We start from the raw sequence: 72,089 nt of genomic DNA on the forward strand, positions 1-72,089 counted from the left end.
GAGAATTAGATTCCGTACGTAAAATTTGGACGCTAATTCTTTGGCGTTTAGAATTGAATAAATTGGTTGGGACTCCTTACCTTTTCCTATTTATGATATAATCAATGCTCGTGCCAAATTACATTGGGAAGTGAGAAAATTAGATTCCGTACGTAAAATTTGGACGCTAATTCTTTGGCGCTTAGAATTGAATACTCGAGTTGGGACCCATTAGCTTTTCCTATTTATGACATAAACAATGCTCGTTCCAAATTTCAAGTTTCTATGACTTCAGAAAGTGAGAAAATTAGATTCCGTACGTAAAATTTGGATGCTAATTCTTTTGCACATAGAATTGAATAATCGAGTTGGGACCCATTAGCTTTTCCTATTTATGACATATTCAATGCCCGTGCCAAATTTCAAGTTTCTATGTGAGAAAATTACATTCCTTACGTAAAATTTGGACGCTAATTCTTTTGCGCATAAAATTGAATAATCGAGTTGGGACCCATTAGCTTTTCCTATTTATGACATATTGAATGCCGTGCCAAATTTCAAGTTTCTATGTGAGAAAAGCACATTCCATACGTAAAATTTGGACGCTAATTCTTTGGCGCATAGAATTGAATAATCGAGTTGGGACCCATTAACGTTTCCTATTTATGACATATTCAATGCCCGTGCCAAATTTCAAGTTTCTATGTGAGAAAATTACATTCCGTACGTAAAATTTGGATGCTAATTATTTTGCGCATAGAATTGAATAATCGAGTTGGGACCCATTAGCTTTTCCTATTTTTGACATAATCAATGCTTGTACCAAATTTTAAGTTTCCATGACATTGGGAAGCGAGAAAATTAGATTCCGTACGTAAAATTTGGACGCTAATTCTTTGGCACTTAGAATTGAATAATCGAGTTGGAACCCATTAGCTTTTCCTATTTATGACATAATTAATGCTCGTGCCAAATTTCATGTTTCTACAACATCGGGAAGTGAGAGAATTAGTGGCAATGATGGAAATCGAACGATCTACGTGGGGGGGTCGTAACTGTCGACGACGCTCGCGCACGCGCCATTTATCATAGAATTTTTGTACTATGCCATAATCTTCCCAGGAGTGTACTCAACAACTTCCCAAAGTTTCATGGCGATCGGATGAATGGTGTAGTAGCGCATAAAGGACAAACACACAGACAGACAGACACACAGACACGCATACATTCAATTTTATATATATAGATAAGTGACTAGAAAAGTGCTCCTTCACAGGTAATTCTGTCTTTCTTTCTTTAAAGGTGCCTACCCACTAGCGATATTTTTTTTCCTGCGATGCGAGAGCGAGTGAAAACACATGATTATGACACCAATGATTTTCAATGGTTCCATACTCACTGTAATTTTTACTTCTAAGGGCGCCCACCCACTGGCGATTTTTTTTTCTTTGCATTTTGCGTTTTTTCTCAAGAGCAATTAGAATTGAATGTACTCCTGTCCACTGGCGTTTTTTTTTGCGTTGCGTTGCGATTTTTAACATAGGAACTGTCAGTTGCATATGTGTCCTTATTTTTCTCCTAATGCACCCATGAAAGTCAATGGAAATTAATGGAAACGCCGCGAAAAAGGCTGCGTTTTTCACGCACGAAAATCGCAAACGCCAGTGGGTGGCCGCCCTAAGTCTCACAGCGCAGAGAAAAAAATCACTGATATCACTCAGTGCTTTCAATGGGGCTGGAAGCAGCAGCACTAGCCCCATTACAAACATAGGGAATACATTGTGGACTTCTGCCACAGCTGTCACAGCTGTGGGATAAGTCTGTGATGCTATCCCATTGCTTTCAATGGGGTCAGCACTGCTGCAGCCCCATTGAAAGCAATGAGTTGCAGGCATCCCGTGCAACAATGATTTTTGGGGAATTGCTTGAAATATAAGCCCTTCTCTGAAAATGAGCCCTAGCTGTAAAAAAAAAGAAAAAAAATTATGCTCACTTAGAAGAGCCGTCTGGCTCTTCTCTATGACACGGCAGTCTTCTTCTGTGTTCTGGAGGCCAGGAATTGAAAAATCCCTGCCCCCAGTAAGTACTGGTGTCATTGGCTGAGCGTTCAGCCAATTACAGGCAGCACTCAGCCATTGAATGACAGCTGAGTGCTGACTGTGATTGGTCAAAGCACTGAGCCAATCACAAGCAGCGCTCAGCTATTCATTGAAATCCCTGTCCCCAGAAAGCACTTGTGGCATTGGCTGAGTGCTCAGCCAATCACAGGCAGCGCTCAGCCTATGCTACTAGCACTTTCTAGGGGCGGGGATTTTTCAGCCTCCAGAACACAGAAGAAGACTGATATGCCGGAGAGAAGAGTTGGACAGTTCTTCTAGGAGAGCATCATTTTTTATTTTAACTTTTTTTTACAGCTTATATTTCAAACCCTTCCCTGAAAATCATCGCTGCGGGAGTTGCCTGCAGCCTATTGCTTTCAATGGGGCCGCAGCAGTGACCCCATTGAAAGCAATGGAATGGCTTTACGGAATTCTGCCACAGCTGTGTCAGCTATGGCAAAGGATTCCTTCACCCCCATGGTCCCCTCGAGGATGAAGGAATCCTCTGCCATAGCTGTCACAGGTGTGGCAGAAGTCCGGAATGTATTTTCTATGTTTTCAGTGGAGCTGTCGCTGCTGCCGCGGCCCCAATGGCAGCAGTGTGCAATATTGAAGAGTTTTCTCTGTGCTGAGAAGCACTCACTCTCAGCGCAAGAAAAAATATCGCTAGTGGATAGGCACCCTAATAGTGGGATCTCATCCACACTTTAAGTTTTCGTCCTGTTTCTCAAACATAAAGACTAGACATGAGCGAGCACCAAAATGCTCGGGTGCTCGTTACTCGGGACGAAATTATCGCGATGCTCGAGGGTTCGTTTCGAGTAACGAACCCCATTGAAGTCAATGGGCGACCCGAGCATTTTTGTATTTCGCCGATGCTCGCTAAGGTTTTCATGTGTGAAAATCTGGGCAATTCAAGAAAGTAATGGGAACGACACAGCAACGGATAGGGCAGGCGAGGGGCTACATGTTGGGCTGCATCTCAAGTTCCCAGGACCCACTATTAAAGGAGATGTCCCGCGCCGAAACGGTTTTTTTTTTTTTTTAACCCCCCCCCCCGTTCGGCGCGAGACAACCCCGATGCAGGGGTTAAAAAAACCACCCGCACAGCGCTTACCTGAATCCCGGCGGTCCGGCGTCTTCATACTCACCTGCTGAAGATGGCCGCCGGGATCTTCTACCTTCGTGGACCGCAGCTCTTCTGTGCGGTCCACTGCCGATTCCAGCCTCCTGATTGGCTGGAATCGGCACGTGACGGGGCGGAGCTACACGGAGCCGCTCTCTGGCACGAGCGGCTCCATAGAAGACTGCTGAAGACCCGGACTGCGCAAGCGCGGCTAATTTGGCCATCGGAGGCCAAAAATTAGTCGGCTCCATGGAGACGAGGACGCTAGCAACGGAGCAGGTAAGTATAAAACTTTTTATAACTTCTGTATGGCTCATAATTAATGCACAATGTACATTACAAAGTGCATTATTATGGCCATACAGAAGTGTATAGACCCACTTGCTGCCGCGGGACAACCCCTTTAAGCCACAATAGCGGCAAGAGTGCCCCCTCCCCCCCTCCCAACAAATTTTACTTCTGAAAAGCCCTCATTAGCAATGCATACCTTAGCTAAGCACCACACTACCTCCAACAAAGCACAATCACTGCCTGCATGACACTCCGCTGCCACTTCTCCTGGGTTACATGCTGCCCAACCCCCCCCCCCCCCACGACCCAGTGTCCACAGCGCACACCAAACTGTCCCTGCCCAGCCTTCAGCTGCCCTCATGCCACGCCACACTCATGTCTATTTATAAGTGCGTCTGCCACAGGAAAAGCAGGCACACACTGCAGAGGGTTGGCATGGCTAGGCAGCGACCCCCCCATAAAAGGGGCGGGCCGATAGTCCACAATGCTGTACAGAAGCAATGAGAAATCCAATCCTGTGCCACCTCCATCTGGAGCTGCACACGTGGGCATAGCAATGGGGAACCTATGTGCCACACACTATTCATTCTGTCAAGGTGTCTGCATGCCGCAGTCAGACCGCGGTTTTTTATAAATAGTCACAGGCAGGTACAACTCTGCAATGGGAATTCCGTGTGCACCCACAGCATGGGTGGCTCCCTGGAACCCACCCGCTGTACATAAATGTATCCCATTGCAGTGCCCATCACAGCTGATGTAATGTCATGGTTAATGCAGGTGGGCTTCGGCCCACACTGCATGCCCCAGTCAGACTGGGGTTCTTTACAAGTGGACAGATGTAGTAACAACTCCCTGTGGACCCACAGCACGGGTGGGTGCCAGGAAGCCACCGGCAGTACATAAAAATATCCCATTGCATTGCCCAACACAGCTGAGGTAGTAATGTCGTGCTTAATACAGGTGGGCTTCGGCCCACACTGCATGCCCCAGTCTGACTGGGGTTCTTTACAAGTGGACAGATGTAGGTTAAACTCCGTGTGCACCTACAGCATGGGTGGCTCCCTGGAACCCACCGGTAGTACATAAAAATATCCCATTGCATTGCCCAACACAGCTGAGGTAGTAATGTCGTGCTTAATGCAGGTGGGCTTCGTCCCACACTGCATGCCCCAGTCTGACTGGGGTTCTTTACAAGTGGACAGATGTAGGTTAAACTCCGTGTGCACCTACAGCATGGGTGGCTCCCTGGAACTCACCGGTAGTACATAAAAATATCCCATTGCATTGCCCAACATAGCTGAGGTAGTAATGTCGTGCTTAATGCAGGTGGGCTTCGGCCCACACTGCATGCCCCAGTCTGACTGGGGTTCTTTACAAGTGGACAGATGTAGGTTAAACTCCGTGTGCACCTACAGCATGGGTGGCTCCCTGGAACCCACCGGCAGTACATAAAAATATCCCATTGCATTGCCCAACACAGCTGAGGTAGTAATGTCGTGCTTAATGCAGGTGGGCTTCGGCCCACACTGCATGCCCCAGTCTGACTGGGGTTCTTTACAAGTGGACAGATGTAGGTTAAACTCCGTGTGCACCTACAGCATGGGTGGCTCCCTGGAACCCACCGGTAGTACATAAAAATATCCCATTGCATTGCCCAACACAGCTGAGGTAGTAATGTCGTGCTTAATGCAGGTGGGCTTCGGCCCACACTGCATGCCCCAGTCTGACTGGGGTTCTTTACAAGTGGACAGATGTAGGTTAAACTCCGTGTGCACCTACAGCATGGGTGGCTCCCTGGAACTCACCGGTAGTACATAAAAATATCCCATTGCATTGCCCAACATAGCTGAGGTAGTAATGTCGTGCTTAATGCAGGTGGGCTTCGGCCCACACTGCATGCCCCAGTCTGACTGGGGTTCTTTACTAGTGGACAGATGTAGGTTAAACTCCGTGTGCACCTACAGCATGGGTGGCTCCCTGGAACCCACCGGTAGTACATAAAAATATCCCATTGCATTGCCCAACACAACTGAGGTAGTAATGTCGTGCTTAATGCAGGTGGGCTTCGGCCCACACTGCATGCCCCAGTCAGACTGGTAATATGTACCTTAACAGTAACCTCGTTGGTGGTAATGTGGTGGTGACTGCGGACCTGGTAGCACGGTTTTATGTAGTTGGTTTTCGGAATGTGGCCAGGATTAAGTGGGCCGTGGCGGGGGGATGGTGGTGGTGCTCTCTTGTTGTGTCGTTAAAGGTGAAATTCCTGGACTGCCACCAGACGGACCAATGCAAAGGTATTTGCCAAGAATGTTTTCAGTGTTGGAGGAGGAGGGGGATGTTTTGGAGGCACTATGTGTCCTCTACACGTGTCCGTGGTTATATGCACCTTAACAGTAACAGCGTTGCTGGGAAATGGCCTCGCCGCCATCATGTCTTTGTGAAGCCTCTGTTTCCACACCCCAGTGACATACCATTAGCAGCGGTATAGGCAGAGCCCAGAATTATTAACATTTCAGCGGTAGCATTAGGGACAGGCCCCACTAACATATCACTAGCAGCAGTATAGGGGGAGCGCAGTCTTAGTTCCATTTCAGTAATAGTAGCACTCAAGACAGGCCCCAGTAACATTCCCATTGCAGCAGTTTAGGGAGATAACAGTCTCTTTCACATTTCAGTAGCTGCAGTATAGACAAGGCCCCAGTTACATTTATGTAGCTAAAGTGTAGGCCAACCCCACACACCTTTCTGTACCATGAGTGCAGGCGAAGAACATAGAAATTACTATGATTATACTGTAGGTGAGGGCCCAAAAAAATTGGTGTACCAACAGTACTAATGTACCTCAGAAAAAATTGGCCATGCCCAACCAAGATGGCAGGTGAAACCCATTAATCGCTTTGGTTAATGTGGCTTAAGTGGTAACTAGGCCTGGAGGCAGCCCAGTTGAACGAAAAATTGGTTCAAGTTAAAGTTTCAACGCCTTTAAGAGCATTGAAACGTATAAAAATTGTTTAGAAAAATTATATGAGTGAGCCTTGTGGCCCTAAGAAAAATTGCCCGTTCGGCGTGATTACGTGAGGTTTCAGGAGGAGGAGCAGGAGGAGGAGGAGGAATATTATACACAGATTGATGAAGCAGAAATGTCCCCGTTTTGGATGGTGGGAGAGAACGATGCTTCCATCCGCGGGTGCAGCCTACGTTTTGCTTAGGTATTGCTGCTGTCCGCTGGTGGAGAAGAGAAGTCAGGGGAAATCCAGGCTTTATTCATCTTGATGAGTGTAAGCCTGTCGGCACTGTCGGTTGACAGGTGGGTACGCTTATCCGTGATGATTCCCCCAGCCACACTAAACACACTCTCTGACAAGACGCTAGCTGCAGGACAAGCAAGCACCTCCAGGGCATACAGCGCGAGTTCAGGCCACGTGTCCAGCTTCAACACCCAGTAGTTGTAGGGGGCAGAGGCGTCACCGAGGACGGTGCTGCAATCGGCTACGTACTCCCTCACCATCCTTTTACAGTGCTCCCGCCAACTCAGCCTTGACTGGGGACCGGTGACACAGTCTTGCTGGGGAGCCATAAAGCTGTCAAAGGCCTTGGAGAATGTTCCCCTGCCTGCGCTGTACATGCTGCCTGATCTCTGTGCCTCCCCTGCTACCTGGCCCTCGGAACTGCGCCTTCTGCCACTAGCGCTGTCGGATGGGAAGTTTACCATCAGTTTGTCCACCAGCGCCCTGTGGTATAGCATCATTCTCTAACCCCTTTTCTCTTCGGGAATGAGAGTGCAAAGGCTCTCCTTATACCGTGGATCGAGCAGTGTGTACACCCAGTAATTCGTAGTGGCCAGAATGCGTGTAACGCGAGGGTCACGAGAAAGGCATCCTAACATGAAGTCAGCCATGTGTGCCAGGGTACCTGTACGCAACACATGGCTGTCCTCACTCGGAAGATCACTTTCAGGATCCTCCTCCTCCTCCTCCTCTGGCCATACACGCTGAAAGGATGACAGGCAAGCAGCATCTGTCCCCTCAGCAGTAGGCCAAGCTGTCTCTTCCCCCTCCTCCTCATGCTCCTCCCCCTCCTCCTCAACGTGCTGAGATATAGACATGAGGTTGCTCTGACTATCCAGCGACATACTGTCTTCCCCCGCCTCCGTTTCTGATTCCAAAGCGTCTGCCTTTATGCTTTGCAGGGAACTTCTCAAGAGGCATAGCAGAGCAATGGTGACGCTAATGATTGCAGCATCCCCGCTCACCATCTGGGTAGACTCCTTAAATTTTCCAAGGACCTGGCAGATGGCAGCCAACCAGGCCCACTCTTCTGTAAATAATTGAGGAGGCTGACTCCCACTGCGCCGCGCAAGTTGGAGTTGGTATTCCACTATAGCTCTACGCTGCTCATAGAGTCTGGCCAACATGTGGAGCGTAGAGTTCCACTGTGTGGGCACGTCGCACAGCAGTCGGTGCACTGGCAGATTAAACCGATGTTGCAGGGTCCGCAGGGTGGCAGCGTGCGTGTGGGATTTGCGGAAATGTGCGCAGAGCTGGCGCACCTTTCCGCGCAGGTATAACAAGTGGGGGTAGCTTTTCAGAAAGCGCTGAACCACCAAATTAAAGACATGGGCCAGGCATGGCACGTGCGTGAGGCTGCCGAGCTGCCGAGCTGCCACCAGGTTACGGCCGTTGTCACACACGACCATGCCCGGTTGGAGGCTCAGCGGCGCAAGCCAGCGGTCGGTCTGCTCTGTCAGACCCTGCAGCAGTTCGTGGGCCGTGTGCCTCTTATCTCCTAAGCTGAGTAGTTTCAGCACGGCCTGCTGACACTTGCCCACCGCTGTGCTGCCACGCCACGTGACACCGACTGCTGGCGACTTGCTGCTGCTGCTGACACATCTTGATTGCGAGACAGAGGTTGCGTAGGAGGGGGAGGAGGGTGGTTTAGTGGAGGAAGCATACACCCCCGCAGATACCACCACCGAGCTGGGGCACGCAATTCGGGGGGTGGGTAGGACGTGAGCGGTCCCAGGCTCTGACTCTGTCCCAGCCTCCACTAAATTCACCCAATGTGCCGTCAGGGAGATATAGTGGCCCTGCCCGCCTGTGCTTGTCCACGTGTCTGTTGTTAAGTGGACCTTGGCAGTAACCGCGTTGGTGAGGGCGCGTACAATGTTGCAGGAGACGTGGTCGTGCAGGCCTGGGACGGCACATCGGGAAAAGTAGTGGCGACTGGGAACCGAGTAGCGCGGGGCCGCCGCCGCCATCATGCTTTTGAAAGCCTCCGTTTCCACAAGCCTATACGGCAGCATCTCTAGGCTGATCAATTTTGCAATGTGCACGTTTAACGCTTGAGCGTGCGGGTGCGTGGCGTCGTACTTGTGCTTGCGCTCAAACTGTGGCGCTAGCGACGTCTGGACGCTACGCTGAGAGACATTGCTGGATGGGGCCGAGGACAGCGGATGTGAAGGTGTGGGTGCAAGCCAGGAGACGGTACTGCCTGTGTCCTCAGAGGGGGGTTGGATCTCAGTGGCAGGTTGGGGCACAGGGGGAGAGGCAGTGGTGCAAACCGGAGGCGGTGAATGGGCATCGTCATACCTTGTGAGGTGCTTGGCCATCATATGCCTGCGCATGCTGTTGGTGGTGCCTCCCCAGCTGATCTTGGCGCGACAAAGGTTGCACACCACTGTTCGTCGGTCGTCAGGCGTCTCTGTGAAAAACTGCCACACCGTAGAGCACCTTGACCTCTGCAGGGTGGCATGGCGCGAGGGGGCACTTTGGGAACCAGTTGGTGGATTATTCGGTCTGGCCCTGCCTCTACCCCTGGCCACACCCTGACTTGGGCCTCCGCGTCCTCGCCCGCGTCCACGTCCTATAGGCCTACCCCTACCCCTCAGCATGGTGTATTACCAGTGATTTGATTTCCCAGCCAGGAAATAAATTGGCGCAAGCCTGCTGTTAAACTTAGCTGGCTGCGTATGATTTTTTTTACGTTCTCCACCCAGCCAAATAGAATTTTTTCCCTTTTTTTTAAAGGAAAGGAAGGCCCACTGCGTATATTCAATCAATAATAAATGTGTTGTGACCCTGCAATGTGTCACAGAACTGCAGTGTTGCAGAGTTATTAACTACAGCAGAGCGGTGATTTCCCAGGCAGGAAATAAATTGGCGCAAGCCTGCAGGCCAAATAGAATTTTTTCCCTTTTTTTTAAAGGAAAGGAAGGCCCACTGCGTATATTCAATCAATAATAAATGTGTTGTGGCCCTGCAATGTGTCACAGAACTGCAGTGTTGCAGAGTTATTAACTACAGCAGAGCGGTGATTTCCCAGGCAGGAAATAAATTGGCGCAAGCCTGCAGGCCAAATAGAATTTTTTCCCTTTTTTTTAAAGGAAAGGCCCACTGCGTATATTCAATCAATAATAAATGTGTTGTGGCCCTGCACTGTGTCACAGAACTGCAGTGTTGCAGAGTTATTAATTACAGCAGAGCGGTGATTTCCCAGGCAGGAAATAAATTGGCGCAAGCCTGCAGGCCAAATAGAATTTTTTCCCTTTTTTTAAAGGAAAGGAAGGCCCACTGCGTATATTCAATCAATAATAAATGTGTTGTGGCCCTGCAATGTGTCACAGAACTGCAGTGTTGCAGAGTTATTAACTACAGCAGAGCGGTGATTTCCCAGGCAGGAAATAAATTGGCGCAAGCCTGCAGGCCAAATAGAATTTTTTCCCTTTTTTTTTAAAGGAAAGGCCCACTGCATATATTCAATCAATAATAAATGTGTTGTGGCCCTGCACTGTGTCACAGAACTGCAGTGTTGCAGAGTTATTAACTACAGCAGAGCGGTGATTTCCCAGGCAGGAAATAAATTGGCGCAAGCCTGCAGGCCAAATAGAATTTTTTCCCTTTTTTTTTTAAAGGAAAGGAAGGCCCACTGCGTATATTCAATCAATAATAAATGTGTTGTGGCCCTGCAATGTGTCACAGAACTGCAGTGTTGCAGAGTTATTAACTACAGCAGAGCGGTGATTTCCCAGGCAGGAAATAAATTGGCGCAAGCCTGCAGGCCAAATAGAATTTTTTCCCTTTTTTTTTTTAAAGGAAAGGCCCACTGCGTATATTCAATCAATAATAAATGTGTTGTGGCCCTGCACTGTGTCACAGAACTGCAGTGTTGCAGAGTTATTAACTACAGCAGAGCGGTGATTTCCCAGGCAGGAAATAAATTGGCGCAAGCCTGCAGGCCAAATAGAATTTTTTCTTTTTTTTTAAAGGAAAGGAAGGCCCACTGCGTATATTCAATCAATAATAAATGTGTTGTGGCCCTGCACTGTGTCACAGAACTGCAGTGTTGCAGAGTTATTAACTACAGCAGAGCGGTGATTTCCCAGGCAGGAAATAAATTGGCGCAAGCCTGCAGGCCAAATAGAATTTTTTCCCTTTTTTTTAAAGGAAAGGAAGGCCCACTGCGTATATTCAATCAATAATAAATGTGTTGTGGCCCTGCAATGTGTCACAGAACTGCAGTGTTGCAGAGTTATTAACTACAGCAGAGCGGTGATTTCCCAGGCAGGAAATAAATTGGCGCAAGCCTGCAGGCCAAATAGAATTTTTTCCCTTTTTTTTAAAGGAAAGGCCCACTGCGTATATTCAATCAATAATAAATGTGTTGTGGCCCTGCACTGTGTCACAGAACTGCAGTGTTGCAGAGTTATTAACTACAGCAGAGCGGTGATTTCCCAGGCAGGAAATAAATTGGCGCAAGCCTGCAGGCCAAATAGAATTTTTTCCCTTTTTTTTAAAGGAAAGGAAGGCCCACTGCGTATATTCAATCAATAATAAATGTGTTGTGGCCCTGCAATGTGTCACAGAACTGCAGTGTTGCAGAGTTATTAACTACAGCAGAGCGGTGATTTCCCAGGCAGGAAATAAATTGGCGCAAGCCTGCAGGCCAAATAGAATTTTTTCCCTTTTTTTTAAAGGAAAGGCCCACTGCGTATATTCAATCAATAATAAATGTCTTCTAGCCCTGCCTACACAATTCTGTCCCTGTAGTATTACTGCAGGGCGCAATGCTCTGCACGGCCGATTTGGAAAAAAAAAAAATCTGCAGCACTGCTAACTGCAGCCTCCACACTACTGCACACTGTTAGATGTGGCCCTAAGAAGGACCGTTGGGGTTCTTGAAGCCTACACTAACTCCTAACGCTCTCCCTACAGCAGCTCCGGCACCAGCAGCACTGTCCCTCAGCTATCTCACAAGGCATCTGAGGCGAGCCGCGGGAGGGGCCGACTTTTATACTCGGGTGACATCTGATCTCCCCAGCCACTCAAAGCAGGGGGTGGTATAGGGCTGGAACATCACAGGGGGAAGTTGTAATGCCTTCCCTGTCTTTCAATTGGCCAGAAAAGCGCGCTAACGTCTCAGAGAGGAAACTGAAAGTAACCCGAACATCGCGTGGTACTCGTTACGAGTAACGAGCATCCCGAACACGCTAATATTCGCCCGAGCATCAAGCTCGGACGAGTACGTTCGCTCATCTCTAATAAAGACCCCCAACAGGCCATTTACTGCACAGGATCAGGTACACAACATGTGAAACATGTAAATGTCCCCGGGATCTTATAGTCCTGTTGTGTGTTGGGGATTTGTATCCTGTTCGCAGTCCCTACATGTGAGCAGGTTATGCAGCTCCTTATATTACAGCGATAAGTGACTTTTTGATGTTTTGGTTATGGAAACGGTCACATCTGAGGTATGTGGTTTGATCAATAGGTTTTCAGTATAGGGATGTCTGTATTGAGTTTGAAATTCAGACATTCCTGTACCCAAAATTTTAACTTTTACTTGTGAAAGCAGTAATACAATTGTAACAGTACTCCACAACAGTTTGCCTACTTTTAACTCTGCATGGATCAACATTATCTTCACACAGAGCAACTTCAGCTTGACAAAGGTATATTTCATTTCTCCACTGAGGATACTTTCTCACACCTGGCTTATCCCACAAAAGCCAGTTTGGCTAATACTCTACCTCTGGATTTTAGACTACATTGAAAAAAAATCTGCAAAGTGCCACCATATTCCAACTTAGTGTTAACACAAAGATCCTACATGTAAATGATTGTGTTTGGTTTGGGGATAATTTAAATGGGTCATGTAAGATGGCTTTCACACAGCTGAGAAGATCTTGTGAGATTTGTGCGTTGCGAGAAGCACAGATTTCGCACGAATAAGAACCCTATTCTTTTGATTGGGGTCAAATACATGAGAGATGCAGAAAAAAATTGTGGCATGCCCTATCTTTGGGCATTTCCTTAGAATGCCTTGCCCATTCTTTTCAAGCATATGTGTTTTTCAGTGTGCGTTTGTGTCACATTTTTGCAGAATGCGTGTCGTATGTTTGTGTGTGCAAGTGCGTGTTTTACTGTACGTTTTGTGTGCACAAGAAAATCGCAACCATGCTCCCATTCATTGAAATAGAAATCAAGTGAATTAAATTAACAGGTGCTGGAAAAGTATTTTTTGCGTGAACTTAATATGCGCACAAAATAAGTGCATGTGGATAAGCCCTAAGTGAAGAACCACTCAGTGTTCACAGAGAGAAATGTGAGCTCCTGCTTGGTCGGTGGCTCCTTTAAGCCCCCAATTCTCACATTACTTCCTTACTCTTCATAATGATAATCAGAGGTACAGCTAAAGCCTCATGGGCCCAGTTGCAAAAAGTTCACCATGGGGGCTTTCCCACAACTTTCCTCTGGATCGTTGGGTCTCTTAAGAAACCCTTCGATGCAGCACTGGCAAGCAGGGGCATTGCTAGAATCTCTAAAGATTAGGCAGAGGCTAAATGTTGGGAGCTTCAATGAAAAATTTGTAAAAGGGCCCCCCAACCATCCATTTATTATTTATAATACTGGTGTTTTCTTATGTGATACAGGGCACTTTGGTCTCCTTAAGGCTCCAGGGACCGGTAGTGACTGCTACCTCTGCACTCCCTATAGCTACACAGCAGCTACACAGATTAACTAGAAATGCATATTAAACAAATGAGAACACGGTGCTCTCTATATTCCTACACTTGTCAGCTGTTATCTATCTCGCTACTTCTACTTTTATCTGACTACAAGCACTTCTCTATGAGTTGCATTTGTTAAGATTACCTTTAACAGTGTCCCAAACCTCTATATCTACGTTCCAACACATTATGCCACAATACATTGTAGTTTTTCTTACTTTCCCAGTTATATCCATCGCGACTCAGAGTTGGGTAGTTTCTGGAGAACTGTTATTTGCACAGTAGCACACATGACTTTAAGTACAAGGCTAATGCATAAACCCCTCCCAGTATCTGTAAATCATTCCAATACTTTAACTAATGTACAACCCACTTTTCTGAGAAGAGCAACTTTCATGGCATATTACAGCTAAGGTGTGATGAAAATGTATAATTATTAGAGATGAGCGAGCAACAAAATGCTCAGGTGCTCGGTACTCGAGTCGAACTTTTAGTAATGCTCGAGAGCTTGTTTTGAGTAACGAACGCCATTGAAGTCAATGGGCGACTCAAGCATTTTTGTATGGGACCGATGCTCCACATAGGAGATGATTTGTGAAACACCTGAAAACTTCAGAAAGTCATCGAAACACCACAGAAACCGATAGGGAATGGCAAGGACAGTATGCATGGCTGCATCTGAGGCTCCCAGGTACCACTAATAAGCCAAAAGGGGGGCAAGAGCCTGGCGGTCACCCCCCCTAACAATTTACTTGGGACAGACCATAAGTAGCAAGGCATATGCGCTGGCACATCTTAGCTAAGCACCACACTAGCTACAACCAAGGACAATTACTGCCTGCGTGTGACACCACTGCCTCTTCCCCAGGTTACATGCTAGCATTGCTGTCGGCCCCCCGGACGACCTGGCGTCCACAGCGCACCCAAAATTTTCCCTGTTCAGTGTTTAGCTGCCCTCATGCCACACGCTCGCTTCATAGCCACACCAACCTCATGTCGATTTATAAGTGTGTCTGTGATGAGGAGTAGCTGAAGACACACACTCCAGAGGGTTGGCAGGGCCAGGCAGCGACCCTCTTTGAAAGTGTGGGCGATAGCCCACAATGCTGATGACAATTGTCAATAATTTAACGTACGATCATCATTTCAATCCCGTGCCACCTTCATCACAAAATTGTCAGGAGCCACAAACGTGGGCATAAAGGGGACTCAGGTGCCAGCACTTCTACACATCTCCACAATGCAGCAGCACATACTAACACCAAAGATTGGTTTGAAGCAGGAGGTGTCGCCCAAGTAGCCACCAGAGGTATACAGTGACCATGTGAAAGTCTCATTAAATCAGTTACGCTTCCTGTGAATGCTTCAATCCAGTATCTTGGATAACTGTGGTTACACTGATCACCAGACCTCAAGCAGGAGGAGGAGGTGGGATAATAAGGCCGAGAAACCATGAGCAAGGTAGGACCCACAATACTCTTTGGGAAGCACGTGAGCGGGCCCAGGGTCAGGCTTGGTCCCAGCCTCCACCTTGTATGACCCAAGGTGCCGCGAGTTACATAGCAATGGGAAATCCATGTGTCCCCACATAATTCATTCTGTGTAAGTGTCAGATAGGGGAAGACCGCAATGGGAAAGCCTTCTGCATCCAACCAAAGTCAGTCAGTGTACTTATGCCAGATAGGTATTACACTGCAATGGGAAATATTTGTGCACACACAGCATAGGCGAGCCCATGAAACTTAAAGACCGTATTACACATGAAGAACTCAGAGTGCCCAAACATGGCAGAGTTTCACTACGCCAAGGACCTCCGCCTCAGCCCACATTTATGCCCAATTCATTCTTTGTATGTGTCAGATAGCTGAACAACGCAATGGGAAAGCCTTTGTGCACCCACAGTATAGGTGGGCCCCTGGAAGCCAGGGACAGTATTAAACAGGAAAAAAAGAGAGTGCTCAAACATTGCAGAGTTTCACCCCGCCAAGGACCTCGGCCTCATCCCACACTTCTGCCCAATTCATTCTTTGTATGTGTCAAATAGCTGACCAATGCAATGGGAAAGCCTTTGTGCACCCACAGTATAGGTGGGCCCCTGGAAGCCAGGGACAGTGTTAAACATGAAGAAAAGTGAGTGCCCAAACATGGCAAAGTTTCACCCCGCCAATGACCTCGGCCCACACTTCTGCCCCAGGCAGTCAGTGTATTTGTGCCAGATAGGTAAAACACCACAGTGGGAAAGCCGTCTGCACCCTAGCCAAGTCAGTGAGTGCATTTCTGCCGGACAGGTAAAGCAACGCAATGGAAAGTCTTTGTGCACCCACAGCATAGGCGAGCCCATGAAACTCAAAGACGGTATTGCATATAAAGAAATCAGAGCGCCCAAACAAGGCAGCTTCACCCTGCCAAGGACCTCGGCCTCAGCTCACACCCTCAGTAATCGTGGGCATAAAGCGGACTCGGATGCTAGTATAGCTGTGAACGTCTCATTAAATCAGTTACAGTTGCTTTCATCGCTCCAAAGTCTGGATGAACCACAAAGAAGTTCCACAGGCTAAACTTGACGCAGTTGATTCTTCCCCCCCAGGACCTTGGCCTCTGCTCACACCCTCAGTAATAGTGGGCCTCAAGCGTACTCGGATGCTAGTGCACCTCTGAACATCTCATTAATGCAGTAACACTTCTTTTGTTTAGCCCAAACCACTGTCTCAGATAACTGTGGTAACACGAGAGAAAATAGATGTTGCCCAGCGCTGATACCCAGACCCCAAGAAGGAGGAGGAGGTGGCATAATAAGGCCGAGAAACCATGACCGAGGTAGGACCCGCAATACTCTCTGTGGGAAGTATGTGAGCGGGCTCTGGGTTAATCCAAATCCATGTATCCCCACACACTTCATTCTGTGTATGTGTCAGGCAGCTGAAAACCGCTATGGGAAACCTTTTTGCAACATCAGTATTGGCAGACCACTGAATCTTTTCTGTTGCAAGAGTATAGGCGAACCCCTCAAACCTTTCAGTACCAAGTGTATAGGCGGACCCCAGTAACATTTCTGTACCAAGAGTATAGGTGAACCCCCCAAACCTTTCAGCAGCAAGTGCGTAAGCAGACCCCAGTAACATTTCTGTAGCAAGACTATAGGCGGACCCTTCTAACATTTCTGCAGCAAGATTATAGGCAGACTCCTGTAACATTTCAGAAGCAAGACTATAGGCGGACCCTTGTAACATTTCTGTAGCAAAAGTATAGGCGGACCCCTGTAACATTTATGTAGCAAGAGTATAGGCGGACCCCAGTAACATTTCTGTAGCAAGATTATAGGCGGACCCTGTAACATTTCTGTAGCAAGAGTAAAGGGAGAACCCAGTAACATTTCTGTATCAAGAGTATAGGCGTACCCCAGTAACATTTATGTAGCAAGAGTATAGGCGAACCCCTGTAACATTTATGTAGCAAGAGTATAGGCGAACCCCTCAAACCTTTCAGTAACAAGTGTATAGGTGGACCCCAGTAACATTTTTGTAGCAAGAGTATAGGCAGACTTCTTTAACATTTCTGTAGCAAGAGTATAGGCGGACTCCTGTAACATTTCTGTAGCAAGAGTGTAGGCGGCCCCTAGTAACACTTATGTAGCAAGAGTATAGGCGGACCCCAGTAACATTTCTGTAGCAAGAGTATAGGCGAACAACTGAAACCTTTCAGTAGCAATTGTATATGCGGAGCCCAGGAACATTTCTGTAGCAAGAGTATACATGGACCCCAGTAACATTTCTGTAGCAAGAGTATACATGGACCCCAGTAACATTTGTGTAGCAAAAGTATAGGCAGACCCCTGTAATATTTCTGTAGCAAGAGGATAGGCGGACCCCAGTAACATTTATGTAGCAAGAGTATAGGCAAACGCCTCAAACATTTCAGTAGCAAGTGTATAGGCAGACCCCAGTAACATTTCTGTAGCAAGACTATAGGCGGACCCCTGTAGCATTTCTGTAGCAAGAGTATAGGCGGACCCAGTAACATTTCTGTAGCAAGAGTATAAGCGAACCCCAGAAACATTGGTGTACAAAAGGAATAGGCGAACACCTGAGAAAATTTTGTTACTAAGAGTGTAGGCATAGGCTGGAAAAATTTGTTAGATAACAGGATAACCAAGGGCCTGAAAAATTGGTGTACCAAGAGTACCATTTTTTTTACAGTGCCCCCTCCGACTGAGCCGTGACTGGGGAGTGGTGACACAGTCTTGCTGGGGAGTCATAAAACTGCCAAAGGCCTTAGATAGTGTTCACCTGCCTGCGCTGCACATGCTGCCTGATCCCCGCGCCTCCACTGCTACTTGACCCTTGGAATTGCATCTTCTGCCACTAGCGCTTTCAGATGGGATGTTTAGCATCACTTTTTCCACCAGGGCCCTGTGGTATTGCATCACTCTCGCACCCCTTTCCTCTTTGGGAATGAGAGTGGAAAGGTTCTCCTAATACCATGGGTCGAAAAAAGTGGAGTGATGAGCCGGGGAGGAAGCAGGAGCAGCCAGAGGATTCAGAGGTGCAGTCCCTAGCCCGGTAGTAGTGGACTGCGGGGAAGACTGGGGGTTCGATACATTCCTGGACCTGCTGCACACTGCTGTGCTTGTAATAAAGGTCTACCGGACCCGCAAATTGTGGTATAAAGCTGGGGAGCGGAGAGACGCGGCGCTCTCCTAATCCCTCAGCAGCTGGCTGTGATTCAACCCGCCCAGGACCTCGGCCTATGCCCACACCCTAACTAGGACGCCCGCGTCCGTGTCTGCGTCCTCGACCCTTACCCCTACTCCTCATCATATTGGAATAAGGATAGAGCAGGGCCCAAATAAATTAACCCACTGTATAGCGCTGTGAACTGGGGCTAATTCACCGCACACAGAGACTTGTAGATAGCAGAGGCTCTATGCTGTGACAGAAAAAAATTAAACTGCTGTCTTGCGCTGATACCTAGGGGTAATTTACCACTCACAGAGACTTGTAGATAAGAGAGGCTGTATGGAGTGGCAGAAAAAAGTAACCCAGCGGATAGTGCTGATAACTGAGGCTACTTCCCCGCACACAAGGAAAATGTATTGTGAGATGCTCTGCACAGGGGCAGAAAACTATTAACCCAGTGGATAGTGCTGATAATGGTGGCTAGTTCACTTAAGAAAAGGAAAGGATATTGTGAGATGGATAGTGCTGATAACTGCGGCTACTTCACCGCACACAAGGAAAGGGTATTGTGAGATCCTCTGCACAGGAGCAGAAAACTATTAACCCAGTAGAAAGTGCAAATAACTGCGGCTATTTCACCGCACACAAGGAACGGGGATTGTGAGATGCTCTGCACAGGGGCAGACAACTATTAACCCAGTGGATAGTGCTGATAACTGCGGCTACTTCACCCAACACAGTGAATGTTAGATGTCAGATACTCTGCACTGCCCCAGAAAAATTAGCGCACTGTTTAGCGATGAGAATTCCAGCTACTTCACCGCATACAGCGATTGGGACATGTGAGATGCTCTGCACAGCCCCAGAAAAAATTAATTGACAGTTTAGCGATGAGAACTCTGGCTAATTGACTGCACACAGCAAATGGGAGATGTGAGATGCTCTGCACTGCCCCAGGAAAAATTAGCCCACTGTTTAACAATGAAAATTACGACTACTTTACCGCACACAGTGATTGGGAGATGTGAGATGCTCTGTACAGGCCTAGATGCTTGAAAAAACATTGGTGCACTACTGCGTCCAGACAGCCACAAAAGTAATGCACACAATGAGGAGTAGCCCTAGAACCTATCCCTGTTGGATTCTTGAAGACAGGATCCTCCCTACTCTAACACTTTCCCTATCTCAGCATCAGCAGCTCTTTCCCTAACTTCTGCCAGCATGCGTTTGAGGCGAGCCGCGGGCGGCACCAATTGAAGTACTCGGTGGTCAGCTGATCCCGACAGCCACTCACTGTTGTAGACGTGCAGAAGGCTGGCACGTCTATGCAGGAAGGGGTAATGTCTTCCCTGCATGCTTATTGGCTAAAACATGGCGCTAAATATGCAGAGAAGGGAAATGAAATTGACTCGAGTACTGCGTGGTGTTCGACTTCAGTACTGAGCATCTTGAGTAGCCTAATACTCGAACGAGCATCAAGCTCGGATGAGTGTGCTCGCTCATGTCTAATGTTTATGATTGGACTGCTTTTTCATTGTTACAGGTTCCCTTTAAGAAATTATTCAATTATTCTCAGGGACCCCCTCCATTTATACATGTATATGAGATGTTAGTTGCATATACAGGGATTATTCTGATTGCCAGTTTTGAGTCAGGAAGAGATTTTTCCCTCAAATTAGGAAAATTGGCTTCTACCTAATTGATGGGGTTTTTTTTGCCTTCCTCTGAATCAGCATTTGGGGAGGTACTATGTCTTTTTTTGGCTTAATATACTATGTTACTATATATTAAAATTAATTGCTATCCTTACACATTCAGGACATATCAGAAATAATGTAAAGGACGTAATTTGTGAGTCAACTCATAAGAAATAAAATCTACTAATTGAGTCCAAAGTCAGCTCCAAAAGGCTTGTCTCCTTTATGATCTCTGGGGCCAATTATTTTATCAGAACCTACGCCCACTGGAAAATCCTCCGATACTTAGGTAAACCAGTCCAACCTAGCCACCCAGTATGCCTATATTTACAGCGTTTGTCTACATAGTAACATAGTATGTTAGTCTGAAAGGAGACTGTGTCCATCTAGTTCAGCTGGGCACATCCAAGCAAATTATTCATATTTTACAGCAGTACAGAACAGGTACAAGTCGCATATAAATGTATTGTGAGCTTTGCACTATTATTGCACGTATTGGAATATGCAGACTATATTGTCGATAAAAGACTGAAGTTAATTTTGAATTAATACACAAAAGTTACAGATAATTTTAGCAAATATAATTAGCTATCATCCTTGCTTCTAGATACTACATTTTCTTTACATATTGGAGTAGTACAGCAATTAAGCAGGATTTTGTCACATAATGTGTTAGGGGATATTTTTTCTAGAGAAATGCCCTCTCTCTTCATTTACTGTGTGGAAAACCTGGAAAAGGGGTGGCTTGTTAAAGTGGAAGGGGTAGAGAAAGTTCCACTCCATCTTCAGGACAGTCCAAGGTTTGCGCTGTCAGATGAGTCATATTATCTATTAGTTGTGAGGGCTCTTTAAGAAGTTGGGATTTACTCTCACAGAGGTCCAAGCCTGGAGTCATGAGACTATGATGGACAAGGGTATTGTGTTGTGGTGTAGTAAAACTTTCAGATAGGGAGGCTATGATGTATACATAATGGCCGGACTGCCTAGAATTTATTTGAAATGTTGAAGTGAAATGTTTTTATCTGCTAAGCAACAATGAAGCAGGCTGGGGCCAATTTGAACAAGAATCTTCTGCTTTGGAGTGAGCGTATTGGTGTGTGAATCTGTCTAAGCCAGGGAGCTGGTAATCCTGGAGCTAATTTCCTTTGAGATTGTTAAAATATTACTGAAAGTAGGGTTACTGTTAAACTAGAATGTAATACAAGTCAAGTAATAAAACTCGTAGTTTTAATATTAAAACTGTTTAAACAACTAATTTAACAGCTATCAAATTAGAGACATAAATATTGCTGAATTTACAATGATACCACTTGCTAATTTATTCTTTTTTATTTCTTTCAACAAATGGATGTATTCATGATGGATGAAAGTGTTACACAAACTGGTTGCGTAATGAATTCAAACATTTTGTCCATAAAAAGTTTATATGCACAGTTTTAGCGGTAAGCAGATTGACAGGTTATTTCTGGTTATGGCTCTAAAAAGTTGTTTATTTTAATAAAAGGAAAGCATACTGCCGACGGTGCTGATACATCATTGCAGAAAATTAATATATAGTTTATTTTTCAAGTATGCAAAAATATATTTAAAGGGGTGTTTCCTGGGAATGTTTAATTTTTTTCTATTAATCACTGACAGGTTATCAATAGATGATTGATGGAGGTCCACAGGTTAACTAATTCCCAGAGCTGCTCTCATTGTGGTAAGTGCAGGAAGCAGGAAGTACTGATCATAGTGCAGCAGCCCTAGTTGGTATTGCAGGCACAGCTCCTGCACAGTATTTCTGCTTCCTGTACTAACTGCAGTAACAGCAACTATGGGAATGAGCTGATCGGCAGGGATCTGAGCAGTGGGCCACTGACGATCAGCCATTGACTTGTTGGTCATCAACAGAAATAAAACTGAAAAGTCCCAGAATACCCCTTTAAACTCTGTATATAATTTTCTATTACAGTTTTGCAATTTGCATATGTCTTTTATAGTTCTAATTTTATGTAGTAGGGTTCTATAGATTATATAAATGTATTTAAATGTGCTTTAAATGACAGAGTGCATGTCGTAATGTAAAATTAATGCTTTGAGAAAAGTAAATATATTTCTATGGATAAGCTTGCGCAAACAAATGTAGGAACAGAGACGATTGCCAACAGAAAAAGACTACTTGTTACATTTACTCTGTCCTTACATTATTTCATTTTTATTTCTCTTAGGATAAACATATGCTTATCCCAGGCATGTTAAATTCACTTCCTGTAGATTTTCTAACCACATCTGCTGGAAGTTTTTTTCAGCATCTACTATTCTATAGTTAAAACAATATTTTCTGACATTGCTTCCGAACTTTGTTCCAAAATAAATTCTAAATTCTACCCAATTTTTTCTTTTAATGTTGCCTCCTGTGTTGAAGTCACCAATAATTGCAATAGCCCGCTCTAATGCCAAGTAATTTCGACAACCAACAGGTTTTCCCAATCCTCAATTTTTTCCTTGATACCTGTATATAACACCAATTCTAATCACAGTTCATGGTTTCGTTGGCATGCGAACCCTGAGAGTTTCTAGCTCTTTGAAATCAACAGTAATTCTAAATACCTACAGACTATCCTTGACATAAATGCTAACTTTATCTTTTCTTACTCTCTTTCCTGTACAACGTGTATCCAGGTATGAGTATTTCCCAGTGATTACAATCCTTAAATCATGTCTTCATTTTCCAATTGCATTGCATCTGAAATGTACCCACCTGCCATAGGCTGTGCCTTAAATACATGGTATTTGTCAAACATTTATAAATGTGACACATGGGTGCATCTTTTAGAAATCCAGATTTTTGGCAAAAGTTTTATGTACCGTATGTGTCTTTTTTGTTTCAATGATTTTTATTACATTTTTAAATTTCCAAAGAGTGAAGCAAATACAAATGTATATACTGTATGTGTCTTTAGCACTGCTTTCATACTAATAATTCTAGTTCTAACTAATTAAAAGAATTGTTTGTTTTCACGCAGCATTATGCAGTTGCACCATTTTACTTCTGAGACTGGGAAGGGATGAGTTACATATTTCAAATGATCCAATAAACAATGTCTTCTTCTTGGATGAACAATGTGTCTTTCTGCTGAACACTGGAGATCTCAGAACTCCAGTACTGTACGAATGCTGTAGATAAAGAGAGTGAGAAAAACACCATTATTGCTAACGGTGAAAGTAAAAACATTCAGAAATATACCTTGTGATTATTACTTTTCATGTGATATTAGTTATCAGTAAGTTACAAATGCAGCAAACTTATCTCAGATTCTACAGGCCCTTTTACACGGGATGAGTATCATTCAAAAATCGTTCAAATGAGTGAAAATAAACGATAAATGTGTAAAAGCAGCCAGTGATCAAATGACGAAGGATAAATTGTTCGCTTTTCATTTATCGTTCATTTTATGCAGGCATAAAAATAATCGTCGCCTCGTTCACTAATTCTTTGCTTTAAAACTGATCGTTCAGTCGTTCTCATTCACTTATAAAGTGAACGAATGAACCTCTTCTCATTTGAACGAGTTACCTCTGCAGTGCTCACTGCGGAAGTGCCACAGGACGGATGGCTTCCATTGACTTCAAAATCGCAGTATGCCGCAAGTTCTCATGCGCAAGCGGAAAATAGCAATCAATTTCTGCTTGTGTGCAGGAAATCGCAGATTGCCATTGCATGCTATGGGCTAGATTTGCTGCAGAATCCAGAGGCGGATTTCGCAATGCTCCAGATTTCGCAATGCAAATCTGCCCATGTGCAGGAGGCCTTAAGTTTACCTGTGTGAATAAGCCCGTAATGATTTGTTAATGATGATTTGGTATACTGAATTCTAAGGTATATCTATTATTTTTTGGCATAAATCAGTAGTACATGTAGACAAACTGTATGAAATTTTATAACTTACTAACCCCTGAATGATTCACAAAGTAGCTGTTACTGTGACAGAGCTAAATAGACTGCCAGTAAAAGTACAATACACTGCAATACAAAAGTATTGCCATATATTGTAGAAACAATGTGCCGATCAGAAGCTCAAGTACACAAGTGGGACTAAAGAAAAGTAAAACAAAAACTTTTTTGGTATATGTGTAATAGTCCCAACTATTAAAATATCACATTATCCTGCACAATGCGCATCATAAAAATAATGCATTTTTTGAGCAGCTCATAGCCAAAAAAATGAATAAAATCTGATCAAAAAGTTGTGTACACCCAAAAATGCAGCATCAATACAAGGGAAATCCATCACCTCAGGTCACAGATATAAGAGATTCCAAAAAAAATCATGCTTATATAAACCTACAATAAGCGCAACTAATCTCAATGTCATGCATATGGTAAAGTGTTACCCTATAACCGAGTATCTAGGTATCCCTGCACCCGACATGTATGTTTTGCCCTTAACCTCATCCTTGGTCCCCCAGATTTCCAGGCCCTCGGTTACGTGGTAACACTTTACTATATGCATGACATTGAGATTGGTTGCACCTATTGTAGGTTTTTGAGAACTTCTTATATGTGTGACCTGAGGTGATGTATTTCTCATGTATTGATGCTGCATTTCCTTTATGTTCTGTTTTGTAAATGCTTTTATTATATTTGTATTTCTGAATAAATCATTTTTTAATGCTAAATTTCTGCAGTCCTGTCTTGGCATTTATTTTGGGGTTTGTTATATCGGTTGATGTATAGTACTGACATTTTTGTAAAGACTATAGTTCTTCATATAGGATTCGCTTTTCAGATATAGTAGCTTTTCAGAATAAGCCGCCGTATGTGCACATAAGGAATAACCCTATATATGACTTGTATCCTGCATTTTTCACACGTTTTCCCCTCTACAGCTATATCTGTGATTTTCAGTTATTTCAGAACTAGTTTAATAAATCTCTTACTAAGCTTTGTTTTTTGCACTATGTACAAAGAAAACTACAGTTTCTGCTCCATAGCTGTCTAATTAAGGGAGAAGTGCTGCTCACTCTTCTCTTACAGCCACTTGCAGGATTGGCTTGGTAGCCATGCTAGGCTCTGCCCCCTCTGGTCCAAGACTCAGATGGGCAGAAGGGGAAACAGTGAAGGCAATCAGACTGCCAGTTGGGAGCCCTGCCACAGAGCAGAAGTAGGGGGCAGAGAAGACAGAATCGCCAGTGATACAGCTCTACAAGCATTATTTTCAGGGTAGACTCGGCTCCCTTAGTGATGCAGCGCTGACGCAGCTAGTACATGCGTTCTGTGAAGAAATAGCCCATAGCAGGGACTGTGCTTAGTGGCTAAGTCTGCCCTCTCCCTGAAGTCTGGGGAAAGATCCAAGCACCTAAGGAGCACTATAAAGGTTTTTAGTAATGCAGCAGCAGACAGAAAGGAGCAGTCCAGAGGGGCCAGCAGTAGGAGAGCAACGCAGGAGGACCAAAGGAGCCCTGATGACTGGGGCCTAAAGATGATGTCTGAGAGAGAGCAGAGGTGCCGTGGTCCCAACCTGAAGGAGCAACCAGAATGGGACTGTGATGAGGAGCAGCAGTTGAGGTTGAACCTCCCACCATGATTTTGTAACTGAGGCCAGCTTTATTAAAAATCAGCATGGACACCATGAGAGGGACAATAGTTAGTCAGTAGGCCTGCTGCAAAGCAAGGATATGGACATTAGTTTTTTGGATAGTACTGAGTTAATGGCGGCTCAAACTGCTGGTGGCATTTTGGGACACTAATTGGAATTAAGCCTCAACGTTTATGTACAATGCTTATAGAGTGTTTGCAAACTGATTCTGAATCCTGCAACTCCTGGAGGATTATTTAGTTAACAATGAATGTTGTAAAGTGATGATGCTTAACCCTTTGTGGCCAGTGGCGTAATGTATAGATAGAGTATTGAAATTGTTGCTTAATGATTAGAGATGAGCGAGCACCAAAATGCTCGGGTGCTCGTTACTCGAGACGAATTTTTCGCGATGCTCGAGGGTTCGTTTCGAGTAACGAACCCCATTGAAGTCAATGGGCGACTCGAGCACTTTTGTATATCGCCGATGCTCGCTAAGGTTTTCATTTGTGAAAATCGGGGCAATTCAAGAAAGTGATGGGAACGACACAGCAACGGATAGGGCAGGCGAGGGGCTACATGTTGGGCTGCATCTCAAGTTCCCAGGTCCCACTATTAAGCCACAATAGCGGCAAGAGTGCCCCCCCCTCCCAACAACTTTTACATCTGAAAAGCCCTCATTAGCAATGCATACCTTAGCTAAGCACCACACTACCTCCAACAAAGCACAATCACTGACTGCATGACACTCCGCTGCCACTTCTCCTGGGTTACATGCTGCCAACCCCCCCCCTCCCCACGACCCAGTGTCCACAGCGCACACCAAACTGTCCCTGCCCAGCCTTCAGCTGCCCTCATGCCACGCCACCCTCATGTCTATTTATAAGTGCGTCTGCCACAGGAAAAGCAGGCATACACTGCAGAGGGTTGGCACGGCTAGGCAGCGACCCTCTTTAAAAGGGGCGGGGCGATAGCCCACAATGCTGTACAGAAGCAATGAGAAATCCAATCCTGTGCCACCTCCATCTGGAGCTGCACACGTGGGCATAGCAATGGGGAACCTATGTGCCACACACTATTCATTCTGTCAAGGTGTCTGCATGCCCCAGTCAGACCGCGTTTTTTTATAAATAGTCACAGGCAGGTACAACTCCGCAATGGGAATTCCGTGTGCACCCACAGCATGGGTGGCTCCCTGGAACCCACCGGTGGTACATAAATATATCCCATTGCAGTGCCCATCACAGCTGATGTAATGTCGTGCTTAATGCAGGTGGGCTTCGGCCCACACTGCATGCCCCAGTCAGACTGGGGTTCTTTAGAAGTGGAAACAAATGCATTTACAACTCCGTGTGGACCCACAGCATGGGTGGGTGCCAGGAAGCCACCGGCGGTACATAACAATATCCCATTGCATTGCCCATCACAGCTGAGGTAGTAATGTCATGTTTAATGCAGGTGGGCTTCGCCCCACACTACATGCCCCAGTCAGACTGGGGTTCTTTAGAAGTGGAAACAGATGCATTTACAACTCTCTGTGGACCCACAGCATGGGTGGGTGGCAGGAACCCACCGGCGGTACATAAAAATATCCCATTGCATTGCCCATCACAGCTGAGGTAGTATTGTCATGTTTAATGCAGGTGGGCTTCGGCCCACACTGCATGCCCCAGTCAGACTGGGGTTCTTTAGAAGTGGAAACAGATGCATTTACAACTCCCTGTGGACCCACAGCATGGGTGGCTCCCTGGAACCCACCGGCGGTACATAAATATATCCCATTGCATTGACCATCACAGCTGATGTTATGTCAGCTGTAATGCAGGTGGGCCAAAAATTTATTGGATTACACTGTAGGCGAGGGCCCACAAAAATTGGTGTACCAACAGTACTGATGTACCTGAGAAACATTGCCCATGCCCAACCGAGAGGGCAGGTGAAACCCATTAATAGCTTTGGTTAATGTTGCTTAATTGGTAACTAGGCCTGGAGGCAGCCCAGTTAAAATAAAAATTGGTTGAGGTGAAAGTTTCAACGCTTTAATGAGCATTGAAACGTATAAAAATTGTTTAGAAAAATTATATGACTGAGCCTTGTGGGCCTAAGAAAAATTGCACGTTCGGCGTGATTACGTGAGGTTTCAGGAGGAGGAGCAGGAGGAGGAGGATGAATATTATACACAGATAGATGAAGCAAAAAGGTCCCCGTTTTGGATGGTGATAGAGAACGATGCTTCCATCTGCGGGTGCAGCCTACGTATTGCTTAGGTATCGCTGCTGTCCGCTGGTGGAGAAGAGAAGTCTGGTGAAATCCAGGCTTTGTTCATCTTGATGAGTGTAAGCCTGTCGGCACTGTCAATTGACAGGTGGGTACGCTTATCCGTGATGATTCCGCCAGCCACACTAAACACACTCTCTGACAAGACGCTAGCCGCAGGACAAGCAAGCACCTCCAGGGCATACAGCGCGAGTTCAGGCCACGTGTCCAGCTTCAACACCCAGTAGTTGTAGGGGGCAGAGGCGTCACCGAGAACAGTGCTGCAATCGGCTACGTACTCCCTCACCATCTTTTTACAGTGCTCCCGCCGACTCAGCCTTGACTGGGGACCGGTGACACAGTCTTGCTGGGGAGCCATAAAGCTGTCAAAGGCCTTAGAGAGTGTTTCCCTGCCTGCGCTGTACATGCTGCCTGATCTCTGCGCCTCCCCTGCTACTTGGGCCGCGGAACTGCGCCTTCGGCCACTAGCGCTGTCGGATGGGAAGTTTACCATCAGTTTGTCCACTAGCGCCCTGTGGTATAGCATCATTCTCGAACCCCTTTCCTCTTCGGGAATGAGAGTGCAAAGGCTCTCCTTATACCGTGGATCGAGCAGTGTGTACACCCAGTAATCCGTAGTGGCCAGAATGCGTGTAACGCGAGGGTCACGAGAAAGGCATCCTAACATGAAGTCAGCCATGTGTGCCAGGGTACCTGTACGCAACACATGGCTGTCCTCACTCGGAAGATCACTTTCAGGATCCTCCTCCTCCTCCTCCTCTGGCCATACACGCTGAAAGGATGACAGGCAAGCTGCATCTGTACCCTCAGCAGTGGGCCAAGCTGTCTCTTCCCCCTCCTCCTCATGCTCCTCCCCCTCCTCCTCCTCTGGCCATACACGCTGAAAGGATGACAGGCAAGCAGCATCTGTCCCCTCAGCAGTGGGCCAAGCTGTCTCTTCCCCCTCCTCCTCATGCTCCTCCCCCTCCTCCTCAACGCGCTGAGATATAGACATGACGTTGCTCTGACTATCCAGCGACATACTGTCTTCCCCCGCCTCCGTTTCTGATTCCAAAGCGTCTGCCTTTATGCTTTGCAGGGAACTTCTCAAGAGGCATAGCAGAGGAATGGTGACGCTAATGATTGCAGCATCCCCGCTCACCATCTGGGTAGACTCCTCAAATTTTCCAAGGACCTGGCAGATGGCTGCCAACCAGGCCCACTCTTCTGTAAATAATTGAGGAGGCTGACTCCCACTGCGCCGCGCAAGTTGGAGTTGGTATTCCACTATAGCTCTACGCTGCTCATAGAGTCTGGCCAACATGTGGAGCGTAGAGTTCCACTGTGTGGGCACGTCACACAGCAGTCGGTGCACTGGCAGATTAAACCGATGTTGCAGGGTCCGCTGGGTGGCAGCGTGCGTGTGGGCTTTGCGGAAATGTGCGCAGAGCTGGCGCACCTTTCCGAGCAGGTATGACAAGTGGGGGTAGCTTTTCAGAAAGCGCTGAACCACCAAATTAAAGACATGGGCCAGGCATGGCACGTGCGTGAGGCTGCCGAGCTGCAGAGCCGCCACCAGGTTACGACCGTTGTCACACACGACCATGCCCGGTTGGAGGCTCAGCGGCGCAAGCCAGCGGTTGGTCTGCTCTGTCAGACCCTGCAGCAGTTCGTGGGCCGTGTGGCTCTTCTCTCCTAAGCTGAGTAGTTTCAGCACGGCCTGCTGACGCTTGCCCACCGCTGTGCTGCCACGCCGCGTGACACCGACTGCTGGCGACGTGCTGCTGCTGACACATCTTGATTGCGAGACAGAGGTTGCGTAGGAGGAGGAGGAGGAGGGTGGTTTAGTGGAGGAAGCATACATCCCCGCAGATACCACCACCGAGCTGGGGCACGCAATTCGGGGGGTGGGTAGGACGTGAGCGGTCCCAGGCTCTGACTCTGTCCCAGCCTCCACTAAATTCACCCAATGTGCCGTCAGGGAGATATAGTGGCCCTGCCCGCCTGTGCTTGTACACGTGTCTGTTGTTAAGTGGACCTTGGCAGTAACCGCGTTGGTGAGGGGCGCGTACAATGTTGCGGGAGACGTGGTCGTGCAGGCCTGGGACGGCACATCGGGAAAAGTAGTGGCGACTGGGTACCGAGTAGCGCGGGGCCGCCGCCGCCATCATGCTTTTGAAAGCCTCCGTTTCCACAAGCCTATACGGCAGCATCTCTGGGCTGATCAATTTTGCAATGTGCACGTTTAACGCTTCAGCGTGCGGGTGCGTGGCGTCGTACTTGCGCTTGCGCTCAAACTGTGGCGCTAGCGACGTCTGGACGCTACGCTTAGAGACATTGCTGGATGGGGCCGAGGACAGCGGAAGTGAGGGTGTGGGTGCAGGCCAGGAGACGGTACTGCCTGTGTCCTCAGAGGGAGGTTGGATCTCAGTGGCAGGTTGGGGCACAGGGGGAGAGGCAGGGGTGCAAACCGGAGGCGGTGAACGGGCATCGTCCCACCTTGTGGGGTGCTTGGCCATCATATGCCTGCGCATGCTGGTGGTGGTGCCTCCCCAGCTGATCTTGGCGCGACAAAGGTTGCACACCACTGTTCGTCGGTCGTCAGGCGTCTTTGTGAAAAACTGCCACACCGTAGAGCACCTTGACCTCTGCAGGGTGGCATGGCGCGAGGGGGCGCTTTGGGAACCAGTTGGTGGATTATTCGGTCTGGCCCTGCCACTACCCCTGGCCACCGCACTGGCTCGGCCTGTGCCCACACCCTGACTTGGGCCTCCGCGTCCTCGCCCGCGTCCACCTCCTATAGGCCTACCCCTACCCCTCAGCATGGTGTATTAGCAGTAGTGCAGAAACAGAACGCTGTGATTAAATGTGCCGCTTATTGGCCTGTGGTTGGAGGCTGACTTCGTTTACGGAACCCCAGGAAATAATTTGGCGCAAGCCTGCTGTAACACTTAGCTGGCTGCGTATTTATTTGGAGAACTACTACCCCCAGCAGACACGGACCCAGAACACTGAACACAGTGACAGGCAGGCCAAATAGATTTTTTTTCAATATTTTTTTCAAAAGGACCACTGCGTATATTCAATCTATAATATATGTCTTCTGGCCCTGCCTACACAATTCTGTCCCTGCAGTGTGTCACGGAACTGCAGTGTTGCAGTGTTATTAACTGCAACAGACCGGTGATTTCAGAGCCAGGAAATAATTTAGCGTAAGCCTGCTGTAACACTTAGCTGGCTGCGCATTTATTTGGAGAACTACTACCCCCAGCAGACACGGACCCAGAACACTGAGCACAGTGACAGGCAGGCCAAATAGATTTTTTTTCAAAAGGACCACTGCGTATATTCAATCTATAATATATGTCTTCTGGCCCTGCCTACACAATTCTATCCCTGGAGTATTACTGCAGGGCGCAATGCTCTTCACGGCCGATATACCAAAAAAAAAAAAAAGTGCAACATTGCTAAAAGCAGCCTCCACAGTACTGCACACGGTTAGATGTGGCTCTAAGAAGGACCGTTGGGGTTCTTGAAGCCTACAATAACTCCTAACGCTCTCCCTGCCTCCACACTTCTGTCCCTGGACTATTACTGCAGGGTGCAATGCTCTGCACAGCCGATATACCAAAAAAAAAAAATGTGCAACACTGCTAAAAGCAGCCTCCACACTACTGCACACAGGTAGATGTGGCCCTAAGAAGGACCGTTGGGGTTCTTGAAGCCTACACTAACTCCTAACACTCTCCCTACAGCAGCTCCAACACGATACCACTGTCCCTCAGCTATCTCACAACGCATCTGAGGCGAGCCGCGGGAGGGGCCGATTTTTATACTCGGGTGACACCTGATCTCCCCAGCCACTCACTGCAGGGGGGTGGTATAGGGCTTGAATGTCGCAGGGGGAAGTTGTAATGCCTTCCCTGTCTTTCAATTGGCCAGAAAAGCGCGCTAACGTCTCAGAGATGAAAGTGAAAGTAACCCGAACATCGCGTGGTACTCGTTACGAGTAACGAGCATCTCGAACACGCTAATACTAGAACGAGTATCAAGCTTGGACGAGTACGTTCGCTCATCTCTATTAATGATGTATGTATGATGTAACATGACCGCAAGTTCCCTGGACAGTGAGAAAAAGTATAAAAGCATGGAAGATCTCAAATTGAAGTGGTATGCATCACGTAGTATGTCCTGGGTGTAAGAACGTGGCATATATGGGGTGTAAGAGTTTGAGTTCCCTATAGACTTTTATGGGCAGTATGAGTAATCATCCTCCTCTACTTACTGTTCTCAGTCTTATCTCTGTTATTAGAGACAGGCTCATTGGACAATAGGCAGTGGACAGCAAATTAGAGGGACGGACAACCCCTGGTGGCCAGTACTTTAAAATGATGTTACAGAAGAAAAATGTGATTCTAAGTAAATAAAGGGATTTTCACATTTGCTAGTTATCATATTGCATCACTAATTATATTATTATAGCTTATCATATTGCATCACTAATTATATTATTATAGGTTATCATATTGCATCACTAATAAATCATATTCACATTTGCTAGTTATCATATTGACTATCACTAGAGATGAGCGAGCATACTCGCTAAGGGCAATTGCTCGATCGAGCATTGCCCTTAGCGAGTACCTGTCCGCTCAGGAGCAAAGATTCGGCTGCCGTCGGCGGGCAGGGAGCGGCGGGGGAGAGCAGGGAGGAACGGAGGGGAGATCTCTCTCTCCCTCTCTCCCCCCGCCCCCCCCCTGCTCATGGCCGCAACTCACCTGACACCCGTGTCGGCAGCTGAACCTTTTCTTCCGAGCGGGGAGATACTCGCGAAGGACAATGCTCGATAGAGTAATTGTCCTTAGCGAGTATGCTCGCTCATCTCTAACTATCACATAAGTACAGGCTGTTTCAAATGTCAGTGACTATTTAAAAACATGGTAGGTAAATTATTCTATATTTATCTGAGGAGCAATTGAAACATACCTTTCACCTTTACGAAGCAGATCAAAACCTTTATTAATTTCATGAAACAGCAATTTGTGAGTCACCAACCCATCCACTTTGAACTTCTTAGCAATCAGATCTGATACTAGTTCAGGAACGCAGTCCTTGCTTTTAAAGCCTAAACAGAAAAAGATGATTGGTAGCTTTCTACAATATAATAAAATAGCATTTTTGTATCCTAACTATATGCGTTTGTTACCTCCAAAAATAGCTCCTTTCATAGTTCGTCCAGTAAGAAGCAAGAATGGTGAAAATGAGAGTGTTGAATCTGAAGGAGCCACTCCAACTATCACTGCGGTGCCGCAACTGAAGTGGCTGGACAGTAGTGCAGAGACCTATGTAGAAACATATGGAGAGCATTGAACTAGACATCTAAAGGGATATTCACATAAATCACATGTGGCAGATTTCTTGCAGATCAGAGAGAGAGAGAGACTCTAACCAAGTTGTGATTCTGAACAGCAAACAGCATGAACCCTATATAATCTGTCTGCAATATCTCAGGACAGGAAGAATAATTATATAGAAAATGTAACACTGTAAGTTCTCCTGATCTTATATTTTTAAATGGAACTAAAGATTTTCAAAAGTCACCGAATGGCAATGTCCCTAAGTGACCCGGCAACAGTTTCTAGTAACAACATCCTGGCCATCATTGTTCTGGAGGAGTTTACTTTTCCAAGTTTTGCATGTAAAATAGACACAGCTGGGAATAAATCATTTCCATAACATTTTTATTTTAGATTTTGTACGAACGCCAATCTTTAATTATTCTCTCAAGCTACGTGTTTTTATCCAATCTTGATTAGGCCTCGGATGCAAAACAAGCTTTAGTTTAATTATTCATTATTTCTGAGTTACAAAAATTTGTTTTTTTTTATCAAGATAGTGGATAGAAAAACTTCAATTGCCTTTGTTAAGACTTTGTTGTAAGTGTACCCTTAGGGCTTAGTCAGACAAGTGGTTTCATCATGCATGTATAGGCACGCCGGACACATGAAAAAAAAACATGTGACCAAAGCTAAAATTTGCACATAAATAGTGTGGCCCCATTGAAAGCAATGGAAGAGGATTGCCATCACAGCCACAGCAAGGGATTCCTTGTGTGTGTGGAAGGAAAGGGAGAATTCCTTCCATCAGTGACTTGCTCCTGAAGCAGATGATAGTGCTATAGACCCAGAAGCTCAGAGCAGCACTACAGGATATATGAGACCGCTACAACAAAACAAGATAGTGTGCACAGTATGGGCAATAACATTGACGAATGTCTTTGGACTGGGGAAGTACCTCCCTGAACAGACTGTGATGTACAGGTTGCAAAATGGTGTTAATGGTTACCAGTTACCTGTCAGTCAGTGAGGGACATTGGGTGTAGTACACTTAGTGAGCAATGTGACGATTCATAATGCAAAGTGTATTGTAACGGGGGACAGGGCATTTCAATCAGTGGCACTTGGTGCTAGTTTGTGTAGTGGCGTTATACGTCAGTTTAAGATTATGTGAGATGAGACCATTCAGGAGATGCATATTTGCACCAAAGGTGCGTTGAGTTTGCAAGGACTATGGGGAGTACTATAGGGATCTGTAATGAAAGGAGTTTGAAGTGTCTTGTGCAACTGAACTGATCCCCTTATATGGTAATATGTAATGTATATGGTGGCGAGAGACACTTTGGGATGAAAGGTGTATTTTAGGTTGCAGTAGAGTTATTGTCACTTACGGGAACTAATGCTGAGTTAGTATGCAACATTTAAAGTACGGCGCCCTCCTATTGAGCATAACTAGTAAACCAGTTTGTTAAGACATCGGGTCCAACCCTCTGCTCAGTGAGGGATTCCCAGACATCTCTCTGGGATGATTTAGTGATCCTGCACTGAGCAGGGGGTTGGACCCGATGACCCTGGAGGTCCCTTACAATTCTACCATTCTATGATGATGTAAAAGTTAATCAGTCACTGCCGCGCCATAATATAACACCACCACCTGCTTCAGGCTAAGGGATATTAAAGGGGTTGTCTCGCGGCAGCAAGTGGGGTTATGCACTTCTGTATGGCCATATTAATGCACTTTGTAATATACATCGTGCATTAAATATGAGCCATACAGAAGTTATTCACTTACCTGCTCCGTTGCTAGCGTCCTCGTCGCCATGGTTCCGTCTAATTTCGGGGTCTTCTTGCTTCTTTAGACGCGCTTGCGCAGATCCGTCTTCTCCCTTCGGCTCCGCTTGGCAGCATCGGCGATTTGGCTCCGCCCCCTTGTACGCATCATCACGTAGCTCCGCCCCCGTCACGTGCCGATTCCAGCCAATCAGGAGGCTGGAACCGGCACACATCATGGGGCGGAGCTACGCGATGACGCGTACAAGGGGCGGAGCCAAATCGCCGATGCTGCCGAGCGGAGCCGAAGGGAGAAGACGGATCTGCGCAAGCGCGTCTAAAGAAGCAAGAAGACCCCGAAATTAGACGGAACCATGGCGACGAGGACGCTAGCAACGGAGCAGGTAAGTGAATAACTTCTGTATGGCTCATATTTAATGCACGATGTATATTACAAAGTGCATTAATATGGCCATACAGAAGTGCTTAACCCCACTTGCTTTCGCGAGACAACCCCTTTAACACATCAATTAACATGTTATTTGACCATTCTGAGAAGTGCTTTCTCTATACAGATATTAATGACATACAATTTTAATAGCATACAAAGATGACACATGTTCCAGACATTGCTGTCACTTGCTAACTATTTTTATCCGCATGTTCCATTCTAAAAAAATAGAGCGGAGCTGTTTAAGTGACATCCACTACATGAATATTGACTTAAGAAATCCCAACTAGGTAATGTCAGTGTAAAATTTGTAAAAATGTATCTATTTACCATGATATCAGTGTTTCCAATGCACTCAAAAGCATAATGGACTCCGCCATTAGTCATTTCGTGTATCACCTCATTAATGGGATTTTTATGCTCCTTTGGGTTCACGCATTCCGTGGCCCCAAATTCTTTAGCTTTTGCAAATTTTTTGCTGTTTACATCAACTGCAATGATTCTGGACGCTCCAGCTACTTTACATCCTATAATCACAGAGAGGTCGATGCCTCCCAAACCAAATACTGCACACGTAGAGCCAGGCTCCACCTGGAACAGAGAATATAATTACAGGTTAGGAAACATTTTTTTGTGATTATTAAAAAAAAATGACAACCCTTCCAAAATTCTCCTTTTTGTTTTCCCTATAAAGTTTTGCATACACAAATGGATGTGAGGGTAAAGCCTTGTTTAAACATAATGGTAAGGCAGAAAGCCACATAACTAACACAAGAACTGCAGATGTGTAACTTAAACCATTAAAGGAATATTTACTTACTAAATTCCTTTTCAATGCAATGGCTGTGATTGGTTCATCGAGCGATGGCTCTGATTGGCTGAGCTGCGGTGCTCCAGAACCAATCAGAGCCAGCGCTTCCTGGAGGCAGGGATTTTGAACCCCTGACCAGAAAGCACTGGTGAAAACTACAAGCAAGTCTGCTGGAGCTGCAGGGGAGACATGTGGTGGAGCCGGACGGCGGCTCTAAGGTTATGTATTTAGATTTTTTTTTACTGCAGACAGGGCTTATTTTCAGGGTAGGGCTTATATTTCAAGCCCCAATGAAAATTCTGGCAATAGAGTACTACAAAGTCGTGTGACTTTGTAGCACCATGCACGACTGTTTAGTGGCACAAAATCACGATATCACCACGAGAAAATGCAGCGATATTGCACAAAACACAGGTGAAATATTGCTGCAGTTTTCTTGTGACGATATTGCTGTTGCCAGTGTAAAAGAGGCCTAAAGCTCCTGCAATGTAGCAGGAGCAGGTTGGCTTCTCAAATGTTAGACACAGCTGAGAACCCGGAGAAGAAGACAAAAGTAGTTTTTAACCACTTCTGCCTTTTCCTTTACCAGCTACATAGCGCTCAATGAGTGTTATGTAGAGAATGCAGGAAGTTGCACTGCCGTTTCCTGCACAGGACCTGGCGATCACATGATCACTAGCGACCCTGGAATGTCATAGCAGCAGGGTCTAAGCAGACACCTGAACAGTTCTGACAGTGACTACTGTCTCACTAGAGGAATGTTTTCCCATATAATTAAAGTTCCTATAGATGCTGCAGTTACAGTGAAAAAGTGTGAAATTAAAAAAAACAAAAATACTGTGAATATCCCCAGAGATTTTATAGGAAAGAAAAAAGTTACAAAAATAAGTAAAAAATTTACAGAATAACATATCTATAAAAAATAGAAAACAACCCACCGACATCCAACATAAGCCATCGTCAAATCTGCTCTGTAATCTGATATTATATATCACAACATCCAAAACAAATTGACAAACCCATTACTGTGATTTAGCTTAATGTAAATATATTAATATATTAATTTTAAAAATAAAGAACTATAAATTTCCAAAATCTTTTTTTTTTGCTTTTTGTATTACTCCTAAGGGCGCCCACCCACTGGCGATTTTTTTTTCTTTGCGTTTTTTCTCAAGAGCAATTAGAATTGAATGTACTCCTGTCCACTGGCGTTTTTTTTTGCGTTGCGTTTTTTAACATAGGAACTGTCAGTTGCATATGTGTCCTTATTTTTCTCCTAATGCACCCATGAAAGTCAATGGAAATTAATGGAAAAGCCGCGAAAACGCGGCAAAAAACGCCGCGAAAACGCTGCGTTTTTCACGCACGAAAATCGAAAACGCCAGTGGGTGGGCGCCCTAATAAAGAAAAAAAAAACAAATCTATGAAAAAAGTTATTAAAATATAGCCTTGTATGTAACTGGGGAAAAATGCAGCAAAAACAAAAATAATTTTGGCAGCATTAATTTGTGTGTGTTTGTGTTTTTTTTTCTTACTTTGAATTGGTCACTTACCTTAGCTACATTAACTGCGGATCCATATCCCGTGGAAAAGCCACAACCGATCAAGCACGCTTTATCCAGGGGTGCATCTTCATGTATCTTCACCACATTTATGTCATCTACTACAGTATATTCAGTAAATGTGCTGGTGCTGCTTAAATTATGAATCAATTTTCCCTTACAGGTAAATCTGCTGGTGTTATCTAACATCAGCCCAGCAGCTTGGCCAAATCTGTAATAAATACATTTAATAGAGATGTTTATATATAGTTTTTTTCTTTTTAAAAGCCATTTAAAGAAAATCTCCTGAAAAAGCTATTATTTACATTCTTACAATCAAAAAATGCTCATAGTGGATGATTTGGACGAATCAAAACTAAGTTCTAAAATGCCTCAATATTTACCTTGATACCGTGTTTTTCCGAAAATGAGACCCTGTCATATTAATTTTTGCCACAAAAGAGATACTAGATGTTATTTTTGGGGAATGTCTTATTTTACCTACCTAGCAGGCTTGGTCCAGGTCCCTCCCACCGGTCTCTGCAGGACCAAGCGGTTCCCGCAGTCTGAGACGCTCGTACAACATCACTTCCTGATTACAGGATTCATGAATCCCACCTCCCAGAAGTGATGGCTGTAATTGGTTCTTCAACTGCTGCTCAACCAATCAATGCAGCGTTCGATGAACCAACAACAGCCCACGCATTAGTTCATCCAGCGCTGCATTGATTGGCTGAGCCAGTTCATAAGTCCCGCCATCACGATGTGATGGCTGTTGATAAGCTGAGCAGCAGGCAAAGAACCAAACAGCCGCTGAGCAGAAGGCATTGTGGAAGAGGAGCAGTGGTCGAAGTGGAGAAGTGGTGATTGTGGAGCAACGGTCGTTGCGGAGGCGGGATCTATGACTTCCTTGAAACAGGCTCAGTGAATTCATAATTCCCACCTCCACAACGCGATGGCTGTTAATTTGCTGAGCAGCGGTCGAAGAACCAATCAATGCAGCACTGGATGAACCAATGCCATAGCTGTGATTGGTTCATCGAGTGTTGCATTGATTGACTGAGCAGTGGTCAAAGAACAAATCACAGCAATCGTTTCTTGGAGACGGAATTTATGAATACCATAACCAGAAAGTGATGTTGTATGAACTCCGAGGACTGTAGGAATTGCGTCAGCTCTGGAGAGCAGGTTATGAGAGGTAATTGGACCGAGCCTGCTAGGTAACGTATTCATTTTTTTAAAAATGTAGTGTAACTAAGGCTTATCTCCGGGGTAGGGCTTATATTTTAAGCCACCCCTGAAAATCCTGAAAAAAATCAGGGTAGGGCTTTTTTGCGGGATATGTCTTAGTTTTGGGGAAACACGATAGATAAATGAAGCCAAGCCAGTTGGATTGCTTATGCTATATTACGACTACTACTAGTACAATACTACTACTAAATATAATAATGATACACAAAAACATACTGAGTTTTGCAGCACATGTTACTTTTAGGTTCAACACAGCCTCTGCATTCTCCACACTGAGAGAGAAACAATGGTATTACTTTGTCTCCTAGAATAAGAAAACATTGTTTAAAACTTTTATCATCAGGCATACAGTCCTTAAATAAATGCTAAATGGCGATATTTAAAAATGGAAGTAACCCGCGTAGGCTCTGCTATCATGAGTGACACTACCACCATGACTTTTGTTTTCATAGATACCTTGATGTATCAGTCTTGCAACAGATTTTAATAGACCATGAAGTATCCCACTGACTGTAACACTGGTTTTAAAATCAATAAATATGCCCTTACCCATTCTTTTTTATTGTATGAGGAAAATCTGTGAATGGCCTACTTTAACCGGATGGGCTTTAATCCCGTGCGATAGTAAAAGTACGGTGCAGGATTAAAGCTACTGCAATCAAGCAGAGTCAGATTGAATATATGGATGTAAGTGATTACTGAGGACCCGGAGGTGAAGGATTTTCTAACTGCTTCTGCCTTCTCTTTTGTGGGCTACATCGCGTTCAATGAGAGCAATGTAGTAATAGAAAAAGCAGAAGTGCTGCTTCCACTATTCGACCTGGTGATCACGTGATTTCCAGCTGCAGGGTCCGAGCAGAACCTGATCAGCTCTATTAGTGACTATTGTCATTTCAAGGGGATGTTTTCCCCTGTAATAGGGGCTTTTATGGATGTCCTAGTTACAGTGAAAAAGTGTCAAATAGAAAGAAGAAATGACAGCGTGAATGACCCCTAGAGGTCTTATACAACGTCATGAGGGACATAGATATTAAAAAAATTGTTCCAAAATTTTTTTTAGAAATTACAGGATAAAATAAAAAAAAAAATATATATATATATAGAGAGAGAGAAAACAAGCTACTGCAGGTGCCAACCTAAACCATCGCTATAAATTATATATCAAAATGTCCGAAATGAAATGGGGAACCCATTGCTGTATCTAATCGTAAATGACATAAATATACTAATTTTAAAAATAAACAAATATAGATTTAAAAAAAACTTTTTACCCGAAATAAAACAAAATGGAAAAGAATTCAGTGAAAAAAAGATATTTAAAAAATAGCCCTTTATGTTACAAAAAATGCAACAAAAATATTTTTGGTAGCTGAAAAAAGAAAAATAGGGTCTTAAAACCACCACATGGGGAAAATCCCTAAAAAGTGTCTGTCAGGTCCTTAAGTGGTTAATAAACTGTACTTAACCACAAATATTCAATGCTGAAATGTGTTTTCTGAAACTTAAATATTGATGGCCTCTCCTATGTTTGATTGTTGCAGGTCCAACCCTCATTTTGTGAGACTTACCAGGCTTGACAGTAGTCACTCCATCCCCAACACTTTCCACTATACCAGCACCTTCGTGACCTAAAATCAGTGGATACTTGCTGTCTTGAATTAACCCTTCTATTATGTGGTCATCTGATCGACATATTCCAGTAGCAATTATCTACTCAAAAAAAGACAAGTATAACACTGTCAGCGAGTCATTTTGAAGACAGTATATGTAGTTATGGTACTTAAAGGGGTTGTCCGGCCACACAGGGTAAAAATTTTTATAATGCTGCTGCTTTCCTTTCAGTAAAGATAGTAACAGACAGCATACAGGGGCTCAAACCGGCCGGCAGATCAGCTGCAATGTCAGTTTCTTACCTTAGATTCTGATCTTCACTGCAGCTTTCAAAGATGGCGCCTCTGTGCTGCCTTCTCACATGCTCTGCGCTCTCCCTCCTCTGTGTGCGCGCTCCCGATGGTAGTAAGAGACATTAAAAGGCAGGATTTCCCTCAGCTCACGTCCTAGCCCCGCCCACGACACGCCCACCTCTATTGAACTGCTCTACATTCTCTCCCCGCCCAGGCCCCGCCCCCTGCTGCATACTATAATCAGAGGGGGTGTGGCCAGGGGAGACTGCATTATACACTCATGGTTCACGATAAAATCGTACCATGAGTGTAAACAGCAGCACTATGTATAGTGAATGGAGAGGGGCTGGGGAGAGCCGAGAGAGAACTCTCCTGCACCCCCCACTGCAAGGCTACCTACTGCCCCCCCACCCTGCTAAAGTGAAACAAAACATTTCCCCACACTCACATGCCCTCATAGTGCCCCTCCCACAGCGACCCACCCCTCACAATGACCCCCCCACAGTGCACTCTCCCACAGTGCCCCCCTCATGATCCCCCACAGTGCCACAAACAGTGCCCCTACAGTACCCCCTACACATGCCCCCCAGTGTCACCCCTACAGTGCCCTCCAAAGTAGCCCCCCTCATTCCCCCCAACCACAGCATTCTCCACAGTCCCCCCTCAACAGTGCCCCCCCCAGTATTCCCCCCCCCCCACAGTGCCCTCCGCAGTACCCTCCCTACACATGCCACCCCCCCAGAGTCCCCCCCACTGCACTCCAAAGTAGCCCCCCTCCACATGCCCCCCATCCACAGCGTCCCTATACAGTGCCCCCCCTGTGACCTCCCCCACAGAGTCCCCCTTTACAGTGCCCACACACAAGTACACTAGCAGCACCCCCCCCCTCCCCCCTCCCCCCGGGACTTCTGACAGCCGGGTCTCCTGACATTGCACACACACACATCACTGCCGCTCGCTCCCGCCCCCTCCTCCCCCCCCCGGGACTTCTGACAGCCACTTGCACACATCCATCCATCCATCCATCCTCCCCCCTTTTTTATCCTATTTAAGAATATACTCACAATGTTCGTTTTGGGATGTTAGACCGTTTTCAGTTTTTTTCATGTATTCTGTGCTCTTTCAGAAGCACCCCTGTTCTGCAAACTGTACACCCACGACAATTACATAGATTTTATTCTTGATGAGACAATATTTGCTTCATGAAACTGTTTCTTTAAAATTTTGTATCTCCAGGTCATCGGCAAAATGGCAAGATGGTGCGGGGTGTTGAAAGGCAGAGTCGGTCCCTCATGGTACTTAGCAATCCCATAGCATATAAAGCTCTCACGGAATGGAAGTAGGTTGAGTGGCGCAACAGTATTCTTCATTCCAAACACCAGGTCACTGCATAGAGACACTTCTCGTCAAGGGCATGGTCAGGTGCAGGAACACTACTAATGACAGTAAAGCAAGACTCCAGCACTTCTGTGGATTGCAGCATAAAAACAACATTTTATTTATATATCATGAATTAAAAACATCTTCCAAAGTTATGCTAATTCATGATATGTATATAAAATACTGTATTTATGCTGGAATCCACAGAAGTGTTGGAGTCTTACTTCTAGTGAGCAGCAGTATTTGGTCCGGGCAGATGGGAGAAAGTTAACTTTAAGAGGGATGCTGTAAATTTCTGAGACCGAGCGCTGCTGAACCAAGCAGTGTGACGGAGCTAGAAGCAGATTGAACAAGACGTTGCTTCTTTACTAGAGCTCTGCACCATCACTCGCGAAGCTGAGCACTGAAGCTCGGTCAATTGCTTGCCATAAGAAAGGGCCATTGTTTGTACATTGTTGGTTCTTCTAAATAAGTTACATTTCTTCAAGCAAGTATGTGGTCTATCTAAAAAAAAATTGTCTTTTTTGCCCATAGCAACCAATCACAAAGCAGCCTTCATTTTACCATGAGAAATGAAAGCTGTACTGTGATTGGCTGCTGTTGTTAACAAAGACTGTTTCATAAAAAGCTTTATAAATCTCCTGCCATGTTTCTTCTGTTGGCAAAGAGGTCACCTGTGTATCAATTATCTTGTTTGTCCTGTGAAGGCAGGAAACTTTAAGGCTTTTTGGGATTACTCTACCTTAAGCGGCACTCCCCATGTATAGAATAGTCTTCCCATCAGATAGTCCACTAACCTCCTCTCTGTTTCCAGCCCTGTGTTCAATACATGCCTTGCATTCTCCTACTTCATTGAGGTCAATTTCTCCTTTAGCTGGTGTTCCACCTCAATAGTAGAATTTTGTAGATCTCTTTTCCAAAAAAAGCAGACTCTTAATGTGCATTATTCCCACAATTGTGTCACCCTGCTTTTTTATTCCACAATCTTCTCAAGCATAGGGTGTATCTACTCTCACTGCCAGAGACTGAGGTGATGTACGCCTCTATTAAGAAGAATATGGATAGAGGCTTCATCCAGGAATTTTCCTATACAGCTCAGCTGTATTCTTTTTTGTTGAAAAAGTACAGATCTTTTAGTCTGTGCACTGATTACTGATGCCTTAAAAAGATAGTCATAAAGGATAAGTGTCCACTTCCATTTATTTTAGAGCTGTTTGATTGTATTAAGGGAAACTGCTGCTTCACCATATTAGATCTATGGGGAGCCTTCAAACTAACTTGCATTTAAAAAGGAGACAAGTGAAAAACCGCCTTCAATACCCAGGATTGCACTATGAATATCTATTGGTGGCAATCGGTCTCTACAATGTTCACATTTTCCAAAAGTTCTTGAAAAAAATCTTTATAGATGATAATTTTTAGTATGTCTTAGTCTACTTGTACAGGGCATTCTAATATATTCCAAGGATGTGAAGACCAATCGACTGCCTATCTGCTCTATGTTGCTATAGCTATTAGGTAATTTCTTGTATGCCCAGTGGGAGAAGGGCTTATTTGAGAAACAAGAGCTTCCTTTCCTGGTTTACATCATTAGTTCTGGGGAAATGTATCCTGAAATAGTTTTTGCATTTTTTAACTCACTGCAATCTGTGGGTCTCAAAACTCTTCAGAGATTTCTTAAATTCACAATGCATTGCTTCCAGTTTATCCAGAACCGCTCTCAGAATGTGTTGTTCCTCAGAGTTCTAATGTGAAAAGGTGTGAATGCCTTGGATTAGCCAACTCTTGTGGTGCATTTTCTGGACTCTAATTGGCCATTATTTCTGGGGCCTGAGGCCTCCTTGCTTGAAATTGTTGCTTTTTTCTCCAAGCAGTTGAGATAGAATAAGTACCTTGCTTAAGGCTTATTCGCTAAGAAATTCTCTCCCTCAGACAGGATTGACTCCTTTGAGCTACTAAGCAAGTTGACGCCTTGTTCCCTGCTCCAGCATCTTCCTCTTGTTTTTGCAGCAAACCTACTGGAACTGCACAAGTTGTAATGCACTCAAGATTATCTATGCTTTAGTTGTACAGGTTCTGACAGATGAGCTCAAGGCCGTGATCAGACTCAACAGTGTATTATTCCCTGTTCCTTATTACTTTCGTCAATGTAAACACAGAGTATCACAACCAAAATTGCAAATTAAGGAGCAGGTACATTTGCCACATATGGAGCCTATCAAGCTCTGAGTGTGAAAAAGATGGGATGCTTTTTTGATCCATAGGTTGCACATGCAGGAACTTGTAGGCCTTAATTATGAATATAAGTGTCAAGTACAGAACAGAGAAGGGACAATACCCATCGATCCCGCCTATGTCCCCGACCACTCAGAATATAGGCTGATTTGCATTCAGCTTTCCCGGGGGGGGGGGGAGTCCTGCCCCTTGCAGACCGAAAGCACAAATCACAACCTGATCCGCTCTAACGCACTCCAGTGCTGTACAATGCCCACTCAAATACACGCTGCCACCACCAGTTTATTACAGGGAAACTGGAACGCAGACTTACAAATTATGACCACAATCTTCAGAGTTATGATTCGTTTTAAAACGGACAAGGCATACTAATCAATTGAAGATTTATTCTAGAAAAAGACTAGCAGTGTAAAGTATTTATGTACAAAAGTATACAGAAAAAAGGTTGTTACATGGTAGTATAAGGAAGTACAGTATTATATACACACTCAGACAGTATTTTAAAATAAACAGGGGAAATTGAAAGAAACTTACTAAATTTTGGGATACACGGCCAAAAGGGCCTGTTCAGCCAAGTTCCCAGAAACAACGAGACAGTCCCTATACCGCAGCATATCTTAGAGGATCTGCTAAGGGGGGTTTGTGTAGCTCCAAATTATAAAGCATCCCTCAGAACACTCCTCCCCCTTCCCCCTCTGATGTCATTCAGGAGGGTTTGGGTTGAGTCCTGTAACCCCTGTGAAAAAGTCATACATTTTCATTTCCCCCATATCTCGGCGTGAGGCCCTCCGATCAGGAATATAGGCCTGGCATATTTCTATTCATGATTTCATCTATTTTCTGATGTCAAGCATGACAAGCAAATTATAACCAGGTAGAATAGTAGTAGTTTGAGGGGGTTACTGAGCTTGTACCACAACATGTGTATATGCATTTTGTTCAGCTGGCCTGCCAAATTCTGAAAATGTAATTCATATCGGGCTGGGACCTATACACGACCAAATGTTCTTATTGCGGATTCCTCCTAATCTGAATTTTTGGCTCCAGGGTGTCTGCCAGAGCCCTCTGCTAGATGAATGGTTTTTCTAAGACTTCATTAACAAATGCATGGTCAATACAACCCAAATTCTTCATGCTAATACTACCCAACAAATACAGGTGTGAGAGAAAGAAAAAGGGGGTTATTTACACCACAGCACAGCTCTTGTCTAGGGAAGGTGAGGCAATGCTTTTCTACATGCAAATATGAACAGGCAGGGCGGAGCTGAGAAAATTCTAGAACAGCATTCCAACTATTCCAGAGATTATACAGAGGAAAAAAAATATATGTCTAAGGGCAGAAACATAGAACAAAATGGCTGACAACCTAACAGTCTCTATATCACAATAAGGGCTTATTCAGACGACCGTATATCGGCTGGGTTTTCACGCCTGGCCGATATACGGTGTCCTTGTCTGCAGGGGGAGAAGGATGGAAAAGCCAGGAGCAGGAACTGAGCTCCCACCGCCTCTCCGCCCCTTGCCACTGTTTGCAATAGGAGGGGTGAGACGGGGCGGAGCTAAGTAACGGCACTTAGCCCCGCCCCTGCCCCTTCCATTGCAAATAGTGGCAAGGAGCGGGGAAGGGGCGGGAGCTCAGTTCCTGCTCCTGGCTTTTCCATCCTCTCCCCCTGCAGACAAGGACACCGGATATAGTCTCGGCATGAAAACGCAGCTGATATACAGTCGTCTAAATAAGCCCTAAGGTATTACATTTATTTAAAATAATAGGGTTATCCCTATTATTTTTTTCAGATACAATAATGGAATTATGATCTCTAACATCCCTAACATGTGACAGTGGGTTGTTTCTGTCTTAACCTGTACTGAACCAGCCCTTAAGCCAATAAGATATAGAAAACTGAGCTTTGCACTCTACTTTAGGTTAGATTATGTACAGCAGAATGACCTCTACACACTGCAGCAGTTAACTGAGGGTGAAACTCCTACAAGTGTCAAGCTTTAATCATGGAATCTGAGACTGATTCTCATTTCCAGGCTCTGATCTTCCCTGTTGAATCCACTAATATATAAATCCCTTGTTGTTGGGGGTAACATATTTATCTAATGCACTGAATTTACATTTGTTAACTTTTAACAAAATTCTCTTAGAAAAAAAGAAATTTAAGAATAAAATTCTTACCTTTATTCGGACTTCATGGGCCTTTGGTGGGGCAACTTCAATCTCTTCAATCTTTAGTGGTTGATGTGGCCCCCACAGCACAGCAGCTTTGCATTTAATAACCTAAACATTGTAAACATAACAATTTGGCCATAAAGACATGAAAGATTTTCTCAAGGTCTACTGTGTAGTGATATTTATACATTACACAGTATATTTCACTATCCCATTCCCTATAACTGCAGTATATCATTGATGAAAGGGTTACAAAGCATGGTGTATGGGGTAATGTTAGGGGGTAAAGTTACAGTCAATGTTTGACCCTTTAACCGACCTAGCAACATGACCACGGATATAGTAGAAAGTTGACACTATTGAGACAGCTTTTTATCTCCCAGATGAGAGATTATTTACATATTCCTTGTCCCAGGGAGCATTGCCTGGCCTATAAGGCTTCAACACCATTTGGTGGTCTCTATAATGGGAAAGATTATTCCCCAGAGTAAAGATCGCGATATGCTACAACTTAGAAAGCAACTCTAGTTGCAGTTGCAATTATTCACTAGGAATACCTTCACGTTTTATCCCAGTCAGCATGACTTAGTGGCAGAGGGGTGACCCACCAACCTCACAGATTTATCTCAGAGTATAATTTACTCCACAAAATAAATTGTACCAGAAATCTACTCCAGTTTATAGATTTTTTTTTTACTAGCGCATGGACATCCAAATGTATTCAGAGGTGTGTCTCTAAATATATTTGGCTCACCTTTCACCAATGAGGTTAATATGAATACACCATAAAAAGATGTATGTATTCCATAATGGTACCAGCACAAACTGCAGGACGTCCTGCAAAAAATGAACCCTCGTGCAACTATGTTGACAAAAAAATTTAAAAGTTATTGTGTGCAGAAGATGGTGACAGAAAATAAAAAAATAATAAAAAATAAATGTCTTAGAAAAAATAAAAGTGGTAAAAGAAAAAAAAACTATAGAAATTTGGTATCACTAAACATACTTATTCATAGACAAAGTTATGTCACTTTTTTGCAGTTTGTACGCCGTAGAAACAAGACGCACTGAAAGATGGGAGAATTTCGGGTTTGTTTCCATTTCACTCCGCTTAGAATTTTAAAAAAGTTTTTCAGTCCATTATACGGTACGCTAAATAGCACCATTGAAAAATACAACTCTTTCTGCAAAAAACAGGCCCTCATACAGCGACGTCGATGAATAAATACAAGAGTTACAATTTTTTAAAAGGGGGAGGAAAAAATGAAAATGGAAAAAAAGGGCTGCATCCTTAAGGGGTTAAACAAATGAGAACACGATGCTATGTATATTTTTTTCATTTGTCAGCTGTTATCTATCTGGCTTCTTCCACTTTTGACTAAAAGTACAAGGCTAATGCAGAGGCGTAACTTGAAGCTTTTGGGCCCCAATGCAAAATCTGTAACAGGGCCCCCAACTATAATGCTTTATTCATAGTACAGGGCTCCCTATATGGAGAAGAGAGGCATTATGGGCCCCCTAAGGGTCCTGGGCCCGGGTGCAACCGCATCCCCTGCATCCACTATAGTTACACCCTGGGCTAATGCATAAACCTCTCCCAGTATCTTAAATCATTCAAATACTTCAACTAATGTACAATCCGCTTTTCTGAGAAATTTTCTTGGCATTTCACAGCTGATACAAATGTATAATTATTCACTTCTAATTACTTGCAGGACTCTTCAATTCTTGCATTCAGTTCTACATACACCTAACTTTCTGGCAAGAGAATGAAAATAAATCACTGTAGATGTGAAACTAAATACCTTCCCTCCTGTCCAGAAAGGGCAGAATAAACCTAATGCCAGATTTCCTTAAAAAGGTCTTGCAATAGAGGACAACTTTTTAATTTTAAGCAGAATACATTTTTAAGAAGTTGGCCCATCCGGACAATACTTTCTTAGATCGAACCCACCTTAGTAATCAACTGATTGCCATGGGTCAGGTTATTCTAACTTCTGAATACTAGCTGTTCAGGACTGGGAAAGGTTCATGCCAGCATTCATTTCCCCTGCATTATCGTTCATGCTGGTGAAGAATGGAGGCCACCGGACTATTATATTACTGAATGCAAGGGTCCCGGTGGTGAGGTCCCCAGCAAGCAAACACACTTAGGCCATGCTCACCCGACCGTACATCAGTAGGCTGCATAAAAATCAAAGCTCTTTATCGGCGCAGGGAACTGCGTATCGATGCGGTTTTGCCTGCACATGAATAACGTACTTTACGCACTCTGTGCTGCACTGTCTTCCTGGTTTCCTCTTTTTTTTAACTTCCTTATCATGTTTCTTAGCAGCGTGCGTATGTATTGCATTCCAAATGCACCCATGGAATACAATAGGGCTGCACACGCGTAATACATAGTAAAATAGAGCATGCAGCTACTTTTACCCGCATAATATACACAAGTGTGAATGGAACAATGAAAATTAACACGAGCAACACTGCTAAGCAGGGGTATTGCTAGAATCTCAAAATATTAGGCACAGGCTAAATGCAGGTAGACACATTCCAAAATTTGTAAAAGGGCCCCCAACCATTTATTCGTTATTTATAATACTGCTGTTTTCTTATGTGATAGAGGGCATTTTGGCACCCCTAAGGCTCCAGGGACCAGTAGCGACTGCAACCTCTGCACCCCCTATAGCTACACCCCTGAGATAGTAATAGAAACTACACAGATTAACTAGAGATGCATATTAAACAAATGAGAACACGGTGCTCTCTATATTCCTACACTTGTCAGCTGTTATCTATCTGGCTTCTTCTACTTTTATCTGTGTACAAGCACTTCTCTATGAGTTGCATTTGTAAAGATCACCTTTAACAGTGTTCCAAACCTCTATATCTACGTTCTAACACATTATGCCACAATACATTGTAGTATTTCTTACTTTCCCAGTTGTATCCATCGCGACTCAGAGTTGGGTAGTTTCTGGAGAACTGTTATTTGCACAGTAGCACACAGGACTATAAGTACAAGGCAAACACAAACCCTTCCCAGTATTTGTAAATCATTCCAATACTTCAACTAATGTACAACCCACTTTTCTGAAAACTTAGTTGCTTTCCCTCCTGTCCAGAAATGGCAGAATAAGGCCCTATTTACAGGACGTCCGAAAATCGCGACCATCTGAAACATTGGATTTCAATGCATTCGTTCGAATTAGCGATGTTTAGCAGTGTAAAATTGGCCGTCCGGAAAAGACAGCACATATGCTGCTGAATCCGGCGGCCGAATTCGGACGCAACCGACAAAGATAGGTCTTGCCCTATCTTTTGGCCAGAATACGCTGGCGGCTCTCACAGACTCTCATAGACTTGTGATGGGTGATGAAGTGCATTAACAAGTGCTAATACACACAAAAATAGAGCATTAGAAACGTCACATTCAAGCGCTAGTCTGCGAAGCCCCATTACAATCAATGGAGACGTTGTACTACGATTAGCGCAGCGTTTGAAATGCCATGCTAATCGGGGTGCAAAGCGGGCTGTCTGAAAGTTGCCTTTATAGTAAGAAAGCCTCTTTAACATTTACAAATCATACAATACAAAATAAACATATAACAAAGAAACAATAAATTGAAAAAGTCTAGAAAGTCTGATTTTTTTCTTGCCATGACTGAAAGTGCAATTAGTTTCATTCAGGGCACAGGTTCAACTCAGTGCATGACTTGGTTAACTCAGTGCATGACTTAGTTCAACACAGTGCATGACTTAGTTCAACACAGTGCATGACTTGAACATTACAGGTTTGTGCACAGTTGAGGTTACCACAGGTCAGGCATAGTTAGACTGCAATAAATACTTCTATATACTTGAAAGGCACAACCTATTATAAACTGTGCTCTAAAGCATTCTCATTGCAGATTTTTCCCAGGCTTAGGGCGCCCACCCACTGGCGTTTTTTTACCTGCGTTTTGCGTTTTGCGTTTTTCCTGCACAGGCATAGAGATAACATGTGTTCCTGTCCACTGGCGTTTTTTTTGCATTGCGTTTGCGTTTTTAACATAGGAACTGTCAGTTGCATATGTGTCCTTATTTTTCTCCTAATGCACCCATGAAAGTCAATGGAAATTAATGGAAAAGCCGCGAAAACGCCGCGAAAAACGCCGCCGCCGCCGTTTTTTTCCCGCGGAAAACGCAAACGCCAGTGGGTGGGCGCCCTTAATATGCCATGCCCTTTTATGGCAAAAAAAAGTTGCAGTAAGATCATACCACCACTTTTATGCTAAGCCACTCAATTTGTATTCCCTCACAGTAATAATGCCTGTTAGTGGCCCCCTAACAGTTCTAATATACATCTAAATAATAGAGACTAGCTCCACACAGTGATAGAAATTGTAGGCAGTTACCTCCAGTTATCACAAACAATGCCATCTCTCATTGGTATCATTTTCTTCCCCTTTTTTTCTCAATCTTGACCCAGACGGTCATGATGACTTCTGCTGCCACAACTTGTGTCTGCAGAATCTGACACACAGACATCTTGCTTTTTCAGCATTCTCCCTATGTTCTCCACACTTCTTCATAATCACCCGATGTATAGGGCCCAAAATAGCAAATAGGTCCCCACACAGTAATTGCTGCTTTTAGTGCTCCCTACACCATAAAAGTACCTTATTTTATGCACCAATTAGTAATAAGATCCCCTTATGGCTCATCTATAATAATGCCCCCTTTGTTGACCTCACACAGTAAAAATCCTTCTTTCCTGCCCAGTAAGTAATAACGTTTGTGCCTAAGTAGGTAATAATACTGCCATTTTTGCACACAGAAGTAATAATAACCCCTTTTCTTACCCATAAATAATTCTACCTTCTTTGCACCCAAAATTAGGAATGTGTCTTTTCTGCCTCGATGATTTATAACTAGAGATGAGCGAACGTACTCGTCCGAGCTTGATATTCGTGCGAATATCAGGGTGTTCGGGATGCTCGTTACTCGTAATGAGTACCGCGCGGTGTTCCGGTTACTTTCAGTTTCCTCTCTGAGACGTTAGCGCGCTTTTCTGGCCAATTGAAAGACAGGGAAGGCATTACAACTTCCCCCTGTGACGTTCAAGCCCTATACCACCCCCCTGCTGTGAGTGGCTGGGGTGATCAGATGTCACCCGAGTATAAAAATCGGCCCCTCCCGCGGCTCGCCACACATGCCTTGTGAGTTAGCTGAGGGACAGTGATGCTGGTGCCGGAGCTGCTGTAGGGAGAGCGTTAGGAGTTACTGTAGGCTTCAAGAACCCCAACGGTCCTTCTCAGGGCCACATCTAATAGTGTGCAGTACTGTGTTAGCACTGTAATTTTGTTTTTTTTTTTCAAAATTGGATCTGCAGAGCATTGCGCCCTGCAATAGGGACAGAAGTGGTGGTTAGGCAGGGAGAGTGTTAGCAGTGAGTGTAGGCTTCAAGAACCCCAACGGTCCTTTCTAGGGCCACATCTATCCGTGTGCAGTACTGTCCAGGCTGCTGTTAGCAGTGTTGCATTTTTTTTTTTTTATCTCAAAACCGGCTGTGCAGAGCATTGCACCCGGCATTAATACTACAGGGATAGAATTGTGTATGCAGGGTCAGAAGACATACATTATTCATTGAATAGAAGCAGTGTGGCTTGTCCTTTGAAAAACAAGGGAAAAAATTCTATTTCGCCTGCCTCTGACAGTCCTCAGGGCTCTGGGTATGTGTGTGCTACGTGCAGAACGTTAAAAATAATCAGACGCAGCCAGCTACGTTTTACTGCAGGCTTGCGCCAATTTTTTTCCTGCATGGGAAATCCCTGATCTACTGTAGCGAATAACTTTGCATCACTGCAGTTCTCTGACACATTTGCAGGGCCACAACACAGTTATTAAACTTAGTAGTATTCATTGAATACACGCAGTGTGGCTTGTCCTTTGAAAAACAAGGGAAAAAATTCTATTTTGGCTGCAGGCTTGCGCCAATTTTTTTCCTGCATGGGAAATCCCTGATCTACTGTAGCGAATAACTTTGCATCACTGCAGTTCTCTGACACATTTGCAGGGCCACAACACAGTTATTAAACTTAGTAGTATTCATTGAATACACGCAGTGTGGCTTGTCCTTTTGAAAAACAAGGGAAAAATTCTATTTTGGCTGCAGGCTTGCGCCAATTTTTTTCCTGCATGGGAAATCCCTGATCTACTGTAGCGAATAACTTTGCATCACTGCAGTTCTGTGACACATTTGCAGGGCCACAACACAGTTATTAAACTTAGTAGTATTCATTGAATACACGCAGTGTGGCTTGTCCTTTTGAAAAACAAGGGAAAAAATTCTATTTTGGCTGCAGGCTTGCGCCAATTTTTTTCCTGCATGGGAAATCCCTGATCTGCTGGAGCCAATAACTTTGCATCACTGCAGTTCTCTGACACATTTGCAGGCCTCAACACAGTTATTAAACTTAGTAGTATTCATTGAATACACGCAGTGTGGCTTGTCCTTTTGAAAAACAAGGGAAAAAATTCTATTTTGGCTGCAGGCTTGCGCCAATTTTTTTCCTGCATGGGAAATCCCTGATCTACTGTAGCGAATAACTTTGCATCACTGCAGTTCTCTGACACATTTGAAGGCCTCAACACAGTTATTAAACTTAGTAGTATTCATTGAATACACGCAGTGTGGCTTGTCCTTTTGAAAAACAAGGGAAAAAATTCTATTTTGGCTGCAGGCTTGCGCCAATTTTTTTCCTGCATGGGAAATCCCTGATCTGCTGGAGCCAATAACTTTGCATCACTGCAGTTCTCTGACACATTTGCAGGGCCACAACACAGTTATTAAACTTAGTAGTATTCATTGAATACACGCAGTGTGGCTTGTCCTTTTGAAAAATAAGGGAAAAAATTCTATTTTGGCTGCAGGCTTACAGTCCTCAGGGCTCTGGGTACGTGTGTGCTGCGTGCAGAACGTTAAAAAAAATCAGACGCAGCCAGCTACGTTTTACTGCAGGCTTGCGCCACTTTCTTTCCTGCCTGGGAAATCAAATCACTGGTAATACACCATGCTGAGGGGTAGGGGTAGGCCTATAGGACGTGGACGCGGGCGAGGACGCGGAGGCCCAAGTCAGGCTGTGGGCACAGGCCGAGCCAGTGCGGTGTCCAGGGGTAGAGGCAGGGCCAGACCGAATAATCCACCAACTGTTTCCCAAAACGTCCCCTCGCGCCATGCCACCCTGCACAGGTCAAGGTGCTCTACGGTGTGGCAGTTTTTCACAGAGATGCCTGACGACCGACGAACAGTGGTGTGCAACCTTTGTCGTGCCAAGATCAGCTGGGGAGGCACCACCAACAGCATGCGCAGGCATATGATGGCCAAGCACCCCACAAGGTGGGACGATGCCCGTTCACCGCCTCCAGTTTGCACCACTGCCTCTCCCCCTGTGCCCCAACCTGCCACTGAGATCCAACCCCCCTCTCAGGACACAGGCACTACCGTCTCCTGGCCTGCACCCACACCCTCACCTCCGCTGTCCTCGGCCCCATCCAGCAATGTCTCTCAGCGTAGCGTCCAGACGTCGCTAGTGCCACAGTTTGAGCGCAAGCGCAAGTACGACGCCACGCACCCGCACGCTCAAGCGTTAAACGTGCACATTGCAAAATTGATCAGCCTAGAGATGCTGCCGTATAGGCTTGTGGAAACGGAGGCTTTCAAAAGCATGATGGCGGCGGCTGCCCCGCGCTACTCGGTTCCCAGTCACCACTACTTTTCCCGATGTGCCGTCCCAGGCCTGCACGACCACGTCTCCCGCAACATTGTACGCGCCCTCACCAACGCGGTTACTGCCAAGGTCCACTTAACAACAGACACATGGACAAGCACAGGCGGGCAGGGCCACTATATGTGCCTGACGGCACATTGGGTGAATTTAGTGGAGGCTGGGATAGAGTCAGAGCCTGGGACCGCTCACGTCCTACCCACCCCCAGAATTGCGGGCCACAGCTCGGTGGTGGTATCTGCGGCGGTGTATGCTTCCTCCACTAAAGCACCTTCCTCCTCCTCCTCATCCTCCTACGCAACCTCTGTCTCGCAATCAAGATGTGTCAGCAGCACGTCGCCAGCAGTCGGTGAAACGTGGCGTGGCAGCACAGCGGTGGGCAAGCGTCAGCAGGCCGTGCTGAAACTACTCAGCTTAGGAGAGAAGAGCCACACGGCCCACGAACTGCTGCAGGGTCTGACACAGCAGACCGACCGCTGGCTTGCGCCGCTGAGCCTCCAACCGGGCATGGTCGTGTGTGACAACGGCCGTAACCTGGTGGCGGCTCTGCAGCTCGGCAGCCTCACGCACGTGCCATGCCTGGCCCATGTCTTTAATTTGGTGGTTCAGCGCTTTCTGAAAAGCTACCCCCACTTGTCATACCTGCTCGGAAAGGTGCGCCAGCTCTGCGCACATTTCCGCAAGTCCCACACACACGCTGCCACCCTGCGGACACTGCAACATAGGTTTAATCTGCCAGTGCACCGACTGCTGTGCGACGTACCCACACAGTGGAACTCTACGCTCCACATGTTGGCCAGACTCTATGAGCAGCGTAGAGCTATAGTGGAATACCAACTCCAACTTGCGCGGCGCAGTGGGAGTCAGCCTCTTCAATTATTTACAGAAGAGTGGCCCTGGTTGGCAGCCATCTGCCAGGTCCTTGGAAAATTTGAGGAGTCTACCCAGGTGGTGAGCGGCGATGCTGCAATCATTAGCGTCACCATTCCTCTGCTATGCATCTTGAGAAGTTCCCTGCAAAGCATAAAGGCAGACGCTTTGCGCTCGGAAACAGAGCCGGGGGAAGACAGTATGTCGCTGGATAGTCAGAGCACCCTCCTGTCTATATCTCAGCGCGGTGAGGAGGAGGAGGAAGAAGATGAGGAGGAGAGGGAAGAGACATCTTGGCCCACTGCTGACGGTACCCATGCTGCTTGCCTGTCATCCTTTCAGCGTGTATGGCCTGAGGAGGAGGAGGAGGAGGAGGAGGAGGATCCTGAAAGTGATCTTCCTAGTGAAGACAGCCGTGTGTTGCGTACAGGTACCCTGGCACACATGGCTGACTTCATGTTAGGATGCCTTTCTCGTGACCCTCGCGTTGCACGCATTCTGGCCACTACGGATTACTGGGTGTACACACTGCTCGACCCACGGTATAAGGAGAGCCTTTGCACTCTCATTCCCGAAGAGGAAAGGGGTTCCAGAATGATGCTATACCACAGGGCGCTGGTGGACAAACTGATGGTAAACTTCCCATCCGACAGCGCTAGTGGCAGAAGGCGCAGTTCCGAGGGCCAGGTAGCAGGGGAGGCGCAGAGATCAGGCAGCATGTACAGCGCAGGCAGGGGAACATTCTCCAAGGCCTTTGCCAGCTTTATGGCTCCCCAGCAAGACTGTGTCACCGCTCCCCAGTCAAGGCTGAGTCGGCAGGAGCACTGTAAAAGGATGGTGAGGGAGTATGTAGCCGATCGTACGACCGTCCTCCGTGACGCCTCTGCCCCCTACAAGTACTGGGTGTCGAAGCTGGACACGTGGCCTGAACTCGCGCTGTATGCCCTGGAGGTGCTTGCTTGTCCTGCGGCTAGCGTCTTGTCAGAGTGTGTGTTTAGTGTGGCTGGGGGAATCATCACGGATAAGCGTACCCGCCTGTCAACCGACAGTGCCGACAGGCTTACACTCATCAAGATGAACAAAGCCTGGATTTCCCCAGACTTCTCTTCTCCACCAGCGGACAGCAGCGATACCTAAGCAATACGTAGGCTGCACCCGCGGATGGAAGCATCGTTCTCTCTCACCATCCAAAACGGGGACATTTCTGCTTCATCAATCTGTGTATAATATTCCTCCTCCTCCTCCTCCTCCTCCTCCTGCTCCTCCTCCTGAAACCTCACGTAATCACGCCGAACGGGCAATTTTTCTTAGGGCCACAAGGCTCACTCATATAATTTTTCTAAACAATTTTTATACGTTTCAATGCTCTTAAAAGCGTTGAAACTTTAACTTGAACCAATTTTTCGTTAAACTGGGCTGCCTCCAGGCCTAGTTACCACTTAAGCCACATTAACCAAAGCGATTAATGGGTTTCACCTGCCCTCTTGGTTGGCAATGGCCAATTTTTCTGATGTACATTAGTACTGTTGATACAGCAATTTTTGTGGGCCCTCGCTTACAGTGTAATCAAATGAATTTTTAGCCCACCTGCATTATAGCTGACGTTACATCCGCTGTGTTGGGCAATGCAATGGGATATATTTATGTACCGCCTGTGGCTTCCTGGCACCCACCCATGCTGTGGGTCCACAGAGAATTATAAATGCATCTGAAACCACATCTAAAGAACCCCAGTCAGACTGGGGCATGCAGTGTGGGCCGAAGCCCACCTGCATTAAGCACAACATTACTACCTCAGCTGTGTTGGGCAATGCAATGGGATATTTTTATGTACCGCCGGTGGCTTCCTGGCACCCACCCATGCAGTGGGTCCACAGGGAATTATAAATGCATCTGTTTCCACTTGTAAAGAACCCCAGTCAGACTGGGGCATGCAGTGTGGGCCGAAGCCCACCTGCATTAAGCACGACATTACTACCTCAGCTGTGTTGGGCAATGCAATGGGATATTTTTATGTACTGCCGGTGGCTTCCTGGCACCCACCCATGCTGTGGGTCCACAGAGAATTATAAATGCACCTGAAACCACATCTAAAGAACCCCAGTCAGACTGGGGCATGCAGTGTGGGCCGAAGCCCACCTGCATTAAGCACAATATTACTACCTCAGCTGTGTTGGGCAATGCAATGGGATATTTTTATGTACCGTCGGTGGCTTCCTGGCACCCACCCATGCTGTGGGTCCACAGGGACTTCACAATAGGGAGTTGTACCTGCCTGTGTCTATGAATTAAAAACCGCGGTCTGACTGGGGCATGCAGACACCTTGACAGAATGAATAGTGTGTGGCACATAGGTTCCCCATTGCTATGCCCACGTGTGCAGCTCCTGATGGCGGTGGCACAGGATTATATTTCTCATTGCTTCTGTACAGCATTGTGGGCTATCGCCCCGCCCCTTTTAAAGAGGGTCGCTGCCTAGCCGTGCCAACCCTCTGCAGTGTGTGCCTGCGGTTCCTCGTCATGGCAGACGCACTTATAAATAGACATAAGGGTGGTGTGGCATGAGGGCAGCTGAAGGCTGCGCAGGGACACTTTTGTGTGCGCTGTGGACACTGGGTCGTGCGGGGGGGGGGGGGGGGGGGGGGGGTTGGGCAGCATGTAACCCAGGAGAAGTGGCAGTGGAGTGTCATGCAGGCAGTGATTGTGCTTTGTTGGAGGTAGTGTGGTGCTTAGCTAAGGTATCCATTGCTAATTAGGGCTTTTCAGAAGTAAAAGTTGTTGGGAGGGGGGGGGGCCCACTCTTGCCAGTATTGTGGCTTAATAGTGGGACCTGGGAACTTGAGATGCAGCCCAACATGTAGCCCCTCGCCTGCCCTATCCGTTGCTGTGTCGTTCCCATCACTTTCTTGAATTGCCCAGATTTTCACACATGAAAACCTTAGCGAGCATCGGCGAAATACAAAAATGCTCGGGTCGCCCATTGACTTCAATGGGGTTCGATACTCGAAACGAACCCTCGAGCATCGCGATAATTTCGTCCCGAGTAACGAGCACCCGAGCATTTTGGTGCTCGCTCATCTCTATTTATAACACCAACTTTTCTGCTGCTATGAAAAAACTATATACTCACCTGTTTCACTCCCTAAGCCACTCTGAACTGCTCCTTCTTCCTTTTGAGTGGCACATATACATGTATATACCCAAATACGTGACCAATGTTATCCAGTCCCTAGCCTCAGAGTCAAGTCTCTCAGCACATACATGTACCCCCACTATGCAAAAAGAGTAGTCTGGAGTAACTCTGAGAGTGAGACAGGTGAGTATATTTTTTTATCAGCAGAAAAGGGAAAGGGTTGCTGTAACTACTGCCGAACCAGTGAGAACCAGTAATGGGTGGCCTGAATCAGCCTGCTAGACAACCGGTAAGTGGGGCCTCCCTTGAATATTGATATCATGAGGCTTATAAAGCACTTATTTGGAACTCAAAAAAATAAAATAAAGTTTTTTGGTCACCTTTGCCCCCACAAAAGTAAATCATTAGCAATCATACGCATGTATGTTTTTACCGATCCCAACATAATACCAATAAAAACTGCAGCACAGCCTGCAAAAATTAAGCCCTCACACAGCTTCATTGCCAGAAAAGTAAAAAGGATATACAGTTGGTCTCAGATTTTGGTGACACAGAGCAGCTATTTTTTAAAGAAGATTTTTATTTTCTAAAAGTAATAAAACAAAAAATTGTAGAGTAATTTGGTATCACCAGAGGAGCGCCGCTTGGATAGCAGTATAGATGGATCCATGACCCTGAGCTCCTTCCATCCTGCGTAGAATCCTGTCAACATCCTAGTCATCCACTAGAATGTAACTCTATATTATTCTGAATACTTCTGCTAAAGAACACCATACCCTTCAGTGAGCAGTTGACATGAATTAAGAGCATTTCCACCACCCGTAGCCACCATTTTTTGCACAGAGCTTCTTCATCCTTGCAGTATTTATCTGCAATTGACTTTGCTTCTGTGACTACTAGATCCAGAAACCATTTTCATCCCTGCATGTCCAAGAGAGATAGGACACATAGTTGTGTTGCCTCTAGCCTCTGACATCAACTGTGCGAAAGCTGCCATCATCTAGCTGATCATCTTGGCAACTGGAGTGCTAAGAGGCTCCTGCTACAAATGGCCTAAGTCAGTCCTTCTCCATGGGTTCTAGCTCTCCCCCACCTGACTATCAAGATGGGTGCAGTTTTTACAGAGAGCAACAACTAAACCCATACTGGACAATAACCGAACATAGGACCACAGCTTATATCCATCTTGGCACTCTGCTGCAGGCGCACAGTAAAACTATGACATTGAGTGTTTTTATTACTATTAAATTAAAGGATTTAAGTGTGATATTTTACTCTATTTGTGTTTTAATATTCCAAGAGCGGTCTGATATTCAGCATGAGTTCCCGATTGTTGACATTATTTTAGACTAAATTAGCTCAACTATTAAAGATTAGTTTTTATTAGGAAATTATAGCACCAGTGTTTTTGGTGGTGCAATGCACCACACAGCTCTGCTACATGCACATCACACACACAAAGCTCTGCTGCATGCACGTCACACACAGCTCTGCTACATACATTTTTCATCCCATACAACAGGGATCACAACCAGCACAGCAGAATCCTGTACACACTGATCACCTCCTGGTCATGTGACCCTGGACTCCTCCAACAGTTGACTAATCACATGACGGTAAAATCATGGCAGGTGCTATAAGCACATGGCTGCTGTCTAGCACTGCAGGTTTTTAATAACGTGAAAGGCCTGTGATGACATCAATGTCATTTGATGAGGGGCAGAGCTCAAAGCCCTGGTGACTGATCCTGTAACGGTGGCATCTTCACATGTAACTCAAACAGTCACTTACTGACAGACAAGTAGTCATTAGTATTCCATAGCAACAGAGGCCGCGGGGGTTTGTAGGGGATGTAGTCTGCCCATAATCGGCACAGGGATGAAAGACCTGTGATGATGTCACTGTCATGTGATCAGGGGTGGAGCAAATAACTCACGAACGCAGATCCCAGGTGACTGAGCACATGACAGTGACATTATCACAGGTCCTGTAAGCACAAGGCTGCTGTCAGGCTCTGCATATTTTATGATTTAGGATTTTTGATGACATCACCGTTATGTGATCAGGGGTGGAGCTTGTAACTCACTCACTCACGGATGGACAGGTGGTTGTTAGAATTTTGATGTGGCTTGGAGGAAGACCTCAGACCCTGTCACCTACCATTCAAAATTAATATATATAGAGGTGAAAGCCCTTACTGACTGACTGACCTACTGACTGACTGACTTGCCACTAATTCTTTAACTTCCCAATGTCATACAAACTTGAAATTTGGCAAGACCATTCTTTAGGTCATAAATAGAAAAAGTATCAATAAAACTTGATTATCCAATTCTAAGTGCAAAAGCAAGTAACCCCTTATGTAATGTGCATAAGCTAATTCTTTAACTTGCCAAAGTTAAAATTTAGCATGACCATTGTTTAGGTCATAAATAGGAAAAGATAAGGGGTCACATCTTGATTATTCAATTCTAAGTGCAAAAGTAAGTGACTCCCTATGTGTTCTAACTAATAACACACATCTGTACCACACAGACGTGAAATATGGCAAGACCATTCTTTAGGTCGTAAATAGGAAAAGTAAAGGGGTCACATCTTGATTATTCAATTCAAAGCCTGAAAAACTGTGTGAAAATCCACAATACAAGAGCTTCTTTTCTCGGAAACCATAAAGCCTACAGAAATGAAGAATCTACCTCACCTCTATGTTTATATACTGAGAAGAATCTACCTTACCTCTATGTGTATACACTGAGGAGAATCTAACACTCCTCTATGTGTATATACTGAGCAAAATCCACCTCACCCCTATGTGTATATACTGAGGAGATTCTAACTGATATCTGTGTGCATATTCCAAAACACTGTAAAGTACATAAAGAAGCAGCCACTGACTGTTGAGATGAACCATGCCTTTAAGGCTTAGAAGGGGTTGCAACCTCCAGTCCGGTAGTAAATTTGAATAAAAAGTGGTGTTACCTTTAAGTGTAAAAAGAGAGGAAAGTGGGAGGGGTGGCACAATCTGCAGAGGGACATCGGTACATGAAGTCTGAGGAGGTTCTAATGCTCCTCCATGTGTATCCATATTTTAGTCTTCGATTCCTCTGAAGTAACCACGACATCATAAGACTTTCTGTGCAAACAACAGGTAAACACCTTCACCAATTTAACTCAGGCATAGCCGGGTATATCAGCTAGTCTATCATAAATATCATGATCAGCTAGCTAGTACTAGAGATGAGCGAACGTACTCGTCCGAGCTTGATACTCGTTCGAGTATTAGCGTGTTCGAGATGCTTGTTACTCGAGACGAGTACCACGCGATGTTCGAGTTACTTTCACTTTCATCTCTGAGACGTTAGCGCACTTTTCTGGCCAATGGAAAGACAGGGAAGGCATTTCAACTTCCCCCTGCGATGTTCAAGCCGTATACCACCCCCCTGCAGTGAGTGGCTGGCGAGATCAAGTGTCACCCGAGTATATAAATCGGCCCCTACCGCGGCTCGCCACAGATGCATTCTGACAGAGATCAGGGACAGTGCTGCTGGTGCCGGAGCTGCTATAGGGAGAGCGCTAGGAGTTATTTTAGGCTTCAAGAACCCCAACGGTCCTTCTTAGGGCCACATCTAACCGTGTGCAGTAGTGTGGAAGCTGCTTTTTGCAGTGTTGCACATTTTTTTTTTTTTGTATATCTGCCGTGCAGAGCATGGCGTCCTGCAGTAATTTTACATTGTCCAGGGCCAGTAGTGGTGAGGCAGGGACAGAAGACATATTTAGTGTATATGGGCAGTGGGCCTTTCCAAAAACATTTGGGAAAAAAAATCTATTTGGGCTGCCTGTGACCGTCCTCAGTGTACTGGGTCTCTGCTGGGGGTAGTTGTCCTAATTCATACGCAGCCAGCTAAGTGTTACAGCAGGCTTGCACAAAATTCTTTTCTGCCTCTGTGTTGCCTCTTACATCACCGCTGTATTCCTGTCCACAAGTGTACTGGGTCTCTGCTGGGGGTAGTTGTCCTAATTCATACGCAGCCAGCTAAGTGTTACAGCAGGCTTGCGCAAAATTCTTTCCTGCCTCTGCTGTGCGTTCCGTAAGCGAAGTCAGCCTCCAACCACAGGCCAATAAGCGGCACATTTAATTACAGCGCTCTGTTTCTGCACTACTGGTAATACACCATGCTGAGGGGTAGGGGTAGGCCTGGAGGACGTGGACGTGGCCGCGGAGGCCCAAGTCAAGGTGTGGGCACAGGCCGAACTCCTGATCCAGGTGTATCGCAGCCAACTGCTGCGGGATTAGGAGAGAGGCACGTTTCTGGCGTCCCCACATTCATCTCACAATTAATGGGTCCACGCGGTAGACCTTTATTAGAAAATGAGCAGTGTGAGCAGGTCCTGTCGTGGATGGCAGAAAGTGCATGCAGCAATCTATCGACCTCCCAGAGTTCTGCGCCGTCCACTGCTGCAACTCTGAATCCTCTGGCTGCTGCTCCTCCTTCCTCCCAGCCTCCTCACTCCATTACAATGACACATTCTGAGGAGCAGGCAGCCTCCCAGGAACTGTTCCCGGGCCCCTGCCCAGAATGGCCAGCAATGGTTCCTCTCCCACCGGAGGAGTTTGTCGTGACCGATGCCCAACCTTTGGAAAGTTCCGGGGATCCGGGGGATGAGGCTGGGGGCTTCCGACAACTGTCTCAAGAGCTTTCAGTGGGTGAGGAGGACGATGACGATGAGACACAGTTGTCTATCACTCAGGTAGTAGTAAGGGCAGTAAGTCCGAGGGAGGAGTGCACAGAGGATTCGGAGGAAGAGCAGCAGGACGATGAGGTGACTGACCCCACCTGGTTTGCTACGCCTACTCAGGACAGGTCTTCAGAGGGGGAGGCAAGGGCAGCAGCAGGGCAGGTTGGAAGAGGCAGTGCGGTGGCCAGGGGTAGAGGCAGGGCCAGACCGAATAATCCACCAACTGTTTCCCAAAGCGCCCCCTCGTGCCATGCCACCCTGCAGAGGCCGAGGTGCTCAAAGGTCTGACAGTTTTTCACTGAGAGTGCAGACGACCGACGAACAGTGGTGTGCAACCTGTGTCGCACCAAGATCAGCCGGGGAGCCACCACCACCAGCATGTGCAGACATATGATGGCCAAGCACCCCACAAGGTGGGACGAAGGCCGTTCACCGCCTCCGGTTTGCACCGCTGCCTCTCCCCCTGTGCCCCAACCTGCCACTGAAATCCAACCCCCCTCTCAGGACACAGGCACTACCGTCTCCTGGCCTGCACCCACACCCTCACCTCCGCTGTGCTCGGCCCTATCCACCAATGTCTCTCAACGCACCGTCCAGCCGTCGCTAGCGCAAGTGTTGGAGCGCAAGTGCAAGTACGCCGCCACGCACCCGCACACTCAAGCGTTAAACGTGCACATAGCCAAATTTATCAGCCTGGAGATGCTGCCGTATAGGGTTGTGGAAATGGAGGCTTTCAAAGGTATGATGGCGGCGGCGGCCCCGCGCTACTCAGTTCCCAGTTGCCACTACTTTTCCCGATGTGCCGTCTCAGCCCTGCACGACCACGTCTCCCGCAAAATTGTATGCGCCCTCACCAACGCGGTTACTGCCAAGGTCCACTTAACAACGAACACGTGGACAAGCACAGGCGGGCAGGGCCACTATATCTCCCTGACGGCACATTGGGTGAATTTAGTGGAGGCTGGGACAGAGTCAGAGCCTGGGACCGCTCACATCCTACCCACCCCCAGAATTGCGGGCCCCAGCTCGGTGGTGGTATCTGCGGCGGTGTATGCTTCCTCCACTCAACCATCCTCCTCCTCCTCCTCCTCCTACGCAACCTCTGTCTCGCAATCAAGATGTGTCAGCAGCAGCACCTTGCCAGCGGTCGGTGTCGCGCGGCGTGGCAGCACAGCGGTGGGCAAGCGCCAGCAGGCCGTGCTGAAACTACTCAGCTTAGGAGAGAAGAGGCACACGGCCCACGAACTGCTGCAGGGTCTAACAGAGCAGACCAACCGCTGGCTTGCGCCGCTGAGCCTCCAACCGGGCATGGTCGTGTGTGACAACGGCCGTAACCTGGTGGCGGCTCGGCAGCTCGGCAGCCTCACGCACGTGCCATGCCTGGCCCACGTCTTCAATTTGGTGGTTCAGCGCTTTCTGAAAAGCTACCCACGCTTGTCAGACCTGCTCGGAAAGGTGCGCCAGCTCAGCGCACATTTCCGCAAGTCCCACACGGACGCTGTCACCCTGCGGGCCCTGCAACATTGGTTTCATCTGCCAGTGCACCGACTGCTGTGCGACGTGCCCACACGGTGGAACTCTACGCTCCACATGTTGGCCAGGGTCTATGAGCAGCGTAGAGCTATAGTGGAATACCAACTCCAACATGGGCGGCGCAGTGGGAGTCAGCCTCCTCAATTCTTTACAGAAGAGTGGGCCTGGTTGGCAGACATCTGCCAGGTCCTTGGAAACTTTGAGGAGTCTACCCAGATGGTGAGTGGCGATGCTGCAATCATTAGCGTCACCATTCCTCTGCTATGCCTCTTGAGATGTTCCCTGCAAAGCATAAAGGCAGACGCTTTGCACTCGTAAACAGAGGCGGGGGAAGACAGTATGTCGCTGGATAGTCAGAGCACCCTCCTGTCTATATCTCAGCGCGTTGAGGAGGAGGAGCATGAGGAGGATGAGGAGGAGGGGGAAGAGACAGCTTGGCCCACTGCTGAGGGTACCCATAATGCTTGCCTGTCATCCTTTCAGCGTGTATGGCCTGAGGAGGAGGAGGAGGAGGATCCTGAAAATGATCTTCCTAGTGAGGACAGCCATGTGTTGCGTACAGGTACCCTGGCACACATGGCTGACTTCATGTTAGGATGCCTTTCTCGTGACCTTCGCGTTACATGTATTCTGGCCACTACGGATTACTGGGTGTACACACTGCTCGACCCACTGTATAAGGAGAACCTTTCCACTCTCATACCCGAAGAGGAAAGGGGTTCGAGAGTGATGCTATACCATAGGATCCTGGCGGACAAACTGATGGTAAAATTCCCATCCGACAGCGCTAGTGGCCGAAGGCGCAGTTCCGAGGGCCAGGTAGCAGGGGAGGCGCAGAGATCAGGCAGCATGTACAGCACAGGCAGGGGAACACTCTCTAAGGCCTTTGACTGCTTTCTGGCTCCCCAGCAAGACTGTGTCACCGCTCCCCAGTCAAGGCTGAGTCGGCGGGAGCACTGTAAAAGGATGGTGAGGGAGTACGTAGCCGATCGCATGACCGTCCTCCGTGACGCCTCTGCCCCCTACAACTACTGGGTGTCGAAGCTGGACACGTGGCCTGAACTCGCTCTTTATGCCCTGGAGGTGCTTGCTTGTCCTGCGGCTAGCGTCTTGTCAGAGAGGGTGTTTGGTGCGGCTAGGGAAATCATCACGGATAAGCGTACCCGCCTGCCAACTGACAGTGACAACAGGCTTACACTCATCAAGATGAACAAAGCCTGGATTTCCCCAGACTTCTCTTCTCCACCAGCGGACAGCAGCGATACCTAAACAATACGTAGGCTGCACCCGCGGATGAAAGCATTGTTCTCTATCACCATCAAAAACGTGGACCTTTTAGCTTCATCAATCTGTGTATAATATTCCTCCTCCTCCTCCTCCTCCTCCTCCTCCTTCTGCTCCTCCTCCTGAAACCTCACGTAATCACGCCGAACGGGCAATTTTTCTTAGGCCCACAAGGCTCAGTCATATAATTTTTGTAAACAATTTTTATACGTTTCAATGCTCATTAAAGCGTTGAAACTTGCACCTGAACCAATTTTTATTTTAACTGGGCTGCCTCCAGGCCTAGTTACAAATTAAGCCACATTAACCAAAGCGATTAATGGGTTTCACCTGCCCTCTTGGTTGGGCATGGGCAATTTTTCTGACGTACATTAGTACTGTTGGTACACCAATTTTTTGGGGCCCTCGCCTACAGTGTAATTCAATTAATTTTTTGCCCACCTGCATTAAAGCTGACGTTACATCAGCTGTGTTGGGCACTGCAATGGGATATATTTATGTACCGCCGGTGGGTTCCTGGCACCCACCCATGCTGTCGGTCCAAACGGAGTTGTAACTGCATGTGTCCACTTCTAAAGAACCCTAGTCTGACTGGGGCATGCATGACATTACCTCAGCTGTGCTGGGCACTTCAATGGGATATATTTATGTACCGCCGGTGGGTTCCAGGGAGCCACCCATGCTGTGGGTCCACAGGGACTTCACAATAGGGAGTTGTACCTGCCTGTGTCTATGAATTAAAAACCCCGGTCAGGTTGGGGCATGCAGTGTGGGCCGAAGCCCACCTGCATTTAATCTGACGTTAGCTCTGCTGTCCAGGGCATTTCAATGGGATACATTTATGTACAGCCGGTGTGTTCCAGGGAGCCACCCATGCTGTGGGTGCACACGGAATTCCCATTGCGGAGTTGTACCTGCCTGTGACTATTTATAAAAAACCGCGGTCTGACTGGGGCATGCAGACACCTTGACAGAATGAATAGTGTGTGGCACATAGGTTTCCCATTGCTATGCCCACGTGTGCAGCTCCTGATGGCGGTGGCACAGGATTATATTTCTCATTGCTTCTGTACAGCATTGTGGGCTATCGCCCCGCCCCTTTTAAAGAGGGTCGCTTATAAATAGACATGAGGGTGGTGTGGCATGAGTGCAGCTGAAGGCTGCGCAGGGACACTTTGGTGTGCGCTGTGGACACTGCGTCGTGTGTGTGGGGGGGGGGGGTTGGGCAGCATGTAACCCAGGAGAAGTGGCAGCGGAGTGTCATGCAGGCAGTGATTGTGCTTTGTTGGAGGTAGTGTGGTGCTTAGCTATGGTATGCATTGCTAATGAGGGCTTTTCAGAAGTAAAAGTTGTTGGGACGGGGGGGGGGGGGGCACTCTTGCCGCTATTGTGGCTTAATAGTGGGACCTGGGAACTTGAGATGCAGCCCAACATGTAGCCCCTCGCCTGCCCTATCCGTTGCTGTGTCGTTCCCATCACTTTCTTGAATTGCCCAGATTTTCACAAATGAAAACCTTAGCGAGCATCGGCGATATACAAAAATGCTCGGGTCGCCCATTGACTTCAATGGGGCTCGTTACTCGAAACGAACCCTCGAGCATCGCGATAATTTCGACCCGAGTAACGAGCACCCGAGCATTTTGGTGCTCGCTCATCTCTAGCTAGTACCTTATTTACAGAAGATCTTTCAACAGGACATATCTGAAGGCGTCTTACTAGCCACATTCTATAAAAACACTACAATAAAGCTGCTTAAACCAGGAAATGAGGATTGTGGCTCTTATTGTTCCATATGGTAAGTCAGTGTGGACAACAAGCATCTAGGTTGCTGGCTAGACTAGACCAGGTACATTTATTCATATTAGAATAGCCCAGTCAGTAGTCCAATATAGTTCTTTATACAAGAACAATTAAAGGGGTTGTCCCGCGCCGAACGGGTTGTTTTTTTTTTTTCAACCCCCCCCCCCCCCCCCCCCGTTCGGCGCGAGACAACCCCGATGCAGGGGTTAAAAAAGATCACCGGACAGCGCTTACCTGAATCCCCGCGCTCCGGTGACTTTTTACTTACCCGGTGAAGATGGCCGCCGGCATCTTCTCCCTCCGTGGACCGCAGGGCTTCTGTGCGGTCCATTGCCGATTCCAGCCTCCTGATTGGCTGGAATCGGCACGTGATGGGGCGGAGCTACACGGAGCCCCATTGAGAAGATAAGAAGACCCGGACTGCGCAAGCGCGTCTAATTTGGCCATTAGACGGCGAAAATTAGACGGCAACCATGGAGACGAGGACGCCAGCAACGGAGCAGGTAAGTGAAAAACTTTTTATAACTTCTGTATGGCTCATAATTAATGCACAATGTACATTACAAAGTGCATTAATATGGCCATACAGAAGTGTATAGACCCACTTGCTGCCGCGGGACAACCCCTTTAAGCTCTGGCCTCGTTGGATACCACAAATACATATGACACAGTTGAATGACGATTCCTTGCCTGTTTACCCAGATTAACTTTTGGTCTTAAATTTTGCAAATGGAATAAGACAATCTATGCTTCACTAATGGCTAACATCTCAGCAAACAATATTCTATTCCTCTCTGGTTGTCTAAAACAGGAACTCCTGCCCGGGCTGCTCACTCTCATCTTCACTTTTTACTCTATAGATAACACCAGCTACTAGCTTACTCCATGATGTCTTATGCTACAAAACTTTGCTTGATGATTTATATTGCAATACAAGTAATTGTTTGTGCTGTGACTTGTTTTTGCAATAAATTGTACTATAGTTGAAGGTCTGTTGTCTGGCTCACATGCTGGACTCCTAACCCCGACAACTCAGTTTTTGTAGATAGCCCTGTGAGTATTGAGCTGCTCTAGGGCTACTAGAGAGCTGAATTTTCTTGTACCAGAGAGATAAAGAGAGAGACTTGGATTCCAGGAGTGGTGATACCCAGCTGTTGCAATGCGAATGCCAGAGGGAGGTCCGCTGCTCGTCCAAGGAAACATTAGCTGCAATTATTGACTGAAACTTACAAACTGTTACCAGGAAAGAGACCACCAGTGAGAGTAGATAGACCAATATTCAAGTTTCAGTGGTGTGTAATCATGAGTACCATCACCCAAGCTCATCACTGGTAAAATGATTGCTGGTAAAATGGATTGTTTTGACTTCATCACTGTACATGTCAGGGCTCGAACCTGGAACCTCCTGTACTCGAGTTGTCAGCTCTATCTGCTGAGCCATCCAGCCCTTGGACAGCTCCTCTGCTAATACCTAGTAATGATCCAGTGTTTCCTGGTCTGTTCCCCTGTCCTGATCCCACCGCCGCTTCTGATTAGACACTCAATAAAAGCCTGGCCCTTAGACTCTGTCAATGTGTGATTATTGTGCTCCACAGCCTTAGTGAAGCTCCTCTGCTAACCTACTCCTCTACAGTCAATTGAAACCTTCCGTTATGGACCACCAGTTTTCCTCCTGACAACACTTCCTGCCTCTTCCATTTCTACTGTGACTTGAGACCTTCCGTTATCGACCCCTGGCTTTCCTTCTGACAGCACTCCTTTGTACTGCGAATTGAGATCACCTGTTGCCAACCCCTGTCTCTCCCCTCTCCCCAGACTACTTTCTGGACCTACACGGCTACTACATCCATGGCTCCATCTTTGTGTCCAAAATGCCACAGTGCAGTTACTGTGGTAATAATTTGTTCAGGAACAATGACTGTATATTTCAGTTAGTGGACTTAGTCATTTGATTAACTGAAGTTCCTGCAACACTAAGTTACTTAAAAGGAGACTCCTATTTTCAAATATCATCTTTGGAATTATTTACCCCTGGCCAGGGTAAAACATTTATTGACTGTGATAATTCTATATTGCATGCACAAGACCAAATAATAGCATTAACAGAATGTTAGTAAACTGTTTGTATTGTAAGCAATTACTACTGTTGTATGTTATTGCCATATTCATCTTTATTGTGCATTCAGTAAAGGATTGTTTAATTTGTACAATTTGTTCAACTGAACTGGTATAAAGCCTCTCCATTACAGGTGTCATTCTGAACTAGCACTCAGTGCCCAACAGGGAAATGCACAGAAGACTGTATTATTAAGATCAGAATGAGAATGGTTTGGTGTGTGCCCGAGGAGAAATCTGCTGCCATCCCGGAAGAGATTGGTGAAAACAGGTCTCAAAATGGCAAAATTCCAGGAGCAATTGATAAATGATAATTCCCTGGGCTGGAGACCCTATGCTGTACCTGTGCGATTCAAGGATATGTGCTTCCACCCTTCAGGAAATGAGATAGCCTGGGAAGGGTTTCAGAGTAGACAGGAGGCCTGGAGCAGCAATGGATGGCACAGCTGGGAAAACATAACTTCCGCATATTGCTCTAAGAAAGAGAATTCCAATATAATGCCCTTTTTAAGAGTCTTTTTAGAAGTACCTTTTGAGGAACTGGATGATAAATTGGAAGATCTCCAATCTGTATAGCTAGCGGCACACTAATTTCAAGCAAAACACTTGCTGAGGCCCTTGTTTTCTTCTGACAAATGCCACTCAGAAGTCAGAAACCATACCTCTGTTTAGATAGTCCCAATAATCAAGAAAGAAGATTACTGGCACTGCCAGTATGCTTCAAGCTAGATAAAGGCTGGCAAAGTTGAAAAGTCACTGCTGATTTTAATATGGAGGAATAAAATGGACTTTTAAATTGTTTGCACCATATCTGCTGCTGCTCTTCTTTCTTGATTATTGATAAATTGGAAGATACAGAAATTACAGACCTCCAAAGAGTCCCACTGTCAGGGTGTGCTGCTGGGATCTGTAGTATTAAGGTTCCTAGCAGCACAGCTCCACATGTAGCGGCTAATTGAGCTATCTGGGTGTGGTATTCTCCAACAGCCAATCCCCTTTAGTCTGCAGCATATAAAAGCCAGCATCGCTCAGTAGTTGAGGCTGGTCTTTGTACTGTGTGGATGTATTTGTTCTCTGCACACTCAGAGCTGTGTTTGCATGTAGGTCTGTTGCGTCTCTCTGCTTCCCAAAGATGGTTTGGACACCTGTAGTCCTTGTCTGTATCATAAGCAGACACCCCCCCCTTCCCTTCCCCTGTCATTTGCGGCCTCCAAACATCTTATGTCTCGTCTGCATGTCAGTTGGTGGATCCCTGACACAGTTCCCTATGTCAGCTGGTATGAGCACACTGTTAGAGTTGCTGTGGAGTTTCGTCTGTGTGTATGTGAGCTCTGGGTAGAGTCTGTTTTGTATGCACTACCTGTTGTAGTCTGGTGTGAGCAGTCCTGTTCTGTGCTCATTCTGTCTGTTTGTGGTGTGAACAGGTTCTAGGTGTGGTGGCTGCAAGAAAGGTTGTGTAGCAGCTTGCAGTGTGACTTGTGTCCTGTTGTCTATCCTGTACAGCTTGCGGTGTGACTTGTGTTCTGTTGTCTGTGCCGTTTCAGCCTGCGGTGTGAACTGTGTCTGGTGCAGCTGGACTCCTGGTTAGCGCAGGGACTAGCGGTATACCCAGGAGCCGTGATGTGGCCCGCTCGCTTCCATATTTTGATCAAAATGTCAACTAATACCTGGCATTTATAGCTTATCATTTGCTATTAGTGTTTGCATTTTGGCTGTTGTATGCTGCGTTTTCTGGCTCTGTGTGTCTTGTTCTGTCCAGTTGTCCCTGTCATGTGGCATGTGTATGTGCCCTGTTCTCGTGGCGTGGTTCCTAGGAGCAGCTAGGGCCCTGTTCCGAAGACCGCTGGGCCACCCTTTATTGGGGCGATGTCCCTGCTTAGGAAGGGCCATGTCATCCTCCCCATAGTTCAAGGCCAGTTGTCTGAAAACCATGTGTGTGTTCTTGGGTCACGATCATGTCGGCCCCTGCTTAGTTGCCCACATGGTCTTAACACCCACTTACACTAGTCCAAGCTACGCCAAGTGAGGTAACTGTCAAGGCTATGATACTCCTAGGGAAAACCAAAGAAGATTGGGTAAAAATGCAAGACGAAGACGCAAGCCTGGCCAAAGTGAAAAAGTGGGCACTACAACAGAGGAAACCAAGCAAGAAAGAAGCACAGGTTTCAACTCCTGAAAGATCACAGCTCTTGCAGCAGTGGAACTAAGAGTTGAGTATCAGCTATTGTATCAGAAAATTTAGTTGCTCTCACAAATTGGCATGAGATGCCAAATTGGGATACCCATGTATTTAGCCAACAAGGTC

At 46.1% G+C, this 72,089-nt stretch overlaps 1 protein-coding gene across 1 annotated transcript; it reads right to left on the reverse strand.

The window, feature by feature from the left end:
• Window positions 1-22,954: 22,954 nt before the first annotated feature.
• Window positions 22,955-49,560, reverse strand: LOC136573617 (alcohol dehydrogenase 1-like). The gene is made up of 9 exons (XM_066574889.1): window positions 49,480-49,560; window positions 46,553-46,654; window positions 40,420-40,561; window positions 39,068-39,155; window positions 37,613-37,832; window positions 35,579-35,839; window positions 32,898-33,033; window positions 32,678-32,816; window positions 22,955-23,033 (listed from the first exon to the last, which is right to left on the reverse strand). The coding sequence occupies exons 1-9, from the start codon at window positions 49,495-49,497 to the stop codon at window positions 23,009-23,011; spliced, it is 1,131 nt and encodes a 376-aa protein (XP_066430986.1). The 5' UTR covers window positions 49,498-49,560; the 3' UTR covers window positions 22,955-23,008.
• Window positions 49,561-72,089: the final 22,529 nt, after the last annotated feature.

Source organism: Eleutherodactylus coqui, chromosome 7 (assembly GCF_035609145.1).
Source record: "Eleutherodactylus coqui strain aEleCoq1 chromosome 7, aEleCoq1.hap1, whole genome shotgun sequence".
Lineage (NCBI taxonomy): Eukaryota > Metazoa > Chordata > Amphibia > Anura > Eleutherodactylidae > Eleutherodactylus > Eleutherodactylus coqui.

Coding starts and splice junctions, on each gene's coding strand:
- LOC136573617 (XM_066574889.1), bottom strand. Junction 33,034..35,578: donor TTGGAAACACTGATATCATG/GTAAATAGATAC, acceptor GTTTCTACATAG/GTCTCTGCACTACTGTCCAG. Junction 23,034..32,677: donor CTGCTTCGTAAAGGTGAAAG/GTATGTTTCAAT, acceptor CTTTATCTACAG/CATTCGTACAGTACTGGAGT.